This window comes from Lolium perenne, chromosome 3, assembly GCF_019359855.2.
Source record: "Lolium perenne isolate Kyuss_39 chromosome 3, Kyuss_2.0, whole genome shotgun sequence".
Taxonomy (NCBI): domain Eukaryota; kingdom Viridiplantae; phylum Streptophyta; class Magnoliopsida; order Poales; family Poaceae; genus Lolium; species Lolium perenne.
This window is the reverse complement of record NC_067246.2, coordinates 72,820,063-72,892,151: the sequence shown is the minus strand read 5'-3', so window position 1 is coordinate 72,892,151 and position 72,089 is coordinate 72,820,063. Positions and strand designations below refer to the sequence as shown.

The following is a 72,089-nucleotide window of genomic DNA, read 5'->3' as shown; positions in this document are numbered from 1 at the left end:
CAGGTCTGTTTTTTGCAAAGTAAATGCCTTTTCCTCTCAAATACTTCAACCTCATAAAATCCTGCCAAGGCCCAGTATCATGCTCCAGCTTCCACCACCACTTACACATCAGACTAATATTAAATTTAGTCAAATCTTTAACACCTAAGCCACCTTTTTTGCTTTGGCTTACAAATCCATCTCCATTTCACAAAGTGATATTTCCTTTTATCAGCACTTCCAGCCCAAAAGAAAGATCTAATAGGCTTATCAATCTGTTCAATATTTGTTTTGTGCAACAACCTCAAGGACATCTGATACACTGCAGTGCTAGCCAAACAAGCATCTATTTTGACCAATCTTCCTCCAATGGACATAGAGTTGCCAATCCATCCACACATTTTTTTCTTGGTTTTTTCCTCCAGGAATCTCATGTCAGACACTGAGGCCCTTCTTGCACAAACAGGAGTTCCCAAATATTTGATTGGCCAACTGCCCATCTGACATTTGAACAGCTCAGCAAAGAAATTCTGTTTTATACTGTCATCAAGAATCATCATAGCTTCACTTTTATCAAAATTGATTTTCAATCCAGACATGGATTCAAAAATGTAAAGTAGTAACTTCAAATTGATTGCTTGCTGAACATCATCTTGTAGCAAAAGGATGGTGTCATCAGCATATTGTAAGATTGCAACCCCATTCTGTACCATATTATCTGCCAGCCCTGTGATTAGCCCATTGTCTTGAGCTAGATGGATCATTTTAGCCAGACTGTTAGCAGCCATATTAAATAGGAAGGGGGCAAAGGGATCACCTTGCCTCACTCCCTTATGACTAGTGAAATATGGGCCCACTTTGTCATTAACCTTGACACTGAGGGTCCCACCAGCAACTGATTTTTTAATCCACTGCATCCAGTTATCACTGAAGCCTTTCTGTTTACAACAATCAAACAGAAAACCCCAGTTTACCTTATCATATGCTTTTTCAAAGTCAATTTTTAAGACTACCCCCTGTTTCTTCCTGGTTTTTTCCTCTCTCAGAATTTCCTGCAGCAGCATCACACCATCTGAGATGTATCTCCCTTTTATAAAAGCTGTCTGACAGGGAAGTAAGAGCTTATCCATTACAGGAGAAACTCTAACAGTCAAAGTCTTTGTCACAATCTTGAAGAACACTTGTAACAAACAAATCGGCCTAAACTTTTGAATGACATCAGCATCAGCAGATTTTGGAATAAGGGTAATGACCCCATAATTAATTCTGTCCAGGCCAATTTTATGATCAAATAAGTCATTAAAAACATGCAGGATATCAAATTTGACAATTTCCCAGCAATGTTGATAAAATTCAATGGGAAAGCCATCAGGACCAGCTGCTTTGTTTTTCTCCATGTGATCAATAACATCTTTGATCTCTTCCAAGGTAAACTGTCTATCCAACTCAACACAATCAAGGGTATTGAGTTTTTCTCTTTCTGTCCAGACATCATCTCTCAGTCTAATCCCAGAGTCAGTGACTGGACCAAATAAATCCTTGTAAAAGGCAGTAGCATGCTCCAACAAAGCAGCATCACCTTGAATAATTGTGTCCCTATCTTTCAGAGAAAAAATAGTTCTCTTTCTCTTACACCCATTGGCAGCTCTGTGAAAGAAAGCAGAATTGCTATCACCATGGAGGAGCCAATTCTCTCTAGATCTTTGTCTCCAAAAGGATTCTTCATTATCCAATACAGACAACAGGTCCTGCTGCAATGTACTTCTCCTTATTCTTTGTGATGGAGAAAGTGGAACAGTCTCTTCCAACTCCTCTAATTCCCTCAATTCATTGGAAATATCTTTCTTTTTTTTAATATCTGCTCCTCTCAGATTAGCTCCCCAGCCTTTCAGAGTTTTCTTGACATTTTTTAGTTTCTTCATTAATCTGTCCAGACTGTCCCTGGCATGAACTGGTTGCTCCCAGCACCTTTTGACTCTGTCTAGGAAATTATCCTCTTTGAGCCATCTTTTTTCAAATCTAAAATCTCTTTTCTTCACCATGATATCCAAAGTATCTAAAATTAAGGGATTATGATCAGAGACATCCCTCACCAACTTGTGAACTGTTACAAGAGGAAAAAGTTCCTCCCAAGAACTACTCATCAGAAATCTGTCTAATTTTTCCAGGGTGGGATCACAATGATTATTAGACCAGGTGTACTGACCACCAGCCATATGAATCTCTCTCAAGGCACAGGTATTAATGATGGAATTGAAAATATCTGACCATTTGTTATGAGGCATGGGTTTGTTCTTCTCATTGGAAAATCTCATGATATTGAAATCACCTCCAACCAAAATTGGTAGGGTTTGATTGCTGCAAATGTTACCAAGTTCCACCAGAAATTCCTCTTTATCAGAGGCCTGAGCAGCTCCATAAATGATAATGAAGCACCATTTCACATTTATTTTGAGATCAAGCAAGGTAACCTTGATATGAAATTTCCCAACAGAAGTATCACAAATGGTGAACCTGGATAGCCTAAAACCACCCAGGATACCTCCACTTCTGCCAACAGAACTGATCCATTTCCAATCAAAATCACCACCAGGGTCAATTCTTCTGAGAAAAGCAGAAGAATAATCTTTTTTAATTGTTTCCTGAAGACCAATAAAATCCAGCTGTTGCTCTTTGATCAAATTTGCCAGGAAGGCACTCATCCCCTTTTTTCCAACACCTCTGCAGTTCAGGGAAGCACCTATCATAGATACTTTGGATTTTGTTTCCTACTTCTGGTTCCAGCAATAATGCCACACAAAGGGTGGTCATTTCTTGCTTTCACCTGGGCAGCACTTGATTTTGATTGTGCTCCCAAAGTGACATCACCTGATGTCAACTGTGATCCACTTCTCCCAATCTTACAGGCAGATTTTTTATTTCTCCTTTTCCTTCTGGATAAAACAGGAGTGAAGGCCTCCTCTTCTATATCTCTGTCACTTTCACTTTGTTCCTCACCCAGACCCAGCAGCAGGATTGGATTTGAATCAACATCATTGGAATTCACAACAGAATTTTGTACCTCACCCATATTATGTCTAGCAATTTCTAAATCTTTCAGGTAATTAACATTTTCAAGAGAAAAGGAAGTAGGACAAACTCCCATTTCAAGAGCTCTAGCTAAGATCTCCTCATCATCTAATAAAGCAAAGGAGTTGTGAGTATTTAAATTTGTACCTGGGATATTGCTGGCTTCAATATTCTCCATGACACTAGACCCAATCCTTGAGGTATGAGTGCCTCTGGCTCCAACTCTGGAACTCATCCTGGGAGCAGTCTTTGTTGATTTCCACCAGAAGAAGAGGAGTTGCCAGCACCTGGAATATCAATGATGGGATTATCAACCTGTGAGAGAGGTTCTTCTTGTGAATCAGGCTCAGGCTGTGGACCATCAACAGGAATAACAACCGCAGTCCTCTCAGATATAAGGGAGGGAGCAGCCAAAGCAAGGATCCCCTGTCCCTGAGTCAAATATGGAGTATCAGAGTCCTGTGAATTGTCACTGCTATCATAATCAACCAGTTCATCAACAGGATCACTTTCTTCATTGACATTTTCAGCAATAGGATCAAGAAGATTCTTGTACTCCTTCTGAATTGTAAAGGCTTTGTCACTATTAGATCTAGCCAATGAAGTAAGAAATTGCTTGTAAGAATCAGCAGCTCTCTGTGAAGAAGAGTTCTCAGAAGATTGAGAAGGAAGGGATGCAAGTGCCCCAACCACCTCCTTGTGAACTTCTGAAAGAGGAGGAGAACTGTCAGGAACACAGGATGTGGGAACCAAATTCTTCTCAGGGGCACATGGAAGCTCCAGCTCAAACAATTTCCTTTTACCAGTATATTTCCTAGGAATAGGAAATTCATGCATAGCAGTTTGCCTGTGAGAAACCTTGTAATTGCCAGAAACCTTGGGAGGAGCAGACTGAGAACCTGCATCAGAATCTTGCATGCCTGTTCTCTGCCTTTTTGGAGTCCCCTGATCACCTTCACCACCTTGAGCATCAGTAGGAACAACAGTCTTGTTGCCAGTATTAGAGGAAGGGTCAAACAGTTCCCTGGAGTATTGGAACTCATAGAAACCTTTCTTTATTTCACCAATTCTAGAATTGGGCACCAAGGCCAGGTCCTGACTGCCAATCTTTACCCTCACATAAGCAAAGTGTCTGAGATAGTTCTTGTCAAGAGCAAGGGGCTTGCCTACAAGGCTGGCAGCATAGTATACTGTAGACTTGTTCCTGAATTTCATGGGGATGCCCTTAATCCTGAACCAAGCCTCCTGCATGATGGAAATTGGCTCAATGTCACCAGCCCATTTCTCCAAACTGATGATTGCACCAGGTACAGTCCTCATGAACAATTTCCCAAAGTGGGCCAGCTCTTCAATAGTCTTGGCAGATGGAAATCTTGTTCTAAACTCAGTAGCAGAAACTTCTTTTGCAAAGAAACGCCAATTGATCTTCATAGATTCAGCCCAGACATTGAACTCATGCTCGATATTTCTGCAATTAACTTCACCTTTTTCAACAGTGATATGAGCATAGTTGAGCTGCTCGACTGGATAGTTATCTTCCTCAGGAACTGGAATAGAGTAAAAACCTGACCCAAATTCCTCACTACCAAAGAAAGGGGCGTTGTAATCCCACGGATCTCTTTCTTGACAAACAGAAATGTGATGATCACCATTGCAGTAAAAACATGAGAGGTTTCTGAGAGGAACATCAGCTCTTCTAGTCACAGCAGTGGTGGAGGCAGGAACTGGTGGTGGTACAGAGGACCCCACCGGTTCCGGCAGAGAGACAAGCGATTGAGAATTATCGGCGACTACGGCGGATCTATTCCGATTTTGCAACTGAGGACTATGAACATCTGCTGCAGCAGTATTAGAAGATGGCAAAGATGGAGCAACAGGACTTACTTCGGCAGATCGAGTGGCGTTGAAGTTGGAGGTGGTACCAGGAACCATCTCCGAGCGATGTGCCCATCGATCTCGAGCACGCAGTTCTTCATCCTTGCGAGATTTCTCAGCAAGAGCTCGCTCGCGTGCAACCCTCTCCGAGATACGGGTTGCTTCGCGTTGACGCTCTTCATCCAGACGCCTGCGTTCATCCTGCCTCCTGCGCTCCTCGAATCGGAGGCGCTCTTGATCTGCATGTCGTCGCTCCTCTTCACGGCGCCGATTCTCGTCTTCGCGACGCCAATCTTCCTCACGGCGGCGCTCATCTTCCCATCGACGCTGTTCATCCCTTCGATCTGCATCAGATCCAGCTCTTGGCCGGTACCCGAAGTAATTGCTTCTTCTTGGAGAGGATCTGCGCGGCCCTCCGAATCTCCGATCCATCCGTGGCAAGGCAACAATCTGAGCAAACGATCTATTATCACCAGTGGTTGTTCCAGACCAGCGACGAGGAGGAGATGGTTGAGGGAGATCAGATCTGGTGGGAGGAGGCGATGTGACGAAAACCACCGATCCAGTACCAAATGAATTAGGGTTAACCCTAATCCTGTCCGCTGTGGAAGCTAAAGGCGTGGCCCGATGAACAGTAGTGGGCTGTGGCCCAACAAACGACGCCATCGAATAATCTGGATCTCCATGACGCCGCGCAATCCACTCACAACTACGACCGATGGGCGAACGAGAACGTTGGGCTCGATCCAAGAAAATTCGATCCAACCCACATCCAATAATCGGGCCGAACAGGATTTGAAATCCTCCACACTCCCGCGCTGATCCAACCGGAGGAACAGAAACATTGTCATCCACTTCGGTGACAAAATTACGACTCAAATCGTAAAGGCGCGAAATCGAGCCTTCCCAAATCGCAATCCCTGGTGTACGAATGATGAATCCATCTCGAACAAAACGGAGAATAATCGCTCGCTCAAATAGCGGCGTCGAATCTCTGAGAACAGGGGAAGATTGATACGGAGGGTGAGGATCAGAGGAGGTGGGCGCCAATGGCGGCGGAACGCGATTGGTGGCAGACGGCGGTAGGTTGTTGGGCGGCGGCGCGGGGTTGCTATCGGACGGCGCTGGTGGCGGCGGCGCGGGGTTGCTGTCAGGCGGCGCTGGGGGCGGCGGCGCTAGGTTGCTTGGCCGTCTGACTTGGCCTGTAGAATGACGAGACGGAATGGAATACCGATTTGATTACTAGGATCGCAATCCACTTGATCAATTTAAGAACCACATTATACGCGGGATAACGGGAATAAGTAGACTCGTTTTTTCACGGGCCTGCATGTAATAGCTTATATACTCCAACAAGTTGCACACTGAAAATTGGGAATGATTTCGTTTTTAACATGTCAGCGTTGCGTGTGCACCGTGCTCTCTTGTTTTCGGCTGCAAAGATGCATGAATCGGTGCACATTTGTAAATGTGTTTGCGAAGCGTCATCAAGGCGGCTTTGCATCAGGGGTGACCCGGACTAATGATTGTGTAATATATATGCCGCGTCGTTTGTCAAAGAGTTTGACGCGAGTGATGTTGAGCTATGTTCATGGAAAATTGGAAAGTCAGACGGTGAGAAGAAAATGCACATGTGACTCAATTACCACAAGAATCTGAGAAAGATACTTCCCGAAACACTTACTTTTTTCTTTTCAAAGAACCGCCTGAAACACATTGTATTAGGAGGGGTTTATTGATCGTTCAAGCATAACATGTCTGATCGAGGACATTGAACGGCAACATAGACCCCCCCCCCCCCCCCCCCGATAAAACAAAAGTTACATAGTGTTACTTCGACGGTCGCCGTCTCTAGCTTCATTTTCTGTATCTTGATTTTTTCCCACTCCCCATCAAAACACCTCGAATAACACACTGCACATTCTAAACGAACCTTACTGTTTCAAATAGCCGCATTAGTAGTGAGGGTGACCTCTTGTTGGCACCAGATTCACTAGTATACCAATTTGTTGAGACTTCAAGCACAAAGTGATGTAGCAAGGGTTTCTTTCCCTCTAGGCTCACTTGTGAGTTTATATCGAATTCTCGGGGAAATACTAGTAGGAATTGTACTTCTCTTTCCTCTTCTAACAACCTATAAAATAAAATATCGTTGCCTTGTGTCTTCAACTTCACCAAGTGATTGTCAAGCACAAGGTTTTGTATTAGAATTTAAAACGAATATGTAAGTAACAAAGTAAAGTAAATATGCAGCAAAGTAAATGCAATATAAAAGTAAACTAAATGCTATGCAAAAGTAATATATTATGGTAATGGTAGCGGTATAGTTTATGTGATAGAACTAAATACAAGAAATATATTTTTTGTAATTTCGGATTAAATATGTGCTAAAATTGTGAAGGTGTGTAAATGTAAGTAAAAGGTGTTTCTTATGATTAAAAATAGACAGGGTTCATGGTTTCACTTGTCTACTCTCTTATGAACTAGATTGAATCAAAAAGGTTAAAGAAAGGCATGGTATTGATGTAACTTTAGTATGTGTTTGATAAGTATATGGCGGCTGAGATAATTCTACATCTCATTAATACTTCTCTAGTAAGAGAAAACTGCATAAACTAGATTTAAGATAAATATAGTATTGCATTTGCTTCTATAACACGATGTTGAATATCAAATATGTTACCTCAAAAGATATGAGATCACCATTGTTGGTCACTTGGTGATTGTAACACATGAATTCATTTATTCCTAGTGAGGCAACAATGTCAAGGTAAAAGCCATTGTAGGACCTAAACTTTCTGGTCACTGTCCAGCTCGATACTACCATGTTACCCCAAGTAATGCACATGCTTCCCTACACATGCCCTATCATACTAGTTGGATCTAAACTTCTATTCAAGAACATGGTACATAATATATATCTACTCATGCATCAAACACAAACTGAAAATTGCAATCTTAAATACCAATCTCATAAAAACCAAAGATCCGCCGCAAAGGGGTTACATATAGTGGTCACTATCATGAGGATAACTCATGTGACCCTAGAATCATTAAAGAACAAGAGAGAGAGAGAGAGAGAGAGAGAGAGAGAGAGAGAGAAATCAAGCTACTGCCACAAAATCGTAGTCTAGAGGTGGACTACTCCCTCTTCATCATGGAGACGAAGGAGATGTTATTGGAGAGGCTGGAAATGCGAGCTGACGGCGTTTCCCCTCCCCCTCCAATTAATCTTCACGGTTGCAGCCTCTGTTTCGGTGTCTATTTTTTGTGGTTCACCATGCTCTGGGATCGTGATCCAGGCCCTTTTTATAGAAATATTTTGCTCAAGAGGAAGATATCAATGTGAAGATAGACAACGGCGGAGCCACGAGTGCCAGATGGGCCCCATAGCGTGGCAGGGGCATCATGCCGTGTCATGGGCCCTATCTTGGTCCTCTAGCCGGCCCAAGAGAGGTCCATGTGCTCCATGAATTCATTCTTGATAAAATAATGGCGGAAACAAAATCCCACATCACTTTGAGTTCGGGAAGGTCTCTACAAATCAAAAATACGAAAATGGATTATTTCACCCTGGAGGGTTATAATACAAATAAGAGGGATCTTTTAGGAAAATCCCCAAAATCATTGTAAATCATGATTATAACACCTTATATGAAAGAATAATGATGGAATTTATACACTATAAAACAAAGAACATAGCTGCATTTTAGATGCATCACCCCTCTTATGGTGTACTTTTTTATGTGGGGGAGTACCCAATACCTCATATAAGCCTATGTTGATTTCTGTTAGACACGTGTTATGAACGTGGTATGTGGTAAGTTGTTGGTCCTAATGCTGGTACTAGATGGCTCTAGATATACAAATTGTGACACCTAGCCAAGAGGATATTGCCGCACAGCAAGAACAAGCAGAAACTTGGGACTGTTTTTCTTGCAAGCTTTATTGGGAAAGTGTGAGGCATTATATAGGGTGCTTACAATCTCGGGGGGCAAGCTAACCTGCTAAACTTTAGGAAACAACTAACTTGAGGATCAAGAAATATCTCTAAGAGATTTAACTCCTAAAAATAACTAACAATAATTAAGAAACCTATGAACAAATAGGAAAACCTCCCATACTATGGCCCTTTCCATGGAGGCTGCTCTATGCCACATAACATCTCTCCCTCCCCGTTTAAATAATTCATCCTTATAGCTATATGAATGCGTGTCTTCTGCGCCATCTACTGCATAGGATCAACCTCTCTATGATGAAGAGTTTCTTGTAGCGGTGACTTTGCACAAACCACTCATCACAATTTTAGTATAAGCCGTGTTCATGTCAGGTTGCCAATTAATGTTGTCGATGTAAGTGTGCACCATGGTTAATTTGTTGTAGCAGTGGTAATTTCTTGGGTTTTGTTAGAGATATTGACTTATTTTGGCCCCATTATTCGAGGAGCATGTTCACCATATTACAAATAGTGAAACTCATGGTTATTATAAGATTTGTAATGAGTTGAAACACTTGCTTGCTTATTCTATTTGGTCTAAAATTGTTTAGAAAATAATGAGTTCAAAGTATTTCTTTCATAATTGATTGTACCTCTTGTGCAGGTTGCCAATAACAAATGTCTTCCAGTATAAGATATGTGGACTTATCTTTAGGGCATTTTTGCATAGAAGAATCCTTCATATGATTTTTAGATGTAAATGATACAAATGGGCAAGGTCTTTTTGATGTGCTAGAAAATGAGCTAAAGCTTCTTCATATTTATATAGATGTGACGTGAGAGGGCAAGGTTATGATAATGGGCCAAATATGTAATATCCCAGGTAATGGGGTTACAAAAATAGAGGAAACAGATGTGTGCATTGCATTCATGCATAGAAAATCCAGGGAATTTTCGCGTTTTTGTTTAAAAATATCAAAGTGATCAAGATTTCTCTTGCATCGGTGGAATTGAGTTAGTCATCGATGTGAGTGAGACAAATTTCGACATGACCTTTGTTGATTTATTATGTTTTTGAGGGAAATAGTTTGAATTCAAATTCAAATATGAAAGACATAATTCAAATAATAAATTGAATTGGAATTTGAAATTTAAACAAGTATAAAAATATAATAAGTACAAGTAAATACACTTGATAAGTCCAAATAAATAAATGAGTTAACTTTTTTACAAATAACATTATTCAATAACTTACAAGCTAGAAAAGAAATGAAAATTACAAAGGAATAAAAGAAAACCCTAAAACTAAATCTTCATCTTCTCAATCCTTATTCTTCTTTTCCTGCAATAAGAAAAACAAAACAAAAGACAAACAAATAATTGTGTCATGGTTAGAAATGTTTGCCTTCACCTTTGGTGAGGCAATATTACTGTTGGTGGCTAGCTAGAGGGTTTCAAGAACTATTCTTGATCCCTAATGATGATTAGAGGGAATTAATTCTTTCTTAGGCAACATCAGGAAGAAATGCATCCGGGATGAATGGGTCATTTGGATCATGGAACATCCATCAACAAAGCAACCAGGGACTAGAGGCAACAGTAGCTGATCCATATTACAAGGCAACATAAATTGTGGCAACAAGGCAACTATTTAAAATTTCCCTCTAATCTAGCTAGCAATCATGAAGGCTCACAAGTTTATTTAAAGTGATCAGTTTTGACATGGAAAAGTCAAAATGATCTTAAGCAAATATTTTATAAATCCACTTGTTAATTAAGCAGTGGCTTAATTAATATTAAAGTAACATTTACTTTACAGAGAACAATCATAGTGATTAAGCAATCAAATCATCCAGTCATAAGCAGCCAGCTCACATAAGTACTAGCTATAGAGTCAAATAAGGAAGCTCACGGTGGTATCCTCAAAAGAAAGGAAAATAGGGATGGTTATCCATGCTCATCCATAACTTGCACAAGGGAGGAAGCACCCAACTTGGTAACTTGTACCCTCAAGTGGGGACCAGCTGTAAGCAGCACACTCATCCCATCAGAATTGGTGTCTTTGTCGACCCTCTGAGCAATGACTCAACAGTATTAAAGCAAAGCACTAGCAACCAGCCACCACACTCGCTACACACCAGCAGATTTATTTCTGCAGTTCATCCATCCAATCCTTGCACTAGCTAAAATCACCAAGACCGGCAACTAGATCATTAGGAGCTAGCAAAAAGCCAGAAGGTGGAGGCTACCACAAGAAGGATAATTATTTCAATATACAGAAGCCAAGCTACCAAGAGCAGCAAATCTGGTTGAAGGGGATTAGAAGGAGGAATTCTCTCAGAAGTGCATAGTGGTGCTATGCATGATCATCACAGAGAAATCAGCGGGGCAACATGTGAGTATCTGTTCATATCACAAGTTTGTGCCTCAGCCTTTGCATCATCGGCAAGGCTACAAGATCAAGCATATCATTTGTTCTTATCAGTTTATATTTAGAACCAGAGAAACCATCTATGAGTGCAGCTAGATCCATAGATACAAGCCAACCATCAAGTAAATCCTCAAGCACCAAAATCTCTACCTTGTTGATTAAACTCAACCCATATATGCAACATCAAATTATTATACCAAGATAATTCTGCCTGGATGAATAAACCATCCAAACAGGGGCACCACACCTACACATCCACAACAGAGTGTCCATATAGATAAATTTCAGAGAATTACTTGGGGTCCAGGAACAATCCCAGGCCAACCAAGTTATCTCCAATCAGAGCCATAATTAAAGCAATCATCTAATTGCCACCAGCCAACAAGCATCATGTATTGCCCAAGCAGCACAAGTACTAACCATGAATTACTTTTCCAGCATGTCTGAGCTCAATTAAGATTAAGCAATGAGTACCACTGAACTTCTTCAGTTAACACAACAGTCCATATTATAGTGTATATACAGCTCTGTCAGTAAAAAGTAACACAGACAGACACACATGCTATGGATGAAAAGAATCACCCAAACAGAGGCATCCTTGCACCAACTACACCAGGATCAATCAAGCTATAACATTAAGCTCCTGGAAGAGATCACCACGAGCTAAGCATTACTGGCCCAAACCACATTTCTCAATCCCCACTATGAGCACACCAATCAATGGGCGCATTAAATCAACTAGCAGTAGATGCACAGGTAGTGGAAATCACCACTCTTAAGCACCAATTAACAACAATGCTACAATCACCACAAGTAGATAGCTGAGGCAGTACATCGAACATAAATAGAAGAGAGGGGAGAATAACAGCTCACAGTGAGATAGAGGGTTCATGCAAGAAGCGGACGCCGGGGTTGCGTCCACGACACCGTCCCACCGGCGTCGAGGTCGGAGATGCAGTGAGAACAGCGACAACACCACCAGTTCATGGACGCCAGGGTTGCGTCGGCGACGCCGTCCTGCTGGCGTCGAGTCACCCACCAGTAGTCACCACATTACAGCACCATCAGCATCTCCACACCAGCACCACACCACCGAAGAGGCCAGAGCTGGACCGAACACAACCAGGTCTAGCTGGGGTCGACGAAGGGGAGCAGCCAGAGGCGCCGGAGACAGTAGCGGCCGGCGGCAACCATGCCAACCCGCAGCTAGGTATTGCTCCGGGGGTGCAAGCGAGGGCGTGGAGAGGATGGCGCCGATGGGGGTTTTGTGGAGGAGGTCAAGGTAGAGTGGAGAAGACTGGAGCCGGCCGAAGTAGTGGCGACGGCGGTCGAACCGGCCGGTGACCAACTAGGGATTCGGGGTCGAGGATGACCGCTAGGGATCAAGAAGATCAAATTAACCAAGGGGAGGTGGTAGATCATGGCGTGGCGACCAAAAGCCCTAACTCACCGGTGCCAAAGAGGACAGGGAGCAGCCGGGGACGAGCGGCGACGCAACACCATCGCCAGGAGCTCGAGAGGATGCGAGTGCGAACGAGAAGACAGGAAGATGGGAGAGAGCGATGAGGGTCGGTGGCCAGTCGGGTCCGGTCCACTCGACCTAACCCAACCAGGTTGGGCCGGACCTGGTTGACCATGCCTTGGACCCGCATATGTTTCTGTTGTACCACTCTGAGCGATATAATACTAGTGGAACTGTGTTTCATTGGTGTTATATCAGACTTGCATACTACACCATGCAGTGGTATGCCGGGTCACCACAGTTTCCATTATTATTATTTCAAAGTTAGCAATCACTTCAACTTTATAGTGAAGTTATTATCTTAAGAACTATATGGTAGATTTAGAAAACCTAGTTCCTTTATACATAACATAGTAGTTCATAATTTTACGTGGAATCCTAAAAACCTTAAACCATTAGGAACCCTAGTTCCATTATTACATATGAACCTTAATTTAATTCTAACCTAAACCCTAGCTTAGAACATGTGTTCATGTTACTCCATTACCATAGAGCTATATTTAGCAACTAAATAAATATTCATGTTCTCATAAGATAGTAGAAGCAATATTACTAATAAATTGGTATTTCACCTATTCATAATATTAAAACTTAGATGATCTAGTAGAACCACCTAAATATAAACCCTAGTTCCTATCCTTCAATTCATCATCCTTGATTATCCCTATTTAGCATCACACCATGGTGATGAACCCTAATAGCAACCATATCTACTATTTTGCATTACATAACCATGTTCCACTAAACCCTACTAGTGTGAGATACTTATGAACCATCCTATTTAGGAACCAACCATTCTCTACTTAGGGATCCAATAACTAATACAAGACAACCTCAACCTTAATTGTTATACTTCTTAGTACTTAAGAAGTATGTTCTTCAAAAGTTATTCTTTTGAAGAAAATAATGAGTAGCCATCAACCCTGCCTTATAGGATCTATAAACCCTAGCTAGCTATCACCAGCAAGATGAACCAAGCTTAATAGCAACCATGTATAAATACTTGCTTAGAATGCCTAGGCTTAACTCAACCTTACAAGCCCTAGGTGTCGATGAATCCAACATTGTTGTGATCCATCTAATACTTACTCCAGAAACTACTTGGAACCATAATAAATTATAGCAACCCACAAACCTAATTACCATACTTGTTCTTTATCAAATTATATGTTCTTCAAAAGTTATTCTTTTAAAATATATGATAATCAATCATTAACCATGCCATATAGTACTAAAACTGACCACTGTTCTTTACTTGTTAACATTATGCCAATAATCATTCTCTTTGTGCTCAATTGATTATTATGCTTTATTATCTACCTGTTTATAATACCAAGTAATCACACCTGAATAAGAACCTTATATGTGAATCACTCTAAAAGTACAACACACCCTGAAGAAATCATTTCAACTCACTAATCCTAAATCATCGGGGTTAGGTCACGCTTAGAGCGATTGCATCTCATACTTATGCATTATTGCATCATTGCCGATCTTTTAAACATCGTCCTTACCAGACGATGATGCTATTTCAGAATTTGGAGTTATTACGTATCGAAGACCTTGACTGCATAATCTTGCAGTCAAGAAAGGCAAGTTCATCACTTGCTCATGTCATTTGAGTATTTCTATCAAATTACTTGCAAAGTACTATGGTTATCACTATTGCATAAAAACCAAAACCACTACTTTCATAACTATGAATATGACTATGTGGTGGGCAATGGAACCATGGATTGTGTTGATATGGTGGAGGTTCCATTGCAAGGGTTTATATCCATCTAGGATTAAACAACAAATGTCGCCAGTGATTCTTGTGCCGTAATACCCGTGTTAACCATAAGATCTGGAGTGGGACGGAATAGTCAATTGTATTTCCACCTCTTGTACATCAACGGATGCGCTTTACCGTAGACCCTTGATCAAAGAGAGGACAAGTGGTACCCTTGATCCAAGAGAGGACAAGTGGTAGGGTGGGGGTCCCGATAAAGTCCCCACGGTAATTGCGGTCTATGATGGGTTGCAGCTGCCGGCGAAGGAGTTCATGGTAGAGACCTGAACTGTTGTCGTGGTCGGGGTCCATCCTTAATTGGAGTAAGAGGACCGGCGAGGACCCAGGGTCGGGGTTTGCAACAACGGGTGGGTGTATGAGGCAGCGGAGGAATATGATTGGCTATGACCTTATACCGGGCCTCACACCATAGGAAGTGTGGACGGGGAAATTGCCCGGTTGGCACCAAGGTTAAGATCTCTTATGGGTAAAGCAACACACCTCTGCAGAGTGTAAAGAACCGTGACCTGTCACTCCCTGTTCCGGGATATGGAACTGCGAACGCGGCCGGAAAGGAGCTCCATGAAGTTCTAGTAAACCGGTGAAGGCTGACGGACATAGTTCTTCTGAATAAAAGCAACCTTTTGAAGAAATGGTTATGAAAACCTGCATTGGTATTAGACTTTCTGGTCTAATGCTGTAGCTAGTGCATTAAACACCTCTTTCCTATAATGAACTTGTTGAGTACGCTCGTACTCATCCCACTCTTAAATCCCCTGCTTAGATATGGAGGCATCGAAGGAGGATCTACAGTGCAACTCGAAGGCCGAGGAGTCAACAACTACTTCAAGAGACAGGACCCTATCAGAGGAGTCAGATGCCACATCCAACAAGGAGAAAACCTAGTTTAGCCATAGAAGGGAACTAGCTTCCTAACCCTAGCTCCTATTTAGCTAGAATCTATTCATAGCCCCTATAGCTAGTCAAATACTCTACAAATAGAGTTCGTGATAAGACTAGACTACGAGTCGTTCTTCTGGAGTTTATTTGCAGTTTTACCTCATTGTAAAGTAGGAGGCTGTGATGATCTTATGTAAAGAGTCAGTGTTGTAATTCTATAGACATGCCTTGGACCCGCATATGTTTCTGTTGTACCACTCTGAGCGATATAATACTAGTGGAACTGTGTTTCATTGGTGTTATATCAGACTTGCATACTACACCATGCAGTGGTATGCCGGGTCACCACAGTTGGTATCAGAGCAAATGCTTTGACCCTAGGATTAAAAACCCTTTAAAGGAGACCTATAGGATTGGTAGTGTCTATAGGAACTTGTCTTAGATAAGCCAAATAATTATTATGACTTGAGATGGATATTCACTTGAGAATAATCCTGACACACTTGAGTCAACATTTCTTATCTAGCTTACCAAGATAAAATAAAGTTAGTTAGCTAATCCCAAACATGTAGTACACCGTGAAGTCCTTAAACAATAGATGAGTAGACCCCAGTTGGTATACAATACATGGTAGTCTAAAGAGAGGATACAACCATAAGGAAGATATCCTATTGGAAGATGTGTACCAACACATGTTATGGTCAAGTAAGATATATCCAGACCTGTAATTGGAGTAATATCAAAAGGTGAAGGTAATTAAGATATCCGAATAGAAGATGTAGACCAAGATAAGTAATGAGTAAGTAAAATTATCTAGACATGTGAAACAATTGATAGTAAGTGATAACTATGAGTTATATGAGGTAGTATAAACCATGATGAGTCAATCATGGGAGGTAAGGAAGAGAAATAGGAATAAAATATGGCTACATACATGGTAGAGATAATAATCATATAAGATTCACCTAAGAATCATTATGTGATGAACCAGAGCATCATAAAAATTTAGTAGAAGTACAATAAGAAGCCAGTTGTTCAACAATAGTGCAAGAATTGTAATCCAAAAAATATGGGAAGTGTGCCAAGCACATCATGACCATATGCGTATGGTAGAAATACTTAGAAGTATAGGAACTTTATCCTAATAAATATGTATTCAGAGTAACCATATTAGAACTAGTGGTATCATACAAAATAGTCCTCAATAGCACTTATATATGGTATAATACTTTGTTTGTACTTCCAAACAAAACTAGGTTAACCTTAACTATCCTAGACCACTTTGTTTCAAGTTTATCTCATTGCAATTGTGCAATTCAGGTAAATGTCAAGACAAATAGTAGAATGCCAACTATATGTGCTAAGTATCACGATATAAACCTATCTTATGTGGTGTTATATACCACACATCAGAGCCTGATGTTTAGAGATGTCTTACTCAACTATTATCTTCAGGCTTATGATGGTGTGTATTATAAGCACAAAGCTGAATCTTCTTGGATTTTATTGGATTTTCATTGTTTGACTAGATCCATACATGAAGTTTGACTTTGATATGCAAATGCATGTTGCAATATCAAGTTCCTACTTGATGCTATAGATCTAGAGGGTTATGGTATTCGTGTGAGGAAGTGACGAATTCTGAAGGTCTTAAAGACATGAGGAAGGTCCATCAGCAGAAAGAAGTAAAGTTGTGGGAAGCAACCACAATATTCAGAAGGAAGTATCAACCAAAACTCATGCTTTGCCTCAACAGAGGAGTACTTTAGTACATAAGAAGCATGAAGGTGAGAAATATGGTGATTATGGTGAAGCTGAAGCAGATCCATAGTCAACATAGAAGCTGGAATGCATGGGAAATCACTTCGGATACTATATTCATAGTGTCAGCTAGTGGTTTTCTTGCAAAATAAACCCTGAATGAAGGAAGATGATATATGAAACCATAGCAGATGTAAGAAGACTACAGTTGAAATCAGAAGACCACAATTGGTATAGGAGCAATACTGCGAGATAAAGCAGAAGATGTCTCGTCTAGTTGATCAGAACCTATAATAGAATCCATTTTTAGATATCAAATAGCCACAGTTGGTATAATAACCACAGCTGGTATCAGTTGGTATTACAAATAGTCCACGATTTAATTAGTTGTAACAAAGGTTTGTGAACAAATAAAAAATCTTGTCAGCCAAATAGCTAGATCTATAAACATTTAGTCGAAGGATTCACATTGGATGTCCACAATTGAGTGGATACACCACAAAGTTTCTTCGCAAAACCTTAGAGGAATATAAATTATGAACAAGACCTATACCAATATTCTAATCATAAGTCCAATAGTTGGAAGAAAAGGAGTTGAAGACCATAAGAAAACTCTAAGGGGTAGAGTAAAGATTGAGTTGGATATACAATAACTCAATACTTTGAGCATAATAGAAGAAGAAGGTCTAAACTGAGAGGAAGTTTGATCTTATTTTTCATAAGATTGTTGAACAATACCTTCAGAAGGAGGTTAGACCAGAAGCCGAGGTTCATACCTCGAGGACGTAAGAAGTGGATTATAACTTGAGCAAGTGAGTAATATCTACTCAGAAGTACTTAAGCTCAAGTAAGTCAAAGATAAAGAAGTTGGACGAAGGAAATATCAGAGACCAAATATAGCTCAAGGAGGTCAAAGACTGAAGGGTTTTGACCATACCAGAATCAGAGACTACATGAAAGATTCCTTTCATGGAACCTAAATGAATCTAAAGAGCTATAGGTATCAATTATAAACCATGATTGGATGGACTAAATGTGTCTAATCCATTCTTAGAGGAATAAACCGTCAAAATCATTTCCATGGTAAGTACCTTACTAAGTACATTATTGCACTTTTGGTAGTAAGGGAAAACAAAGACCTATTTAGCATTAGGAGTTTATTATCAAATTAGCCTTCAAATAAGACCAGTGACACCAGGAAGAAGTCTCAATCATTGAATCTTCAATGAGAAAGGAAACAAGCTTATAGAGTTGGAAGAAATCAATGAATCAAAGTAAGAACCATGGTTCAGAGACAAACCCTAATGGATTCCAGGAAGAATCTGGACAAGGGATATATTCAATGATATCCAGTAAGATCACCACGGAGTCCGAGAAATGTCGTAGTTTGCACAAGTCAGATCCACACTCCGGAAACGTGAGAGAGTTCAAACTTCGAGGACGAAGTTTAGTTTAAGGGGTAGAGACTGTAATATCCCAGGTAATGGGGTTACAAAAATAGAGGAAACAGATGTGTGCATTGCATTCATGCATAGAAAATCCGGGGAATTTTCGCGTTTTTGTTTAAAAATATCAAAGTGATCAAGATTTCTCTTGCATCGGTGGAATTGAGTTAGTCATCGATGTGAGTGAGACAAATTTCGACATGACCTTTGTTGATTTATTATGTTTTTGAGGGAAATAGTTTGAATTCAAATTCAAATATGAAAGACATAATTCAAATAATAAATTGAATTGGAATTTGAAATTTAAACAAGTATAAAAATATAATAAGTACAAGTAAATACACTTGATAAGTCCAAATAAATAAATGAGTTAACTTTTTTACAAATAACATTATTCAATAACTTACAAGCTAGAAAAGAAATGAAAATTACAAAGGAATAAAAGAAAACCCTAAAACTAAATCTTCATCTTCTCAATCCTTATTCTTCTTTTCCTGCAATAAGAAAAACAAAACAAAAGACAAACAAATAATTGTGTCATGGTTAGAAATGTTTGCCTTCACCTTTGGTGAGGCAATATTACTGTTGGTGGCTAGCTAGAGGGTTTCAAGAACTATTCTTGATCCCTAATGATGATTAGAGGGAATTAATTCTTTCTTAGGCAACATCAGGAAGAAATGCATCCGGGATGAATGGGTCATTTGGATCATGGAACATCCATCAACAAAGCAACCAGGGACTAGAGGCAACAAAGATGGTGATCCATATTACAAGGCAACATAAATTGTGGCAACAAGGCAACTATTTAAAATTTCCCTCTAATCTAGCTAGCAATCATGAAGGCTCACAAGTTTATTTAAAGTGATCAGTTTTGACATGGAAAAGTCAAAATGATCTTAAGCAAATATTTTATAAATCCACTTGTTAATTAAGCAGTGGCTTAATTAATATTAAAGTAACATTTACTTTACAGAGAACAATCATAGTGATTAAGCAATCAAATCATCCAGTCATAAGCAGCCAGCTCACATAAGTACTAGCTATAGAGTCAAATAAGGAAGCTCACGGTGGTATCCTCAAAAGAAAGGAAAATAGGGATGGTTATCCATGCTCATCCATAACTTGCACAAGGGAGGAAGCACCCAACTTGGTAACTTGTACCCTCAAGTGGGGACCAGCTGTAAGCAGCACACTCATCCCATCGGGAAATTTGGTGTGTCTTTGTCGACCCTACGAGACAATGACTCAACAGTATTAAAGCAAAGCACTAGCAACCAGCCACCACACTCGCTACACACCAGCAGATTTATTTCTGCAGTTCATCCATCCAATCCTTGCACTAGCTAAAATCACCAAGACCGGCAACTAGATCATTAGGAGCTAGCAAAAAGCCAGAAGGTGGAGGCTACCACAAGAAGGATAATTATTTCAATATACAGAAGCCAAGCTACCAAGAGCAGCAAATCTGGTTGAAGGGGATTAGAAGGAGGAATTCTCTCAGAAGTGCATAGTGGTGCTATGCATGATCATCACAGAGAAATCAGCGGGGCAACATGTGAGTATCTGTTCATATCACAAGTTTGTGCCTCAGCCTTTGCATCATCGGCAAGGCTACAAGATCAAGCATATCATTTGTTCTTATCAGTTTATATTTAGAACCAGAGAAACCATCTATGAGTGCAACTAGATCCATAGATACAAGCCAACCATCAAGTAAATCCTCAAGCACCAAAATCTCTACCTTGTTGATTAAACTCAACCCATATATGCAACATCAAATTATTATACCAAGATAATTCTGCCTGGATGAATAAACCATCCAAACAGGGGCACCACACCTACACATCCACAACAGAGTGTCCATATAGATAAATTTCAGAGAATTACTTGGGGTCCAGGAACAATCCCAGGCCAACCAAGTTATCTCCAATCAGAGCCATAATTAAAGCAATCATCTAATTGCCACCAGCCAACAAGCATCATGTATTGCCCAAGCAGCACAAGTACTAACCATGAATTACTTTTCCAGCATGTCTGAGCTCAATTAAGATTAAACAACAGTACCACTGAACTTCTTCAGTTAACACAACAGTCCATATTATAGTGTATATACAGCTCCGTCAGTAAAAAGTAACACAGACAGACACACATGCTATGGATGAAAAGAATCACCCAAACAGAGGCATCCTTGCACCAACTACACCAGGATCAATCAAGCTATAACATTAAGCTCCTGGAAGAGATCACCACGAGCTAAGCATTACTGGCCCAAACCACATTTCTCAATCCCCACTATGAGCACACCAATCAATGGGCGCATTAAATCAACTAGCAGTAGATGCACAGGTAGTGGAAATCACCACTCTTAAGCACCAATTAACAACAATGCTACAATCACCACAAGTAGATAGCTAAGGCAGTACATCGAACATAAATAGAAGAGAGGGGAGAATAACAGCTCACAGTGAGATAGAGGGTTCATGCAAGAAGCGGACGCCGGGGTTGCGTCCATGACACCGTCCCACCGGCGTCGAGGTCGGAGATGCAGTGAGAACAGCGACAACACCACCAGTTCATGGACGCCAGGGTTGCGTCGGCGACGCCGTCCTGCTGGCGTCGAGTCACCCACCAGTAGTCACCACATTACAGCACCATCAGCATCTCCACACCAGCACCACACCACCGAAGAGGCCAGAGCTGGACCGAACACAACCAGGTCTAGCTGGGGTCGACGAAGGGGAGCAGCCAGAGGCGCCGGAGACAGTAGCGGCCGGCGGCAACCATGCCAACCCGCAGCTAGGTATTGCTCCGGGGGTGCAAGCGGGGGCGTGGAGAGGATGGCGCCGATGGGGGTTTTGTGGAGGAGGTCAAGGTAGAGTGGAGAAGACTGGAGCCGGCCGAAGTAGTGGCGACGGCGGTCGAACCGGCCGGTGACCAACTAGGGATTCGGGGTCGAGGATGACCGCTAGGGATCAAGAAGATCAAATTAACCAAGGGGAGGTGGTAGATCATGGCGTGGCGACCAAAAGCCCTAACTCACCGGTGCCAAAGAGGACAGGGAGCAGCCGGGGACGAGCGGCGACGCAACACCATCGCCAGGAGCTCGAGAGGATGCGAGTGCGAACGAGAAGACAGGAAGATGGGAGAGAGCGATGAGGGTCGGTGGCCAGTCGGGTCCGGTCCACTCGACCTAACCCAACCAGGTTGGGCCGGACCTGGTTGACCAGGCCTTGGGCCAAACCATTGGGCCATTTGGTCCAATATTTTTTCTTTATTTCTTTCCCTATTAGATTTTATCATTTAAAAATTAAGTAAATAACTATAAATAAATAAAAGTGAGTAGGAGAAAATTACCTCTATAATAATATATAACAAATAATTTAAAAACTAAAGGAACAATAATTTGGAGTTTCCTCTAAATATTAAAAGAAGTAATTTTAAATCTTAAACAATTAAAACCTAAAAAATTAAGCATATAATTTCTTGTTTCAATTCTTCACATAAATAAAATATTAAATTTTACTTCACATTAATATGCCATATAAAACAACAAATATTTCTAGATGGTTATGTTTAATCATTTGAAAATCCTAATTGATCATTACTTCCACCATTAGTTAAAAAACCCTAAACCCTAATAGTATTTATCATATTTTAAGTCTTTTAACAATAATATAATGTTAAATCCATTATTATTATTTCAAAGTTAGCAATCACTTCAACTTTATAGTGAAGTTATTATCTTAAGAACTATATGGTAGATTTAGAAAACCTAGTTCCTTTATACATAACATAGTAGTTCATAATTTTACGTGGAATCCTAAAAACCTTAAACCATTAGGAACCCTAGTTCCATTATTACATATGAACCTTAATTTAATTCTAACCTAAACCCTAGCTTAGAACATGTGATCATGTTACTCCATTACCATAGAGCTATATTTAGCAACTAAATAAATATTCATGTTCTCATAAGATAGTAGAAGCAATATTACTAATAAATTGGTATTTCACCTATTCATAATATTAAAACTTAGATGATCTAGTAGAACCACCTAAATATAAACCCTAGTTCCTATCCTTCAATTCATCATCCTTGATTATCCCTATTTAGCATCACACCATGGTGATGAACCCTAATAGCAACCATATCTACTATTTTGCATTACATAACCATGTTCCACTAAACCCTACTAGTGTGAGATACTTATGAACCATCCTATTTAGGAACCAACCATTCTCTACTTAGGGATCCAATAACTAATACAAGACAACCTCAACCTTAATTGTTATACTTCTTAGTACTTAAGAAGTATGTTCTTCAAAAGTTATTCTTTTGAAGAAAATAATGAGTAGCCATCAACCCTGCCTTATAGGATCTATAAACCCTAGCTAGCTATCACCAGCAAGATGAACCAAGCTTAATAGCAACCATGTATAAATACTTGCTTAGAATGCCTAGGCTTAACTCAACCTTACAAGCCCTAGGTGTCGATGAATCCAACATTGTTGTGATCCATCTAATACTTACTCCAGAAACTACTTGGAACCATAATAAATTATAGCAACCCACAAACCTAATTACCATACTTGTTCTTTATCAAATTATATGTTCTTCAAAAGTTATTCTTTTAAAATATATGATAATCAATCATTAACCATGCCATATAGTACTAAAACTGACCACTGTTCTTTACTTGTTAACATTATGCCAATAATCATTCTCTTTGTGCTCAATTGATTATTATGATTTATTATCTACCTGTTTATAATACCAAGTAATCACACCTGAATAAGAACCTTATATGTGAATCACTCTAAAAGTACAGCACACCCTGAAGAAATCATTTCAACTCACTAATCCTAAATCATCGGGGTTAGGTCACGCTTAGAGCGATTGCATCTCATACTTATGCATTATTGCATCATTGCCGATCTTTTAAACATCGTCCTTACCAGACGATGATGCTATTTCAGAATTTGGAGTTATTACGTATCGAAGACCTTGACTGCATAATCTTGCAGTCAAGAAAGGCAAGTTCATCACTTGCTCATGTCATTTGAGTATTTCTATCAAATTACTTGCAAAGTACTATGGTTATCACTATTGCATAAAAACCAAAACCACTACTTTCATAACTATGAATATGACTATGTGGTGGGCAATGGAACCATGGATTGTGTTGATATGGTGGAGGTTCCATTGCAAGGGTTTATATCCATCTAGGATTAAACAACAAATGTCGCCAGTGATTCTTGTGCCGTAATACCCGTGTTAACCATAAGATGCAGAGTGGGACGGAATAGTCAATTGTATTTCCACCTCTTGTACATCAACGGATGCGCTTTACCGTAGACCCTTGATCCAAGAGAGGACAAGTGGTACCCTTGATCCAAGAGAGGACAAGTGGTAGGGTGGGGGTCCTGATAAAGTCCCCACGGTAATTGCGGTCTATGATGGGTTGCAGCTGCCGGCGAAGGAGTTCATGGTAGAGACCTGAACTGTTGTCGTGGTCGGGGTCCATCCTTAATTGGAGTAAGAGGACCGGCGAGGACCCAGGGTCGGGGTTTGCAACAACGGGTGGGTGTATGAGGCAGCGGAGGAATATGATTGGCTATGACCTTATACCGGGCCTCACACCATAGGAAGTGTGGACGGGGAAATTGCCCGGTTGGCACCAAGGTTAAGATCTCTTATGGGTAAAGCAACACACCTCTGCAGAGTGTAAAGAACCGTGACCTGTCACTCCCTGTTCCGGGATATGGAACTGCGAACGCGGCCGGAAAGGAGCTCCATGAAGTTCTAGTAAACCGGTGAAGGCTGACGGACATAGTTCTTCTGAATAAAAGCAACCTTTTGAAGAAATGGTTATGAAAACCTGCATTGGTATTAGACTTTCTGGTCTAATGCTGTAGCTAGTGCATTAAACACCTCTTTCCTATAATGAACTTGTTGAGTATGCTCGTACTCATCCCACTCTTAAATCCCCTGCTTAGATATGGAGGCATCGAAGGAGGATCTACAGTGCAACTCGAAGGCCGAGGAGTCAACAACTACTTCAAGAGACAGGACCCTATCAGAGGAGTCAGATGCCACATCCAACAAGGAGAAAACCTAGTTTAGCCATAGAAGGGAACTAGCTTCCTAACCCTAGCTCCTATTTAGCTAGAATCTATTCATAGCCCCTATAGCTAGTCAAATACTCTACAAATAGAGTTCGTGATAAGACTAGACTACGAGTCGTTCTTCTGGAGTTTATTTGCAGTTTTACCTCATTGTAAAGTAGGAGGCTGTGATGATCTTATGTAAAGAGTCAGTGTTGTAATTCTATAGACATGCCTTGGACCCGCATATGTTTCTGTTGTACCACTCTGAGCGATATAATACTAGTGGAACTGTGTTTCATTGGTGTTATATCAGACTTGCATACTACACCATGCAGTGGTATGCCGGGTCACCACAAAATATGAAAGAAAAGTACCAAGGGGTACAAAAGAAACTTTTCAATGTAAATCATAGACATTCCTATTTTCCCGAAGTTTATGTAACCTTAAATTAACAATTTGTGATATACTAAGGATTGACTTAAAGATAAAGACTTCTTTGAAGTCATCCAATGCATTGATGCAAAAATTTCTAATTCTTCTAGGAAATGACATTTTTTCGAAAGATAACATAACATGATTGACTCTCAAGTTCGTGTCACTATGCACTAGGAGGGTCATGTTGAAATTATTAAAGCTATCAGATTTCAATGTTCATACATTTAGGAGGTTGCACTTCAGGTACCTAATATTTTCATATTGATAAAGATGTAATTCATTCGGTCTTTAGCTATGTCTAACTATTACATGTTTTTTTTTCATTTATTTTAATTTCACGTATGCGAAACTCATAATGATATGAAGATAGACAGTGCGGCTTTAGGTTTGGAAAATATGAAGTAGGAGAGTCTGGATTTGTATTGACAATAGTCATTTGGTATGAGGTATTATTTGTTGTTAATTTAGTAAGCAAAAAACTTGCAAACATAGTATATGCTTATTGATGCAATGGCTTATTTATTTCCTTGTGGGGAACATGGAAATTGGTTTTATTTAGAAGCAACAGGGGCAGTCAGAGGAATTTCACATGAGATGAATATGAGTAGAACCTTTAGAGGATCCATATGACACAAATGTTGACACACACACTCTATAGAGGAATCGTTAGAATCGGCTATTTTGTAGCTCATGTTGATTAAGCAATTTCCTCACTCACAGGGATTTTTGGGGTTCTTGATGCCGATAGAATAGATGGTGAATCTAACATTGATGCCAATGATCTACTTATGATGTTTGAGTTGAAGTTTCTTCAAGATTTCACTCCAAAAGAAAACACAACGTGTGCTGAACTTGTGAAGTTTTTGAAGCCACATGGTTGGTATCCCAAATTCCCAATGCAAGTATTGCACATAGAGTTTTGTTGACCATTCATGTTAACACTGTACTATTGAATTACTAGCGTACTATGATGACACAACAAAAAGAACATAATGATTTAAGTAGTCACAATAGCACTTGGGAGTGAAAATATTGGAATTTTTATTGCGAGGATATCATTGCAGATTTATTTTCAAAACTATGGTCAAAACTTAAAATACACCCCTCAAATTTTGGAACAGACGGAGTAAATTTTTTTTTGTACACTACTAGTAAAGTGCCCGTGCGTTGCCACGGGTAACAAAACATGTAAAAATAAAAATGATTAAGATAGAAACATTAAACATCAACCATCACTAAACACCTCCAAACAACAGGTAAGTGAAATCACGTACACCCTTTGATCCGTTTTAATTGACGCGGTTTTAATCAACGCGGCACGCAATCTTCACAACTTTGGCGCAATTTAATACGAACAAAGTAATAATAATTTCATACGGCTCAAGAACATACATTTTAAAGGTCCCACTCTCATAAGTCAATTAGTTTATTAAATCATACCAGTCAGTTGAATAATAAAAACCACTGATTTCATAGTATAAAACAAACGATATATTACAAATGATAAAATTAGCCATTGTACACTTGTAAAAGGGCAAACGATGTAGATTAAAAGTGCAACTGCATAAGCAACATAAAAACTGGATCGACTGATTTTAAATCTAGCATACATGTAGAATTGATAAATGAATATAATTGAACATTCATGAAACCTGCAAATACCAGTGGCGTTGAATATATGTTATGCATTTCCACTTGATTTCTTAGCTTTATAAAAAAAAAATACTATTGTAGAAGAACTACACTTTAAGAAGAGCTAGCATTTTTTAGAAAGTGTAAAGCTAGATTTTCTTAGGGCAACGTGTATTTTTTTAGAACTCAGCCCTAGCTTCTTAATTTAGAAATAACAGCAGCGTAGCTTACCGTAAAAAAAAACAGCAGCGTAAGCTAGCTAATCAGTCCTAGAAGTAATCAGTCTCTAGCTAGCTAATCAGTCCTAGCTAGCCAAAGGCCAAAGCAGAGAAGAGAACAGTTGCTCAATGTCACCATCTCTGTTCTTATCCAGCTATCAGTCTCTCTGTTTAGACGAAGATACCAAATCCCCTCGCAAACGCTCCTCCGATGGCTTAGCCCAGCCCGAGCGCCAGCTCCTCGGAGCGACGCGTCCCCCTCCTCTGCAAAGCTAGGCGCGGCAGCGGCCGCGGTCAAGAGCGACTGCACGCCCATCAGATTCCACCAGGTGCGGCACCCCTCCTCTCCTCCTCTTCCTTGCCGTTCGGAGTTAAACGCGAAGCCTCTGCCGGCCTGCAGCACGTAGCGGCCACCCCTCCCTCGGTTCTCCCTGCGGCCAGCTCTTCACGCCAATGCGTCGCCGCCGCCCCTTTCCCCGCCACGACTTCTCCTTTCCGCTTCCTCTCCACACGACGGCGTCGTCCGACACCTCCTCTCCCTGCCCTAGGGTCAATGGCCTCTTCCCCTCCCTGCACTGCACAAGCGAGGAGGCGTCGTTACCCTCAAGTTCTACAGCCGGCTCGGTATGATTTCCGCTCTCACAATCCGACTGTCCCTTATCAGAAGCTAATTAGATGGTAAGCATGAATGCTTCATCGAACTTACCCGAGACCAAATCGATATGTCGATGGGCTCCAACAATTTTCGTCATTGTAGCTGTTTGCTTAGATCGTCGTGTGCTCGCCTTGCTGATTGGCTAGGAGGCGTAGAGCGATATTTGGGAAAGGGAGGATGGTGCGGATGGATTGGTTGTCCGCTAAATCAATGGCGTAAATAAATCTCCATATGCTATTTGTTTGGAAAGAAATCATGGGCGCGTGGTATTTACGATTTGTTATGGCAAAATCTGTTCTTAAGGTTACCTGGAAAATATTATGTCGGTTTTTAAGGAAGATGATCTCTCATCTTAATTATTACCAGGCAAATAGAGTGTTGTTCTTTGTTAAGTAGAATATAGGGGCTGAAGAAACCAACCTTTTATGCATATACCTTCTTTAAATTTGCAAAGCAATATGCCTAACTGAGACCGATTATGTAATTTTCTGGTGTGTTCAGCAATGGAATGGTCTTATAATTAGGTTTCTTATAAATGAGTGATCTCGAAAAGTTCACATCACCTGGAACATTTTTTAATGCACTGAAGTGATATGCTACATTTTTAGTTGCAAGCGTGAAGCGTGGCTGGTGCCGGAACAGACTTTGTGGCTGGTGCACGATCCCTGGGCGGCTAGAGTTTTTTTTTATGTCAAGACCCTCACCTACCCCATCAGCATCGAGATCGTGCACGCCGTCGCCGAGGGAGACACCCTAGCCGCCCAGGCTCCGGACACCGACGCCAACGGCGGCGCCGCGAACCAGGATGGTGCGCGCGGCAACGGCGACGGCCGCCCGCGCAACAGGAGGAGAGGACGCAAGCGTCGCCGCACCGCCGACACCCATGACGGCCGCGCAGATGGCATGGCCCTCGACGGCCTCGGTTCCATGGACCTAGGCCCGCATGTCCGGGCTGACGGCCTCGCCATGTCCGTTTGGCCCGCCCGCCGGCAGCCGCCGTGCGGCGGCGCGCCGCCACCGGTGTTGGAGAGGACCATCGACCCGTGGCCGCGCCAGCGCCGGGCCCGCCGATCTCGTCGCCATGCCAAAAAGGGAAAAAGATGGGGCTGGAAAAAGAAGGTTGCAGAGTCGGGCCCATTGCCAAAGCCTGTTGCTGAGACAGCTCTGTCCCCGACAGGATCAGCGCCGCAGTGCCCAGGGCCCGCTGTAGGGACAGATGTCCCAGCCTCACTCGCCGAATCAGAGATTCCCTGCACACCGGATGCCACCGGCCGTTCAAACTCCCTGTCGGCTTGTGTGCATGGACAGGAGGAGCCTGACGCGCTTTCGCAAAGCGTGCCCCGGGATCAGCGCGGCGACCAACCCACGCCCAGCTTCGTGCTGGAAACACAGCCGCTGGACCCACCGCTCCCTGCTGCAGATCTCCTGTCGGGCCTTGGCGTTGCTACCTCCTCTCCTTCGGCCGAGGTTTTGGAGCCCTCTGTTGACCGTGCAGCTGTGGACATAGTTGGCGCCAACGCCACCGCCGCGCCGTCACTCATGACGCCACCCGAGGCCGCCAGCGACCAAGCAAGCCCACGGCCCAACACCTGTGAGAGCCCGCTTACGATCCTGCGCCGTCCAGCTCCTGTGGATACGAATGATGGGCCTCCCAACGAAGCCCGGGCCCCCGCGCAGCCCATGGCGGCCTCCCTCGCGGCTGCATGCACGCCATCTCCACGGCCAGCTGCGAGGTTTGCCTCGCCACCGATCACCATGCGCCGCCGGAGACCATGCTCGCCGCAGCCTTGGACGCTTGGCGATTTCCTCACGGCGGCCACCAAGCACCTCACCGCCGCTCTGCCCACGCCGGGGCGCCGCAGACAGAGGCCCGCGCTCAACTTTGCGCCGCGCCGGGGACGCTCCGCTTGTGCCGCCGCTGCCGCGCCGCCCACGGCAGAGCGACGCGCCCACATGCACGTCCTGCGCTCGCTTGGCATCATCGGGGCCAACCAGAGGATCACTGCGGAGGAGATGAAGACTTACGAAGGCATGTTCGCGACGCCGATCCCGCTCACCGTTCTCACGGCCATGGCTGCCCTGGTTGACCGTGAGATGCCGCCGATCGCTACTGCGCTGCACGCTGCCGCCACCCCTGGTGGGCCGGTCCTCGTCTAGCCGCGCTTGTGCCGCACCACCGTCGATCTCTTCCCCATGGATCACGGCCTTAAGATCGCTAACTGGAACGTGCACGGCATTAACGCTCGTGCCCGTCGCACCGCCATTCGCTCGTTGATTGATACCACTGACGCTTCCATTGTTTGTCTTCAAGAAACTAAGATGGAGCTTGTCTACTCGTCTGTTGTCCTTGAGTTGCTTGGCTCTGAGTTTGACGACTACGTGTACTTGCCAGCGATCGGCACGCGCGGAGGCATTCTTCTTGCTTGGAAGAGCACGGTTGTCTCGATCTCTGACCCGGAGTTCACCGCCCACGCGCTCTCCGCCAAGGTCTGCACGCCCGGCGGCACCCCTTGGTGGATCACGGTTGTGTACGGGCCCCAAACTGACGCCGACAAGATCGCGTTCCTCCAGGAACTGCGCGAGGTCCGTGCTGCGTGCCCCGGGCCTTGGCTGCTCTGCGGAGATTTTAATCTCATCTACCGCGACGACGACAAGAACAATTCCAACCTAAACCGGCGCATGATGGGACGCTTTCGCCGCGTGCTCAATGACTTGGCTCTCAAGGAGATCTACCTCAACGGCAGAAGATATACCTGGTCCAACGGCCAATCGCCGCCCACGCTCGTGCACCTTGATCGCTTCTTCTGCACCACGGACTGGGAAGAAAGCCACGGAGAATGCCACCTGCGCTGCCTCGCCTCCGTCGTCTCCGACCACTCCCCGCTGCTGCTGGATTGCTCGCCCATGCCCGCTGGCCACCGCCGTTTCCGTTTTGAGGAGTTCTGGTTGCGCCTGGACGGGTTCCACGACACGGTCACCGCGGCCTGGAACTCTGTCCACCACGCCGACCCCTTCCAGCGACTCTGGCTTCGCCTGCACGCCACGGCGCGCAGCCTCACCAGCTGGAGCTCGAAGACTGTGGGTAGCGTCCGGATGCGCATGGCGATCGCCAGGGACCTTATCCTACGCTTCGACAAAGCCCAGGAGGGCCGTGCCCTGTCCGCGCACGAGACCTGGCTGCACAAGCAGCTTAAGGTCACTTATCTAGGGTTGGCGTCCCTGGACCGCACCATCGCCCGCCAGCGTGCACGGATCGCCTGCCTCCGCGATGGTGACGCCAATACGGCATTCTTCCACCAGCAGTGCACCTACAGGAGACAAAAGAATAGGATCTACGCCATCCGCGTCGGCGACCAGACGATCACTGATCAGGCCTCCATTGCCGAGGCTGCCTTCGCTCATTACGACGGCCTGCTGGGCACCAATGTCGCGCGGGACTGCACGCTGGATTTCACGCAGATTATTGAGCCCACGGACAGCCTGGACGCTCTTGAGGCCCCCTTTACCGTCGACGAGATCTGGAACGCCGTCAAACGCATGCCGGCCCGCAAGGCTCCTGGACCTGACGGCTTCACCGCGGAATTCCTTCGTGCGTGTTGGCCCACCGTCAAGCAGGACGTTGTCGACGTGTTCCAGCAGCTCTTCCAGCTGCGCGGCAGAGGGTTCCATCGCCTCAACCAGGCGCTGATGACGCTGCTTCCCAAGCGTGCGGACGCGGCCGCCCTGGGCGACTACCGGCCCATAAGCCTCATCCACCTGATCGCCAAGCTCTTCGCCAAGACGATGTCGCTTCGCCTAGCGCCGCACCTCGATGGCCTGGTCAGCACCAACCAGAACGCGTTCATCGGCGGCCGGAGCCTACACGACAACTTCCTCCTGGTGAAGCAGTCCGCACGCCTCTTGCACCAGCTCGGAGCACCTCGGGTCCTCCTCAAGCTCGATCTCGCGCGCGCCTTCGATTCCATCTCGTGGCCCTTCCTCTTCGAAGCGCTAAGGCAGTATGGGTTCGGAGATCGCTTCCTCGAGTGGATCGCGATTCTGCTCTCCTCGTCGAGCACGAGGGTTCTGGTTAATGGCGAGCCTGGTCCTCCTATTTGGCACCGCCGCGGACTGAGGCAGGGCGACCCTCTTTCGCCCCAACTCTTCGTCCTCGGTGTCGATGCTCTGGGCCGCCTCATCCAGCGCGCTGCCCATCTTGGCATCCTGCAGCGCCTACACCCTACACGTGCCGTCCCCGCGTTCTCGCTTTACGCCGACGATGTGGTCCTGTTCTGCTGCCCCACACTGGAGGACGTCACCGCCGTGCGCGAGATCCTGCAGTTATTTGGCCGCGCATCTGGCCTGCAGGTCAACTACTCGAAGAGCTCGGCCACGCTTATCCGCTGCGACCAGGACGATGCCACACCGGTGGTCCAAGAGCTAGGCTGCCCCATCGTCGACCTTCCCATCTCCTACCTCGGCATCCCGCTGACCCTGAGGAGGCCCACAGCTGCGCAGATGCAACCGCTGGTTGAGCGCGCCGCTGCCGGCCTGCCTACTTGGAAAGCCAAGCTTATGACCAAGGCAGGAAGGGCGACCATGGTCAAGGCCGTGATCAGTGCTATCCCGATCCACCAACAGCTCGTCCTTGCACCGCCTAAGAAAACCCTCAAGCTCATCGACAAGATCAAGCGGGGATTCCTCTGGGAAGGAAAGAGGGAGGCCAAGGGCGGCAACTGCCATGTCAATTGGAAGCGAGTGTGCCGGCCTCTCGCCTACGGCGGCCTGGGCATTCCTGACATTGAACGGACTGGCCTGGCCCTGCGCTTGCGCTGGCTATGGCTTACCCGCACCGACAGCAGGCGCGCCTGGAGGGACCTGGACCTGCAATTCTCGGCCGAGGAGCGCGCGATCTTCTTCGCCTCCACCAACATGGTCATCGGGAACGGTCAGCAGGCGCTCTTTTGGGAAGACAGATGGATCGATGGCCGGGCTGCACGCGAGATCGCGCCTGCGCTGTTTGATTGCATCCCCAAACGCCGCCGCAAGATCAGGACCGTGGCGCAAGGTCTCCAGGGGAACAGTTGGGCCCGCGACATACATGGCATCCTTGGCATCCACGAGATCGGCCAGTACCTACAGCTCTGGATGGCCATCGCCCACACCACGCTGACGACGGAGCCGGACAGGCTCGTCTGGAAGTGGACGGCCAGTGGCTCTTACACAGCCAAGTCCTGCTACCTCGCGCTGTTCCAGGGCTCGACCATGTCCAGCTCGTGGAAACTTACCTGGAAGACATGGGCGCCGCCGCGCGTCAAATTCTTCAACTGGTTAGCGAGCATGGACCGTTGCTGGACTGCGGAGAGGCTGGCCCGGCGAGGACTGCAACACCATCCCAGGTGCTTGCTGTGCGACCAGCTGCCGGAGACGATGCATCATCTCATCCTGGCCTGCCCCTTCTCTAGGCAGGTCTGGCATGAGGTGTTGGCGCGCCTACGCATGACTTGCCAGCCACCTACCGAAGCCGACGCAACCCTGGACGACTGGTGGCGTCGTGCGAGGCAGGGAACCCCCAAGATCATGCGCAAAGGCCTGGACTCCATCACCCTGCTCACGCCGTGGCTAATCTGGAAGCACCGCAATGCCTGCGTATTCGACAGAAGCCAACCATCGGTCTTTGGATTGGTGGACGACATCATGGAGGAGGCTATTCAGTGGGCTAGGGCAGGGGCTAAGGGTTTAAGGGTTGTGCTGCCGACGACATGGGACGTGCACTGATGTTGTTTTCTTTCTTTGTTCTCTCCCTCTTAGGAGGCTTGTAAAACTCCCTATCTTTTCAATGCAATGAAACGCAAAAGTCTTTTGCGTTTTCTCGAAAAAAAAAGTTTTTTTTTATGTTGTACATTGCTGGCCAGTGGCTTTAGTTTCCTCTTTGTCCCCACAAGTTCATTACATGTTATGTTGCTACCTTCATGTATCATCTACTACATCTCATCCATGGTCTAGCCCTGGAAAACTTGCTGATTCATCTCTTTACGTGCATTTCAGAAGGTGTACATGAATTTCTTACCAAAAACTCATCTTTAACAGTACATATTTGTTTGCAAGGACTCTAGCTCGGTGCTTTTAATTCAATACCACTGTGACACAACTTCATATATTACCTCAAGAGCTTCATAGAGTAAGTTACGACACAATATAATACATGTTATAAGTGACTATGCAGGAAGTGAACAGATCCCAATACTATTGGTTTATTTTGTGCCCTTATTTACAGGATGCAAGCCATAATGATGACAAGGTCCTTCTTCTTGCTGCTACAAATACTCTATATGCTCTCGATCACATATAGAACATCTATCAATTATTCACCTGCATGATCTTAACGCCAGGCAACGCATGTTCAAGGTAATGAACTGGCAACATCTGGGCATTGCTACAAACTTCAGCTACCCTTGATATCTCTGCTAAGTTACATAACATGCTAAGAACATGCTAATAAGTTCTGTTTTCACAAAGAGTTGGAGCAAGCACTTGGAATGTTTTTAGTCCCTCTACATTTATTTGTTGTTGTTCTGATTTCACAACGAGTTGATTAAGTTACATAACATGCTAATAAGTTTTATACCACATATATATTTATGTTGTCTCACCAGAATTTTGACAAGTTTTCATATATCATAACATGCTAATAAGTTACATCAACATCGTTTGAACAATGCACTGTAGGCATGCACCAGGATTTCGATGAAATTACCTTGATGTTGTACAAAATTCATGATATACAGCAGGGTTTTACAGTGGCAGGTTATCCTTGAAACAATATAACCTTCAGTACACCCAAAGTTGTATGTAATCGAATTACATGACCTCTGTCATAAAAGAAAGCACTCTATTTGCGAGTCTACATTTTTGGACCAAAAACAACAGTAGACAATTAGTCACTTATGTTAATATGTTAATATTCAGTCTGTTTGGGAAGACGCTCATCTACAAGATTCTTACTATATGCTTGCTGCTCAAAACATAAAAGAAAGCATTCTATATTAATCACGTATGTTACTATTCAGTACTTTTGGGAAGCAATCTATTTAGGAAGACCCTCGTGTACAAGATTTTAATTATATGCTTGCTGCTGAAAACATAAAAGAAAGCATTCTATTTGCGAATCTGCATTTTCGGACCAAAAACCAGTTTACAGTTAATCACTTATGTTCATATTCAGTTTGTCTGGGAATCAATCTATTTGGGAAGACCCTAATCGACAAGATCTTACTATATGCTTGCTGCTGAAAACATGAAAATTATATTACATACCTTAACGGTAGGGTTGCAGGGCGCCGTCCCGCTTAGTTCCACAAAAACGGAATTAAGCCAGCATCTAGCGTTCGTTTTGGCCGGGGAAATACACAGTGGCTGGGTACGGCAGAAGAAAATCCGTCCTGCATCGGATCCCGTGTTGCAACCCTACTTAACGGAGACAACTTGTTGGTGCCCCGCCTGTGAAGAATCTTGATCAAATGTTTGAGTGGGGGATTTGAGTTGGGAAGGTGTTCACTGAGGAATATGGTGTGGGAGAGGCCGTCCTGATATGAAACATAATTTACTCTTGGTGGGTTTAGGACGGGTAGGAAGGTATATATATAGTATTGAAAAAGGCTGGGCGTAAATCATGGTGTAACTAATGGTAGACTGAAAAAAGGGGACATGAATTACTGTGATTGATCGTTATTTGACTGGTGCTAATACCAAATTAATGTTAGGGCGTAGTAGAAGGGGATTTCAATTGATTGGTGATTGAATTTGTAGGTTGACACTCTTTCAAATAAAAAAATTCGTAGTTCAACAGGTAGCTCAATTATCGGTTATCAGGAGGGCATTAGAAATGATGAAACATTGTTAACTGAAGTTATGTTGTATTTTTTTTTTGCTTTACCCGAGTCTGATAGCTTATAAAGTGTGTACCTGTCAATATCAAGGAAAGTTTATTTTTACATGCTGCTCTGTTTTATCTTCTAGGCACATGATCCCATGATTGAGCGCATCATCGCTCAAGGTCTCAGGGGAAGGTTGTTCTGACTGCTGACAACAACAGAACTTATGAAGGTCAACTCGATATTTCTATGGGGCCAGGCCGGGACGCACAAAAATTGGGAGGATATGTTGTTAGGATGGTGTATTATATGCTGGTGAAATTAATTATCGCTGGAAGTAATGGTCATCGATTGATGGCGAAAGAAACTGTCCTCAATGGTGGCGATAACTGAAGGTTAACTTTTTTTAGCGGACCTGAGCCTTTAATGAGGGTTTTTCTTTGAGCATTTTTAATGAGGGTTTCTTGATCGTGGTTGGGTGAGCGGAAAGTGACTGGATTAGTTGGGCTTGGCCCACTTAGGCCGGGTCGGGGCGATCAGGAAGAGCGGACGAAGTTTGACGAAGCAAACGTCGTACCGTCTGATGACGGAACACTCTCCTCCTTTTTAAGTAGTAGAGAAAATTGGGAGGATATGTTGTTAGGATGGTGTATTATATGCTGGTGAAATTAATTATCGCTGGAAGTAATGGTCATCGATTGATGGCGAAAGAAATTGTCCTCAATGGTGGCGATAACTGAAGGTTAACTTTTTTTAGCGGACCTGAGCCTTTAATGAGGGTTTTTCTTTGAGCATTTTTAATGAGGGTTTCTTGATCGTGGTTGGGTGAGCGGAAAGTGACTGGATTAGTTGGGCTTGGCCCACTTAGGCCGGGTCGGGCGATCAGGAAGAGCGGACGAAGTTTGTGAAAGCAAACGTCGTACCGTCTGATGACGGAACACTCTCCTCCTTTTTAAGTAGTAGAGATTAATTATATGCTTGCTGCTGAAAACATAAAAGAAAGCATTCTATTTGCGAATCTGCATTTTCGGACCAAAAACCAGTTTACAGTTAATCACTTATGTTCATATTCAGTTTGTCTGGGAATCAATCTATTTGGGAAGACCCTAATCGACAAGATCTTACTATATGCTTGCTGCTGAAAACATGAAAATTATATTACATACCTTAACGGTAGGGTTGCAGGGCGCCGTCCCGCTTAGTTCCACAAAAACGGAATTAAGCCAGCATCTAGTGTTCGTTTTGGCCGGGGAAATACACAGTGGCTGGGTACGGCAGAAGAAAATCCGTCCTGCATCGGATCCCGTGTTGCAACCCTACTTAACGGAGACAACTTGTTGGTGCCCCGCCTGTGAAGAATCTTGATCAAATGTTTTGAGTGGGGGATTTGAGTTGGGAAGGTGTTCACTGAGGAATATGGTGTGGGAGAGGCCGTCCTGATATGAAACATAATTTACTCTTGGTGGGTTTAGGACGGGTAGGAAGGTATATATATAGTATTGAAAAAGGCTGGGCGTAAATCATGGTGTAACTAATGGTAGACTGAAAAAGGGGACATGAATTACTGTGATTGATCGTTATTTGACTGGTGCTAATACCAAATTAATGTTAGGGCGTAGTAGAAGGGGATTTCAATTGATTGGTGATTGAATTTGTAGGTTGACACTCTTTCAAATAAAAAAATTCGTAGTTCAACAGGTAGCTCAATTATCGGTTATCAGGAGGGCATTAGAAATGATGAAACATTGTTAACTGAAGTTATGTTGTATTTTTTTTTTGCTTTACCCGAGTCTGATAGCTTATAAAGTATGTACCTGTCAATATCAAGGAAAGTTTATTTTTACATGCTGCTCTGTTTTATCTTCTAGGCACATGATCCCATGATTGAGCGCATCATCGCTCAAGGTCTCAGGGGAAGGTTGTTCTGACTGCTGACAACAACAGAACTTATGAAGGTCAACTCGATATTTCTATGGGGCCAGGCCGGGACGCACAAAAATTGGGAGGATATGTTGTTAGGATGGTGTATTATATGCTGGTGAAATTAATTATCGCTGGAAGTAATGGTCATCGATTGATGGCGAAAGAAACTGTCCTCAATGGTGGCGATAACTGAAGGTTAACTTTTTTAGCGGACTCGAGCCTTTAATGAGGGTTTTTCTTTGAGCATTTTTAATGAGGGTTTCTTGATCGTGGTTGGGTGAGCGGAAAGTGACTGGATTAGTTGGGCTTGGCCCACTTAGGCCGGGTCGGGGCGATCAGGAAGAGCGGACGAAGTTTGACGAAGCAAACGTCGTACCGTCTGATGACGGAACACTCTCCTCCTTTTTAAGTAGTAGAGAAAATTGGGAGGATATGTTGTTAGGATGGTGTATTATATGCTGGTGAAATTAATTATCGCTGGAAGTAATGGTCATCGATTGATGGCGAAAGAAATTGTCCTCAATGGTGGCGATAACTGAAGGTTAACTTTTTTTAGCGGACCTGAGCCTTTAATGAGGGTTTTTCTTTGAGCATTTTTAATGAGGGTTTCTTGATCGTGGTTGGGTGAGCGGAAAGTGACTGGATTAGTTGGGCTTGGCCCACTTAGGCCGGGTCGGGGCGATCAGGAAGAGCGGACGAAGTTTGACGAAGCAAACGTCGTACCGTCTGATGACGGAACACTCTCCTCCTTTTTAAGTAGTAGAGATTAATTATATGCTTGCTGCTGAAAACATAAAAGAAAGCATTCTATTTGCGAATCTGCATTTTCGGACCAAAAACCAGTTTACAGTTAATCACTTATGTTCATATTCAGTTTGTCTGGGAATCAATCTATTTGGGAAGACCCTAATCGACAAGATCTTACTATATGCTTGCTGCTGAAAACATGAAAATTATATTACATACCTTAACGGTAGGGTTGCAGGGCGCCGTCCCGCTTAGTTCCACAAAAACGGAATTAAGCCAGCATCTAGTGTTCGTTTTGGCCGGGGAAATACACAGTGGCTGGGTACGGCAGAAGAAAATCCGTCCTGCATCGGATCCCGTGTTGCAACCCTACTTAACGGAGACAACTTGTTGGTGCCCCGCCTGTGAAGAATCTTGATCAAATGTTTTGAGTGGGGGATTTGAGTTGGGAAGGTGTTCACTGAGGAATATGGTGTGGGAGAGGCCGTCCTGATATGAAACATAATTTACTCTTGGTGGGTTTAGGACGGGTAGGAAGGTATATATATAGTATTGAAAAAGGCTGGGCGTAAATCATGGTGTAACTAATGGTAGACTGAAAAAAGGGGACATGAATTACTGTGATTGATCGTTATTTGACTGGTGCTAATACCAAATTAATGTTAGGGCGTAGTAGAAGGGGATTTCAATTGATTGGTGATTGAATTTGTAGGTTGACACTCTTTCAAATAAAAAAATTCGTAGTTCAACAGGTAGCTCAATTATCGGTTATCAGGAGGGCATTAGAAATGATGAAACATTGTTAACTGAAGTTATGTTGTATTTTTTTTTTGCTTTACCCGAGTCTGATAGCTTATAAAGTATGTACCTGTCAATATCAAGGAAAGTTTATTTTTACATGCTGCTCTGTTTTATCTTCTAGGCACATGATCCCATGATTGAGCGCATCATCGCTCAAGGTCTCAGGGGAAGGTTGTTCGACATTGCGACAACAACAGAACTTATGAAGGTCAACTCGATATTTCTATGGGGCCAGGCCGGGACGCACAAAAATTGGGAGGATATGTTGTTAGGATGGTGTATTATATGCTGGTGAAATTAATTATCGCTGGAAGTAATGGTCATCGATTGATGGCGAAAGAAACTGTCCTCAATGGTGGCGATAACTGAAGGTTAACTTTTTTTAGCGGACCTGAGCCTTTAATGAGGGTTTTTCTTTGAGCATTTTTAATGAGGGTTTCTTGATCGTGGTTGGGTGAGCGGAAAGTGACTGGATTAGTTGGGCTTGGCCCACTTAGGCCGGGTCGGGGCGATCAGGAAGAGCGGACGAAGTTTGACGAAGCAAACGTCGGACCATCTGATGACGGAACACTCTCCTCCTTTTTAAGTAGTAGAGATAGAGATATTGACGACCTGCGTGCTCTTCCGTAAGGCCCAGCATCGCGGCCTTTAAATTTCTTCTTGAGCCCATATCGAGTTTTCAACGGCTGGCTGGCACGTGAGTGGCACGCACGCACGCAGGGAAGAATAATCCGACCGTTGAGGCCTCCTCCGACTCGCCTTTAATTGAAAACTGCGATCCAGAAATTCCCCAATTCCAAACTCGCCTCGCCGCTCGGCCACCGCTGCCCGGCGCTCCCCCGCTCCACCGCTCCACCGCCAGCCGGCCGGCCATGGCGATCTCCACCGATTCGCACTCCGAGGAGCAGGTATGTCTGCCTGCTCACCCTCACTCCCCTCCTCCGGGGACCCCTGCCAGATCTGTGCGGTTCTTGTGGCCTTGTGGGAAATCTTGGGGGTAACAGCTGGAGTACTCACGACCTCGCCTCCCGGCTCGCTCCCACGAGCGACCCCGGAGGCCACCAAACCCTAACCAAAAAAGGCCCCGATCTCGTGCCTCCCTGGCCGCCGCCGCCCGTCCGGCAAATCTTGGGGGTGCTAGGTCCGTAACCGGTGGATTCTTGGGATTTGGGTCCGTAACCGTCCGGATGTTCTTGGGGTGGCTGTTTGCTCGTGGTACGGCTCGAATCCAGGGGCGATCTGATCTCGCCTGATTTTCCCCTTAATGCTAGGGTTAGCTAGCTGACGTCAGCCGCTCAAAGGATCCGGGTCCTCTCTTCTTTGTTTGCTTGCTTCAAGATTGCATTTTGGGTTCCTGTTATGGTTTGCATGCTAAAAGATGCATTTTGTGCCGTCTTATATCGTTCGTTTGGCCCACTAAGGCGCTTTCAGACTCACCAGCATAAGCTCTTCCGGTGAAATGGAGCTATAATGTGTCTTTTTTGTCCACTCCCTGTAGGCTACGCAGCATTCGCAGGAGGAGAAGCGATGGGTGCTGTCCGACTTCGACGTCGGGAAGGCACTCGGGAGGGGCAAGTTCGGCCATGTTTACTTGGCCAGGGAAAAGAGAGTAAGATGCTCTACACCATTTATTTATCTCGTCAGTAATATGCTGTATGCCACTTATCTCGTCAGTAATCGTAGCATGTATTATTCATGTTCAGTGCTGTAATGTTACTCCTTTGTTCTATATGTACTAGGCAGATTAACTCAGAATCATGATTTCATTGAAGGTTCTATGTTTTGCCATTGCTGGATGCCTAGACCTGATTAGATCGTTACTGTAGGTGGGGTTTAATAATTGAAGCTGAGATCTATCTGTTCTGCGACTAAGCATGGGCATTTAATGCCATTGGTCCACATGGGCGTTACTCCTTTGTTCTATATGTACTAGGCAGATTAACTCAGAATCATGATTTCATTGAAGGTTCTATGTTTTGCCATTGCTGGATGCCTAGACCTGATTAGATCGTTACTGTAGGTGGTTTAATAATTGAAGCTGAGATCTATCTGTTCTGCGACTAAGCATGGGCATTTAATGCCATTGGTCCACATGTGTGCGTTTTGGGTTTGGAATTAGGAAACACACAGTAATATATACATGTTGAGGCCACAAGTTTAATATATATGCTGTCTGTTGCCTACTTCTGACTTCTAGTTGTAGCTGGCTAGCTGTTTTGTAGAATTTTGACATCATGCATGGTAAGGTACCCGTTTCATCAACACTTTTTCATACATAGCACATTCCATTGTATGGGGCTACATGTTCTCTTAAAGATGGCAGGATTACCTAGGTCATAGCAAACATGTTGAATGTGGTAGCTCTTTAATGTCGTTTGGAATTGTTAATACTCAGCCTTACACCATTTTCATCAACACTTTTCATACATAGCACAATTCCATTGTATGGGGCTACATGTTCTCTTAAAGATGGCAGGATTACCTAGATCATAGCAAACATGTTGAATGTGGTAGCTCTTTAATGTCGTTTGGAATTGGTAATACTCAGCCTTACACCATGTTCATGAACACTTTTCATACATAGCACAATTCCATTGTATGGGGCTACATGTTCTCTTAAAGATGGCAGGATTACCTAGATCATAGCAAACATGTTGAATGTGGTAGCTCTTTAATGTCGTTTGGAATTGGTAATACTCAGCCTTACACCATTTTCTTCCTATGGAAACAGAGCAATCAGATTGTGGCATTGAAAGTTCTTTTCAAGAATCAGTTGAAGCAATCTCAGGTGGAGCATCAGCTGCGGCGGGAGGTCGAGATACAGAGTCACCTTAGGCACCCCAATATTCTTCGCCTATATGGCTACTTTTATGATCAGGTCCTGATTAGCCCAACTACAATACAGAGAAGCTTTATTTTCCCCATTTTGTTCTCTCATTCTTATCGTGAGTTCTCTGTCATGTGGATTTTGCAGACCCGTGTGTACCTGATCTTGGAGCATGCTGCGAAAGGTGAGCTTTACAAGGAGTTGCAGAGATGCAAGCATTTCTCTGAAAGACGCTCAGCGACCGTAAGCATCTCTTTGCATGTGTTTCATGGTAAATGTACCTTTTACCCACTGTTCGAAGTACTAACTGATTCCCTGGTTTTCAGTACATAGCATCATTGGCACGAGCCCTCATCTATCTACACGGGAAGCATGTGATCCATCGAGATATTAAACCAGAAAACCTTTTGGTTGGAGCACAGGTATTTGCACTGTTCTATTCGTTTTTTGTGATCTGGAACAGTACTCTCTCTGGTATTTACATATGCATATGATCTCATGACAGGGAGAGTTGAAGATTGCGGACTTTGGTTGGTCTGTTCATACCTTTAACCGGAGAAGGACAATGTGTGGAACTTTAGATTATCTGCCTCCTGAAATGGGTACTTAATACTTCCATGCCAAAACTGATTTATTGAGAAACCAAATACCCTAAATTTTCCTATATGCTTTTTCTTGCCTCTTAACTTGTTGCAATTTGTCCAGTGGAGAAGACGGAACATGATTACCATGTAGACATATGGAGCTTGGGCATCCTTTGCTATGAGTTCCTTTATGGTCTCCCACCTTTTGAAGCCAAAGAGCACTCAGAAACATATCGAAGGTAACTCATTATGAATGCTATGATTTTACTTTCTTGACTGTTCTTATGAATGCTATGATTTTACTTTCTTGACTGTTCTTATGAATGCTATGATTTTACTTTCTTGACTGTTCTTATGAATCTTGCTTCCTCGTACTTTATAATTTCTTCTAAGTGGGCTACATATTCTGTCATAAGTGCTTTAACTTTCTACTGCTAAGCAAATGCTATGTATGGTTCTTCGAAACATATCGAAGGTAACTCATGATGAATGCTATGATTTTACTTTCTTGACTGTTCTTATGAATCTTGCTTCCTCGTACTTTATAATTTCTTCTAAGTGAGCTACATATTCTGTCGTAAGTGCTTTAACTTTCTACTGCTATGCTATGTATGGTTCTTCTACATGAAACAGACATATGTTACATTGATCACTGATTAGCACGGCTAGGCATGCTTTTTTTAGGTTCAGGTTCTAATAGATTTCTTTTGACTGGATCACATGTTTAAATCATCGTCATTGAGCAACTCTACTTTGCTCCCATTGGGCCCTGTACTTTTCTTATAAGCTGCCTTATTTTTACAATCCAGGATAGTGAAAGTTGACCTGAAATTTCCATCGAAACCATTCGTTTCTCCTGCTGCCAAGGACCTCATTTCACAGGTAAATAAGTTCATGGCCTTCTTTCACATCATGATTGCAATAAGAGGTGATCTCATGACTGGTTTGTCCTGGACTTGTTGCAGATGCTTGTTAAAAACTCCGCGCATCGGCTTCCCCTCCATAAGGTCCTGGAGCACCCCTGGATCGTCCAAAATGCCGACCCTTCAGGCGTGTACAGAGGGTAGAGATTGGCTCGCCGGGGAAAACGGGGTTCGAACCCGCGACTTCTGGCGTGCCGCTGGAGCACTCCTGGAGCACCCCTGAATTCTTCTCATTGTTGTTATATCTGGCTTTTGTTAGCCGTGTAGTAGTGCTGTTGCTCCCGGCCGCGGGCTTTTGTTAGCCGTGGCATAGTGCTGTTGCTTCCGATCGCAGCTGCGTCGATAATGTTCATTCGTTCAAGCTTCAACTTTTCTCTTTGAAGATCCTGAAGCTAGCTTACATGTAGCAGTAGTGCCAAGAATTTGTTGTGAATGTGTATCCTACTCTGTATCTCCTGTTGTTCAGGACAGCCGTCGGTCTATATATTTAAGAGGTTTCTGCAGTTTATCAGGCTAATCAACGTTGATAATGTTCATTCGTTCAAGCTTCAGCTGTTCTCTTTGAAATCCTACCAGTAGTGCCAAGCATGTGTTGTGAATGTGTATCCTAATCTGTATCTCGTTGGACAGGACAGCTGGTCTAAATATTTAAGTGGTTTCTGCAGTTCATTTCTGTGCTTGTTCATCATCACAGGCAATCAGGGCAGATGCCTTGTTATCTGCATTCTAACTGTGATTCAGCAGCTAGCTTCTACTTTTCTCGATGAAGATCCTGAAGCTAACTTGTAGTGTCAAGCGTATGTTGTGAATGTGTATCCTACTCTGTTTTCTCTTGTTAGGCAGGATAAGCCGGTCTATATATTTAAGAGGTTTCTGCAGTTCATGTATGTGTTTGTTCATTTCAGGCTAATCAACGCAGCTGGCTTGTTATCTGCATTCTAACTGTGATTCAGGATAGCCCAGATTCAGAATAAAAAGGCTCAATCTCAGGTGATTCGATGTTATCAGTGTTTCACCCTTTTCAAACTCGAGAGCAACACCAGCAAAACGATACAAAGTATCTCCACTATAAGTGTTCAGTTTATTCCGTAAAAAAAGTGTTAAGTTTAGTAAATTTACAAGAAGAATGATAATGCTTGATGTGTCTATGAGAGAGAATAGGGGTGAGGAAAATGATCTTGCTTTATCCTTGCTGCTTACAGTTCTTCTTGTTTTCGTAGTGAGACTCACTAGAGAAAATCCTTGTCAGATACCTCAAATAGCACTTGTACGACTCAACAACTCAAACTCCGTTCAGAAAAACAAACCTAACTTGCTTGCCACCATGACAATCAGGCCATGGCAGAATCTCCAGCTCACCAACCATGTAGGATGTAGCATCCAGAACAGAACAGCAGAAGTAACACAAGTAAAACAGAGTTGTCAAACAGTTAACTGTAAGTAATAAAATATAATTGATACGACTTGCCTGAAATTTTGTCTCCATCCCCTTGGGCCAATTTTGTCTAGGTGGAAGTGGAAATGATCGGCGACATCTCACCTCTCCCCTTGGATTCCCCTCCAATCGCCTTCTTGGCTTCCTCAAACTCCAATTCAGAAGTGGAGATCCTCAGGTCCTTCTGGCTCTTGGAATCGGAGATCGATCCGGATTCCAGGGCGTCCTTGTAACTACGCGTTTCCATCTTAATCAACGCGGTGTGAATTTGCTGTAACCTATTCAAGACTGAATTCAGTTCCTCCGAGCCTGAGTCTGCGTTGCTGACTCGTCCTTGTCGCCAGTCCTTTCAGATTGAATCAGTTTTGCAACTTTTTTTTATCTGATGAAGAGCTTTACAATATGATCCAACGAAAAAGTTACTTTGCTCGACAAATTTAACCTTGGGGCTGGGTAAAATGATAATGTTCATTTCAGTAAATTTACAACAGAATCAGGGATTAACTGCTGCGAAAAGAGCTGCTGAGCATGCACCCAAAAATTGAGCTTCTAGCAAGTCTCCAAAAATGACCTTCTACCACAAGAGATTACTATGGTAGAGAACCCTTATTGTATTATACATAAATTCTCCAGAGAAGTTTCTCTACAAGGCAAACTAAAAAAAAATGATAAGAGAAAGTGGTTAAAAAAAGGATAGCTCTAATTACACACATGCTCAATATATATCCATCTAAATTATCTTGTGCTTCTCACACTACAGCTGCTGACCCATTGCAGTCAGGTGAGCACTTCGCCGGGGAGCCGTCGAGGAGCTGAGTGTTGTGGAGGTGGTGCCGCTCATCGTCATCGTGCTTCATGTTCTCGACATCCTCGTGGCTCAGGAAGCAAGGCTGGTTCGTCGAGCACAGAACCCTCGCCCACATCCTATCAGTGATCACGACTTTGTTCTGCTTCTCCGTGATTCTCTGCAGAGGTTACCAAAAGTTTCAGGCTATCGGCACAAGTTTGTTTTTAGCAAGTATCAGCATAAGGTTTATAGGACTTCAACCGAACGCAAGGTTGATGATCACTGTTTCCTGGACTTACATAGAACGGGATGTAAGCATGTCTGCCGTTTACGGGTGCGACGGTGTAGCCGGTGTACCCTGCCATGGCACCATGGAGGGCGCTGTGTGCAAGCAGAGTGCAGTAGACATTGTCAGAGGCGTTTGACCGGACCGCACGGATCATGTATGTCGGATCGATGTATTTGAGAGTTATGGGGAAGTTGGTCTTCTTCTTGAAATGATCCTGCATGATGAAGAAAGCCAAGCAACTCAGTGGAGGAATAAGATCATGTCGCATAAAGAGCCTCGTTTGTCCCCACATTGACGAGGAAATGGAAAGTCTGGACCAGAAATCTGACCTTGATCTTCTGGGATAGCCAAAGGCCAACATCCAGAAGCAGCTTATTTCCAGAAGCATCCTGAGTGTCTACAAAATTCATGCTTTGGGCGATGAGATCTTGGCCAGCACCCTCGGCAACCACAATGACCATATGACCACTGTCCTTGAGCCGTTTCTGAATGAACTCAAGGAGGCCACCTTTTCCTTCGAGGTAGAATGGTGACTCTGGGATTAAGCAACAGTCCTGAGATTACAAGCAGAGCAAAGTGGTCAGTCTAGACTCAGCATTACTGTTACGTTGATTATTGTGATGAACTTATAGGATGATAACAACATACCACATCACGACTAGCTAGAGTAGCATACATGGCGATAAACCCTGCATCAGTAGAATTTAAAACTCATTATTTACTTAAAACCACATTACTTCAGAAAAATGCAGGAGCCGGTATTCTTGAAGATGTAACTGCAAGTCTGTAATAGGGTGAGAGACGTACCACTGTTGCGACCCATTAGCTTCACAACACCAATGCCATTCTCTGCACTTTCAGCTTCGACATGCGCAGCATTGATGGCTCTTTGAGCCTCCTCCACAGCAGTGTCAAATCCAAAAGATTTGTCAATCACCTGTGGGAACAATGCAACATCCAAGTCAGAACCAAATGTGAATGAAAATCACTCTTGTATACAAACGCAGGAGCACTGGAAAGAGGGAAGTACCGCAATATCATTATCTATGGTCTTTGGAACCCCGACCACTGCACATTTGAGGCCCCGTCTACGGACTTCCTGAAATGAAGTTTAAGCAGTTGTGTGTGAGACAAGACGTAGCATTGTGCATCTGATTGAGAGCTTCATGAAGTAGCAATCCCTGTTACCTCGTATATTACAGAAGCACCTTGCTGAGTACCATCACCTCCAATAATGTAGACCTGGTTAATACCACGGTCCTGAAGACTATCAACAATTTTGGCAGTGTCATGCCCTCCCCTTGAAGTTCCGAGAATGGTTCCCCCTCTCTTATGGATGTCATTCACCGATTTTGGTGTCAGGGTGACGGTGTTTCGTGAATAGAAACCCTTGTAGCCACCCTGCACATTGCACATCCAGAAAAAAAAGGTTTAAAAAACTAAAAACAGAAACAGCATAGCGGATGCCAAATGTTAAGTGTTATTTTCAGATTAAGTAATGAGCAGCATCAAGTTGTTTCTTAGTGGCGGCTAAAAATGCTTATTGGTGTCACCATCAGTATTGTGTTCTCAGACAGTTTTGCTCTAATAAATCTAAAACTATAGTACATTTCTATAAGCAGTCGGAACCAGTCACTATAATTAACTAACCGAGCATCATTAGCATCGTAACAAAGCATTACCTAAAGTACTAATTTGAACATTGTAAATTACACATGAAGAAGAAACAAGAGAGCACTACGGAAGTCCTCACCTCAATGCCAACGACGCTGGTGATACCGTACATGTCGTACAGGCCGCACACGAGCTCACGGATGACCGTGTTCAGCCCGGGGCAGAGGCCGCCGCAGGTGACGATGGCGGCGTTCACCTCATCGGACTGGAAGTAGACCCTCTGGCGTGGCCCGGCGCGCCGGAAATGGGTGCCCCTCGCACTGGTCCTGTGAACAACAATCTGCAACAATCCACAGAGTTTAAGCCACCAGAGTAATACCCTGCAACGGTTATCGCATTCTGAAAAATTCTCACCTTCTGCGTGACGGTGTCGTCCGTGTTGACGAAGTACTGCCTGGAGGAGAACACGTGGAAGAAAGGTCAGGTTTGGCAAACATACGTGTTTGGAAGGGAACTCAACTGTTGCTGGCATCCCCTCAAAAAAAAAAAAAAAAAAACTGTTGCTGGCAAGGAAGGTGGAGAATTCTTACTTGACGACCGAGTAGGCGGGGTTGTCTTGCAGGGGATTCGGGTACGTCTGCAGATCAGCAACAGAAGCAACGGGTGAGCAATTGATTCATCAAGTATACTGTACTACTTTTATCGAAATTGAAATTTTCAGCTTTTTCCGGGGATCCATCGATTTCTCTAGGTTGAAAAAGGAAATTACTGGAGCAAATGATCGATTTTCCCCTATGTGTGAGAATTTCTCTAGGTGCATATTCATCCTCGAATCCGAGCAAGAACTAGCAAATTTCCTGATCTAAATGATGTAACCGCAGATACGGCAAACTCACAGAAACGGCGGCAAAAAAGCATCAGAACTTCAAAGTTCCAAGCGACGGGAAATCAAGCAAAGCTGACAATCGGGAAAACACGCGCGAACCGATCGAAAGCGAGACAGCAGGGAGCACGCACCGGGAGCTCGGGGAGGTAGTCGGTGAGGTGGGGCACGTCCTCGAGCACGTACCCGGCGTCGCCGCCCACCAGCTTCTTCTTCATCGCCCACTTGCACGCCGACGCCGGCGCCTTCGCGGCGGCGGCGGCGGCGGGGGGCAAAGATTCCGTCTTCTGCTCAATAAGCTTGAGCTTCTGCTCCGCCAACGCCGCCGCCGCCGCCGCGGGAGCAGGGGCGACGCGGACGGACTCCATGGCAGGGAGGGACCCCGTCGGTAACCACGAGGAGGCAGGACAAAAAGTAAAGAAAAGGTTCGCGATTAACAAGAGAGCTTATCCGCGAATTGGTAGCGATCTTCTTGGTGTGTGGCGGGAGGGGAGGGGAGCCGCGGGGGAGTTTATATATCGGGATTAGCCATCGCGCGCCGCCGTTAAGCTTTGACGGCGGCGACAGAGAGGGACGGCTGCACGAGGGGAGAAGAGGAGGGAGAGGTGGGAAGGTTCGCGGGGTTCCCGCGAGGGGCAGCGGGGTTTCGGACTATTTACGGGTCTGCCATTTTGCCCTGGTCTTGCGCGAGAAGAAATGTCGCCGGGCGGAATTATACCGCGGGACAACTAATGCGGCGTGTACCGTACTCTAGGGTGTACCCGATTTTCTGTTTCTGTTAGGTCACTTTATTAGTTGCTCTTTTTAAGCTGGGAAAAAGTATGTGCACTGAAATGAAATCGTCTATGTTGTTATGGTAAATTTCCCACAATTACCGCTATGTTGGTGTACCACAAGCACAACATCAAAAACAAAAATCATATGCACACATTAATTGGTTTTCTCCCGCTACGCGGTTAAGGGGGGGGGGGGGGGGGGGGAGGAGGGGGCGCTAGAGTCTAGGGTTTCCAGGAATCGCCCCGAGTCCGCCCTTGGGAGATAGTCTGGGACGAAACGTTTTCTCTCTCAAACTTGTTTGTCGAAACGTATAACACCACTCGGCCATCCAACCATGGTTTGTTTTTCTCGATTTTCTACACCTTGATCCAAGGAGAGGGGAGCGAACCAGATCCCTTTTGTCGATTCTCAAGAGGGCGGTAGAGACGAGAGGAAGGGAATGGAGAGAGAGCTGGTCTCCTGCACAGGGTAGCAAGTACATAAAAACGGTCACGTTCTGACATAGGCATCCCAAATGGGCCTGCCGAAGATAGTACCCGGGGTTTACTGAAGGCCCACTACCCGAAGAATAAGAAGATTTGGAAGCCCAAGATATATTTAAGGAAAGCTAGAGTTGTAATAGGAAGTGTTATTTGTAATCTTGCGGGATGAGTTAGAAACCTTCCCGGACTCTGTAACTTGTACTACACGAATCCCTCGGCTCCGCCTCCTATATAAGGGGGAGTCGAGGGACGCAAAAATCATCGAATCATTGTTCTCAAATCCTAGTTTCATAATCGTCGAGTACTTTTCGGCTGAAACCTTCGAGATCTACTTGCCCTCTACTTCCAACTAAACCCTAGTCTACAACCCGTAGGCATTGACAAGTTAATACCTTGTCAATTGGCGCCGTCTGTAGGAATTAGAGGCGTCAAGGATCTGGTCTCGATGGCACGTTCAAGATCGTCGACTTCATCAACCGCAAAATCATCGACTTCATCAACCGCGAGCAACGCAATGGATCGAGGTAAACAGATCGCTACTGGTCCTGTCGATTTTGTTCCTCACCCGCCCTCCCGTTTGGATGCATATGCGTATCTGGAGGAGCCTATGGAGATGACGTTCGGAAGGTTTCACTTTCGCGTCGAGAAAAAGGGATCGTATCGTGTCGAAATTCCGATTTCATCGGGATCGTCGGCGGTCGTTTCCGATTTTTCAAGCTATACATCGTCAACCGAATCAGGAGAAGAAGAAACTTCGTCGTCACGCTTCATCAGCACCAGGGCAAGAGAAAAACTCGCCAAGATCTTCAGCGACATGTCGTTTGAGTCATCTGCGGACTCATATATAAGCGATGGCTCAAGCAGTGTCGACAGCTACAACTTCATCGACAAATCTACTACAGTGGGCAAGGTCTTCGCCAATCTTAACGATGGTGTCACCAAACCCAACATAGATCTCAATACAAAGTATCATCAGATTTATGTCATCGGAGAGCCAAGCCATGACCAAGAGGAAACATCTGAGGCTTTCGATGATTTGGGAAATCCATACGTTGATCCCTCTGATTTGCGACGAGGCCTAGGCAATAAATATATCGGGTCACAGCCGCGAGACAGAGTTCGACTCCCGCAAGCAGCATGTGATAGAGCCGCAAGAGCTATGGATGGCTCAGAGCCAATGGCTACTACAGCCACACCAGAAGAATTACAAGCATATCAATATAGGCTCGCACGAGCTGCAAGGGAATTGGAAAAACAGACAGCTGAGTTAAACAGAAGAAAGGAGGTAGCCTCTGCATCAAGCAGGCGAAGGGCAGAGCTGAGTCGACAATCTAGAACTTCGGGTGATAGCCACAGGGAGGCTCGGAATAGAGCAAGATCGAGGCTACAACACGTACCCGAAGGAGAAAGAGAGCACTTGGTCCAAAACCTCGACATGTCCTTTATGTCGATAGACACGAGAGGAAACATCATCCCTAAGACACCAGAGGCTGGGTATATGGCGACACAAGCTTTTATCCTCGCATCTAAACCACCTCCAGGAGATCCAAGGGAAACACTGTACAACATGGCAATAGCAGGAGTTGGAGCCATGGGGACGGCGTTTGTATCAACACCTCCCGAAGGAACAGCAAGGCAAAATAGTCCACGACCTGCGGCAGCAGCAGTAGCAGCTCCCGAAGGACCAAGTGGAGCAAGGGACACGGCAGCACAAGCAAGGGTCGACAGAGCGCGACAAAGCAGGAGGGAACATCGGCAGTCCCCAGAATTAAACGACGAGGATATGTGTGGCTTGCCGTGCTTCACGAGGAGAGTGCGAAAAACTCGAGTCCCTTCAGGTTTCAAGTTACCTGATAATTTCAAAAAATTCGACGGCCTTCAAGATCCAGAGGATTGGCTAGTTGATTATCTCGAGACGGTGAAGCTCACAGGAGGAACCAGAGCAACAGCCATGCAAAGCATCCAGGTGCATTTGAGTGGAGCCGCACGATCTTGGATAAAGAAACTTCCTCCAGGATCCATCGACAGCTGGGAAAGCTTCGAGGACGTGTTCGTCAAGAACTTCCGGTCCACGTGCAAGAAACCTGCGTCGTTAGAGGAGTTGAGAGCATGCCAACAAAAGCCAGACGAGCCAATGAGAAAATATATCCAAAGGTGGAACATCATCAAAAACTCAGCAGAAAATATATCTGACGAGAGAGCGATAGATGCGTTTGTCACAGGAATCAGGCGTGGAGATTTTGTCGAGGACTTGGGGAGGACCAACCCAAAGACAGTATCCGCGTTAATGGAAATAGCAAACAGATGGGCAGATGGAGAAGATGCTGTTCACAACAAACGGCACAGGTCGCCAGAGGAAGACCGCGGTCGAAATTATCAACCGAGGCGACGATTTCCCCGGCAGTACCCGAGCTATGATGCTCCAGGACAAATTTCGGCAGGCTTCCGAGCAAACACCGGAGGAAACAACAGAGATGATTATCAGAGAAGCAATGAGCAGCGAGGCGACAATAGAGATGACTCTCGAAGCAATAGGCAAAATAGAGGGCCAAGGTTCCCGAGGCCTTTCGTGTCTCCTGAAGAGATGATGAATGGGCCGTGTCAGATGCACTTTTTCCTCGACAGCAACGGAAAAAGACAGTCAGGACATCTGCAGAAGGATTGTCGCAATTTCCAGGCAATGTTAAGGTGGGCAGAGCATGCTAATGCTCGGGCAGCACAGAGAAATCCTCGGGAACCCAGGAGTGAGATTCACTTGCCACCCCCTCCTGCGATTACAGATGACAATCGACATCAGCTCAGAATAGCGGCAGCACCTCCACCGCCGCCCTACGTTGATCCTAACTCTAATGGAGCGGTCTCGATGATTCAGAAGGGAAGGCCATCCAATAGGGCTCAGAAAGTAATTTCGCGGCAGGTGTTCATGGCAGAAAAAATGCCTCCACCAACAGTTGAGTACCTTAATTGGTCAGGGCAAAATATTGGCTTCACCATAGCAGATCATCCACAGCAAGTTCCTCGACCAGGACAGTCAGCACTTATCCTACCAGCAGTCATCGCAGGGTCCGACGTCTCTCACGTGTTCATAGATGGCGGCAGCAGCTTAAACCTTATGTATGCAGATACACTAAGGAAGATGAATATATCCCTAGCAAACCTGAAACCAACGGACACGAGGTTCCATGGTATCACACCGGAGAAGCCAAGTTATCCGCTGGGGAAGATCAATCTCGACGTTCAGTTTGGGACTCGAGAAAATTACAGAATCGAGAAGTTGGAGTTTGAAGTCGTAGATTTTCCATCACAGTACCACGCTCTGTTGGGGCGACCAGCATATGCTAGATTTATGGCGGTACCACATTACACGTACCTGCTGTGGAGGATGCCTGGGCCTAAGGGACCAATCACAGTCAAAGGAAGCTTCGCCTTAGCCGATAAGTGTGATAAGGATTTCCATCGGATATCAGAAACTTTCGGGATGCAAGCTGAGTATTTGGCGTCAAGGAGTATGACTGACTACGACGTGCTGCCAGACGTTGGAAGGCCAAATAAAGAATCAACTTTCAATACTGAGAAAAATTCTAAGGAGGTGCAGATTCACCCGACAGACCCGAAAAAGACGACGTCCATCGCAAACGACATGGACCTCGCATAGGAAAGCGCGCTCGTCGAGTTCCTCCGTGAGAACTGGAAAATCTTCGCATGGTGTCCAGCTGACATGCCAGGAGTACCCAGGGAACTTGCCGAGCACCACCTAAACTTGGATCCACTAGCGAGACCAATCAAACAACCTTTGCGACGTTTTTCGGAACCAAATCGCAAGGCTATGCTGTCAGAAATCGATCGACTAAGAGAAGTCGGTTTTATCAAGGAGTTGCACACAGAAGCCACATGGGTAGCAAATCCTGTGTTGGTGCCAAAGAAAAACACTAAGGTCCTTCGCATGTGCGTCGACTTTACGTGTCTCAATAAACATTGTCCAAAGGATCACTTTCCCCTCCCGAGGATCGATCAAATTATCGACTCCACGGCAGGATGTGAACGTCTTTCCTTCCTGGACGCATATTCTGGTTATAACCAGATCAGATTAAAAGAAGAAGATGAAGTAAAAACAGCGTTCATCACACCTTACGGCGTGTTTTGCTACAGAACAATGCCCTTTGGTCTGAAAAACGCGGGAGCAACATATCAGAGGATGATGCAGAAGTGTTTGGCGACACAGATTGGAAAAAACGTGCAAGTATACATAGACGATGTCATCATAACGTCAAAAAAGGGGGCGACACTGATTGAGGATCTCAAGGAAACCTTTGACAACCTCGACAAATTCTGCCTCAAGCTGAACCCGACGAAGTGCTCCTTCGGCGTCCCAGCAGGAGAACTTCTTGGTTTTCTAGTTTCAGCAAGAGGGATGGAAGCAAATCCCGACAAAATACAAGCTATCGTAACAATGAGGAAGCCAACAAAGTTGAAAGAAATACAGCAACTAACTGGGCGAGTCGCGGCTTTGAGCAGATTCGTCGCCAGGCTGGGAGAAAAAGCGTTACCGTTCTACGCTTTGATAAAGCAAGGGGAGAAATTCCAGTGGAATGAAGAAGCCGATAGAGCTTTTGAGGATTTGAAACGCACAATCTCGACACCACCAATCTTGGTGGCGCCGAAGGAAAATGAACCTCTCCTGCTGTACATTGCAGCCACACCCCAAGTGGTTAGCACGGTGCTAGTTGTCGAAAGAGAAGAAGAAGGAAAACTCCATGGAGTGCAAAGGCCGGTGTATTTCATCAGTGAAGTTTTATCGCCTTCCAAACAACGGTACCCGCAGTACCAGAAACTAGCATATGGAGTAATTGCAACGGCAAGAAAGTTGCGCCACTATTTTTCGGCACACCCGATAATAGTAGTCAACGAAGCACCTCTTTCAAATATACTTAACAATCCAGAAGCTACAGGGCGTGTCTCCCTTTGGGGAATAGAACTTTCCCCTCGGGACATCACGTATGAAAAAAGAAAGGCAATCAAGTCGCAAGTTTTGCCAGATTTCATTGCAGAGTGGATGGAGCTGCAAAACACGGGACCCCCAGATTTGTCGAGAACTTGGACCATGAACTTTGATGGGTCCAAGAGAGTAGAAGGAGCTGGCGCAGGAGTGATACTTATATCACCTGAAGGCGACAAGTTAAAATACGTCCTCCGGATGACGTTCCCTAACGCATCCAACAATGAAGCAGAATATGAAGCCCTCATACACGGGATGAAGATGGCGAAAGCTTGCGGTGCAACTCGATTAAAAATCTTTGGTGACTCACAATTGGTGGCTCAGCAAGTTATGAACCAATGTGATGCAGTCAATGATAGCATGATAGCATACAAGGAGGTGTACAATGAGCTCGAGAAGCTGTTCGATGGATGCGAGGTAAACCACATCAGTAGGTTGAGCAATGATGAAGCCGACGTTCTCGCAAACATCGGGTCGCAGTGCCTCCCAATCCCGCCAGGAGTATTTTGGGAGGAGATAGCAGAGAGATCCACAAAGCCGAAGAAGTCACAGAAAAAAGCAAAGGAAGAAAAAGCTTCGGCGTCCCTCAAAGAAGCTGCGGAGGATGAAGAGGACCAAGAGCTTGTGATGATGGTAGAAGTTCCTTGGATGCAAGCGTACATATCATATATCCTCAGGAAAGAAATACCCGACGATCCAGTTGAGGCAAGGCGAGTTATTCGACGATCCAAAGCTTTCACAGTGGTCAAAGGGGAGCTATACAAGCGAAGTATTTCAGGGGTCCTGCAAAGGTGCGTCACACCCGAGGAAGGAAGGACAATCCTAAAGGATGTGCACGAAGGTATATGTGGCCACCACGCGAGTAGTCGAGCCATTGCAGCCAAGGTTTTTCGGGCAGGATTTTATTGGTTGACAGCAATTGAGGATGCCAAGGAAATAGTACGAACCTGCGATGCGTGCCAAAGGTTTGCCGCAAAACCTCACTCCCCGGCGGCAGAACTGACGCCAATACCATTGTCATGGCCCTTTGCCCAATGGGGACTTGATATGGTGGGCAAGTTGCACAAAGCTTCGCCAGGAGGATATGAGTACCTGCTGGTCGCTGTCGACAAATTCACCAAGTGGGTAGAAGCGAAGCCAATAAATTCACCAGATGCAGCGTCAGCAATAAAGTTTGTGAAAGGCCTCGTTTTTCGGTTTGGAGTGCCTCATAGCATTGTCACAGATAACGGTACAAACTTTACGTCCAAGGAATTCAAGGAGTACTGCGCAGAAGTAGGCATTAAATTGCACTTTGCGTCAGTTGGGCACCCGCAAACCAATGGCCAAGTCGAGAAAGCCAATGGAATTATCTGCAACGGCCTCAAAAAGCGCCTGCTAGGACCGCTTGAAAAAGCTCGACATACCTGGCCAGAGGAATTGCCAAGTGTTTTGTGGAGCATCCGAACAACACCAAATACGGCGACACAAGAAACTCCGTTTTTTCTCGTCCACGGAGCAGCAAGATACCAATTGAAATAGAGCATGATTCTCCAAGAGTAATAGAGTATGACGGAGAAACATCACGAAAAGCTCGGGAGGATGATATGGACGCACTCGATGAAGCTCGAGACGAAGTACTTTCACGAGTCACCAAGTACCAGCAGGACCTCAAAAACTACCACAGTCGACGGTTAAGGCCAAGATCTTTCCAGGTCGGAGATTTGGTCTTACGGTTAAATCAAAAAAGTACTGAAAAGCTCGAATCACCATGGCTAGGCCCTTACGTCGTCACGGAAGTCATCGACGGAGGAGCATACAGGATCAAGGACAAGAAGACGGGAGCTCCCGAGAAAAACCCTTGGAACGTGGCGCAGCTCAGGCGGTTCTACGCCTAGAGTCGAAATATAGTCCTCCTTTGTAAAAATACAATGTACTGAAACGCCCGCGAGTTTTCAGACGCACTCTTTTCCTTTTCGGGGCACCGAGTGGGGCCGGAAAGGTTTTTAATGAGGCGGGCTCGCGGTGCTGCAATATAATAAAGATAGTGGAGATATACTTCTTATTCTTCGACACGCTCGGGGGCTCAACGCCTTCAAGTTACAAAATACATACAGTATAGATAAACTAAGACTTACCGAAATATTTCGCCTTGGTACAATAATACCTCGCCAAATATAACATCGGAAGCTAACAAATTATAAATATAGTATACTCGTCAAAATCTTATTGCTTTGGTCTGAAAACCTCGCAACAAAAATATAGAACTTCGACACCAAGACACTCGGGGGCTTGTAACCCACCGAGGGAAAAATAAATATATCTTCTTATGACAAGAGGAAAAACTTTCTGAGGTAGCAAAACAGTATAAACCCCAGCTAAAGGCTCGGGGGCTCAGCGATCAAAAATAGAAATAATACAGAGTTGACAGCTTTACAATATATGTGTACAAATACACAAAGACATATCAATGGTGGAGCTACAGCAAGAAAAGAAACAAAAATCCTCAATGGAAACCTAGCACATGGTCTATGGTTATGCGCTCAGTAGAAGGATGAGTACTATGCTCAACATAGCTTCCCTTCACGAAGAACTCAGCATCCATCCGAAGAAGCTCATCCATCATATCTTCGGCGACAGGAGTCACCAAATCATCAATCTTGCCCATATTTCTCTTCTTCTTCGACATTTTAGCCAGGCACGTGGGAACAATTTGATCCATGGGCAATTTTGGATAGCAAATTTTTATCATCATCATGGCAAACCTTGCGCCAGCAGAAAGTTGAGCCCGCACAAAGCCATGGATTCGAGGAGCATCCCGAAATTTTTCCATTAAAGCTGGAAGGGTCTCTGGCATCTTGTTCCGTGGGAACATGGTTCCATAAACTAAAAATAAAGTCTTCGTACAGAAGTCGAGGAAGTCACGGACCTGAGCCGCGCGATCTTGGAATCTGACAATTTGGCGGGTGCGCTCAGGAGTAACCCAAAAGTTAGACCCATGTTGTGCAGCCAGTCTAAGCAAAACATTGGCTCGAGCTTCAACACGTTGGTCTTCGGCAGCAGTATCCAAAAACGAGCCTGGCACAGCAAGCAAATTATCAAGGAAAGAAAAAACAACAAGAACAACATCCAACATGGTTATGAACAGGAAACATACCTGTCATGTCCAAGCTAGCGTCAGTCATCAGTTGAAGCATATAATTTTCACGAGAAGAAGTTTCGGTAGCCTCAGCAACAGCAGCATCCTTTGCAGCAATGGCTTCTCTTGCCTGTTGAAGAGCAATTTTTTCTCTCTCGGACGCTTGTCGAGATTGTTCCATCATCGCAAGAGTTTGTTTCTTCATGGATTGGAGTTGTTGGCGAAGTTCTTGCAAATCTTGCGACAAGTGTTCACTTGAAAAATCTCCGGTAAGGGCTTTCTTCGAGAATGAAGAAGTAGGCGAAGTATCAGCAGAGCAAGGATTGGTCGAGTAGTTATCAAATATTAACTGGAAAAGAAAGTCTCAGAATCAATAATAGTGCAAGGGAGAATTTCATTGATTTCCAGGAAAATTACATGGATATTACAGAAGGAGTTCTCCAAAAGGACTACTGAAGTAATTGTCGCCAAAGCTAATATGGCGACAAAAACAAAAGAAACAGAGAAAGCAAAAGAAGAGGCATTCAACTAGACCTCCGGCCTTGATGAGCTAGGAGTTGCAGATGGCTTGATCCCGAGATAGGCCAGGATTTTCTTCGTGTTGGGCTTCGCCGCCTTGATCAACGACCGCCATTTTGTTTGTTCTATCTGCTCGGTGTCGCCAACTTTCATCCAGTCAACAGTTTGTTGGCTGTCAGCGACCAAGGCAACGGTGCTCTCGACAACAATCTTCATGTTCTCCTGGCGCATCTTCAGTCCAAGATCCTCCGGCGGATTGAAGTTCTTGGCAAGGGCAAGAAAAGTCTTGGGCTCCTCTTTCTTCGGGAAGAAGTAGGGGAACAGACTCGATAATCCTGCGTCCGCATGCGCCATGCCTTCGCGAACTTCGGTTCCATGAAACTCCAGATAAGAGAGTGCGTCAAGGAGAGGATCATTGGCGGGATTTTCTAGATCAAATTCTTGGTTTGTTTTACCTGCCGCAGAAAATATGTGTTGGTCGACAGCAAGCAAGGAAAAGCAAGCCTAAGAAAGATAGAAGGGATCGACAAAGTTACCAAGGAAGCATCGATTCTGCGTGTTCAAGCGCTTAATGATCGCCTGTTCACGAGTGGCCTGGGCGGCCTTGTGCTCGTTCAAAGCAGTTTCGGCGTCATCAAGTCTCTTTTGCAGATCGTCGACACCAGCAGCTTTTGCCTTGGCCGTCTCAGCCTCTGCTTTAGCTTGGCTAGCGTCAAGTTCAGCTTTCTTGCGAGCCGTTTCGCTTTGCTCTAGTTTTTGAGCAAGCGTATCGACAATCTTGTTGGCCTCTGCAAGTTTCTCTGCCAAAATAGTAAAGAATCATCAAAATGGCGACAAGAAAGGAGCAAGAAGCTATAAACAAGGGGCAGCAAAAAATTATTACCTTCAGTCTTGCTGGCATACTCACGGTACCCAATGAATTGGGCACCGATGCGAACAAGCTCTTTGATCATAGGCTATCAAAAAAGAACAAAGAAAGAAAACGTCGGTATGGGAAAAATATGAAGGCATGAAAAAACAAACAGAGGAAATATAGATAATGACAAAGAAAACCAAGAACTTACATCATCCAAGAGAGAATTGGAGGAGCTACCCAATTGGAGGGTAGGCTCCGGGATTGTTTCAACCCTTGTCCTTTTTGGTGAAGGGACAAGAGGGCTTGAAGGAGGAATGGTGGCGCCAACGTTTTGTTGAGGAGGCGAGGATTCTTCTCCCTCAACTGGCGTCTCCGAAACAATTAAAGTATGTGACGTGCTCGTTCGAGCAGCCACATCAAGAGTTGGTACTTCTTCCTCATCATCACTGCGATGAAAAATCGACAGCATAAAAAGCAAGATAAGACAAAAATCTTCGAGTACAGAAATAAGGGAAAATAAAAGTGACTTACGAGCTGATGAGGGATTCAAGATATGGATCATAAGTTGCCTTCTGTCGTGAAGGACCAACTTCTTCGGCTTTGGAGGTGCCGGAATCGTCGACATCATTCCTCTTCCTTTTGTTCCTTGGAGAAACAGCAGGAGGAGGAGATTGCGCTGACGCAGTGCCTTCGGAGACAGCATCCTTTTCAGAAGATCCCGCAGATTTTAGAGAATCCACGGGTTCATTCACAAAAGAGGGGGCCTCTTGGTTGTCATCAGTGACAACGGCCCTTTCCTCGACTTCTCCACCTTCAGGAAGAGGAGGAAGTGAGACAAGATTTGGATGGTTCTGTAAAAAAAATAGGGGAAGATATCAGAAAAGGAGTTACAAAAAGATAGCAAAGCAATAACAAATCAATCGACAAAGGTTACCTTGGGAAGTGGATTGGTGGCGCTGAATGGTTTTACACGGCAAGAAGAAGGGACAGGATCTTTTTTGCTGAGAGACGAGATTTTTCGGACAAGTTTTTCTAAGTCCTTGACCTCTAAATCCGCTGACAACCGATCTGCGTCCTTGTCGCCAGCATATTTCCAGAGAGGGTATTTGCGAGCCTGAAGCGGCTGCACCCTAGTCCTAAGAAAATATGCCGTGATTTGGATACCTGACAACTCTTTGCCGCGAGTATTTTGCAACTCATGGATGCGAGTCATCAAGGCCTCTGTCGACATCTTTTCTTCTTCGGTAGCCTCTGCGTCCCAAGAGCGGCGGCGAAGAATTTTTTTGGCGCCATCGAAAGGAGGGATGTTGTCTTCAGCACATCCATGGTTCTCCTCCTGAATGTACAACCACTTCTTGCGCCACCCTTGAACGGAGTCAGGAAGTTTGACGTCGAAGTAATCGACGGTGGGGCGAACAGAAATAACAACGCCGCCTATATTATAGGCGATGTTGGGAGATCCATTACGGCGACAAAAGAAAATGCGCTTCCATAGCGCCCAGTTAGGCTGGACGCCAAGGAAGGCCTCGCAGAGGGTGATGAAAATGGAGATATGAAGGATGGAATTGGGCGTGAGGTGGTGAAGTTGCAGACCGTAAATAAAGAGCAGTCCGCGGAGAAAAGGATGAATGGGGGCGGAAAGACCGCGGATGAGGTGGTCGACAAAACTTACCCGATACCCCATTGGAGGGGTTGGGTAGCTTTCCTCGCTAGGGAAGCTCAGCGCGTTGGGCTTCTTGCTCATCCCCAGCTTCTTCAGCAAATTGATGTCCTGGGTGGAAATCTTGGACCTTTCCCACTCCGCGGTTCCCAGATCCACGGCGGCCATTGATGATTCCGGCGTGCTGTGCCTGGTCAAACGACGCGGTGGCATCAACAATGGCGCAGGAATGCAGCTTCGAGAAGATGAGCTTAGGGGATTGAGGAGCGCAGGAGAAGGTTTTGCAGAGGAGAGCAGAGGTGCGGCGTGAGCGGAAGTGCTCGAGGAGGAAGAAGGAGATCTTATATAGAGGTGCGGCGAAGCGGCGGACCGTTGGATGGAAAAAATGCGTGGCAGATGATAACCACGTGGAAGCAGGTGTAAAAAAGTATTTTAACATTGGAGAAGTTACGGTACGTGCGCCAGGAAAAGCGGAGGACGTGTGTCCCCCACTTGCACGACGTGTCAAGATAGTGGATCAATTGGGCCCGCAAGGCAGCGGGAGGAGACTTCTCGCGATTTTTAACTCGCAATCGTCGCTATCGTCAGCAATAGCGTCACCTTGGCAGAAGAAAAAATTCGCAGGCGACATGGAAAAGTAATGCTGAGCCTATGATCAAATACAAGTTTTTGATCAAATGCTCGGGGGCTACTTTGAAAAAATGAAAAGATCAAGAAAGACAAAATAGAAATGGCGTGAGCCTATGATCAAATACAAATATTTGTTCATAGCCTCGGGGGCTACTCCCATCGGGAGCGCTGTTCGCGCACCCGAGCAATTGTAAAACTTCGGGAGAGGAAGAAAATATAGCGGCATAAGGCGTGGAGCCTACAACCAAGCACAAGTCCTTGGCTGTAGCCTCGGGGGCTACTCCCATCGGGAACGCTGTTCGCGTACCCGATGAAATCATGAAAAAGAAAGAAAGAAAAAGAAAAAGAAAGATAGCAGATCAAAAGAGTATATTTCGAGTTATAAATAACTCTGCATATACTCCCATCGGGAGAGCAATATAAGTCATCTTTGACTCGATAAAATGTGCCATTCCAACAGCCGAATAAGCACTCGACAATATATTCTCAGAACGCCAAAGTTGCGATCAATTTCTGAATGCCGCAAATTTGCGAAGGTAAGACCCCAGATCCGTTCTGTGAGGCGTGGCATCGCCAAAGACTGCGCTCTGTACTTTTATCCGTATCAACAGATACGAAGAAAAATCCTAACGGACGCGTTAGGTACCCGATAAATTTTACTGGGACTCGACAGAATGGTAACACCTTAAGCGGCACCTGTCGAAGTTTGCACCAGTATCCCGAGATCATGTCCAGGGACGTGATCTTGAAGTAGGTTTTTGCGGATTGCCACTAGAGCAGTTAACTAGTACCTGATCTGTCAGATGAACTAGCCCCAACTACCATCATCCCTGTACAATATAGAAGTTTATGAGAAAAAATATGGAAAAGTTAAAGTTGTCGAATAAAAATAAACAGTGGAGATTTTCCCTGACTCTATGATTCAAGCAAAATCTCGGGGGCTACTGACATAGGCATCCCAAATGGGCCTGCCGAAGATAGTACATGGGGTTTACTGAAGGCCCACTACCCGAAGAATAAGAAGATTCGGAAGCCCAAGATATATTTAAGGAAAGCTAGAGTTGTAATAGGAAGTATTATTTGTAATCTTGCGGGATGAGTTAGAAACCTTCCCGGACTCTGTAACTTGTACTACACGAATCCCTCGGCTCCGCCTCCTATATAAGGGGGAGTCGAGGGACGCAGAAATCATCGAATCATTGTTCTCAAATCCTAGTTTCATAATCGTGGAGTACTTTTCGGCTGAAACCTTCGAGATCTACTTGCCCTCTACTTCCAACTAAACCCTAGTCTACAACCCGTATGCATTGACAAGTTAATACCTTATCACGTTCAAACCTCGTGCATATTGCTCAAATATTTTGTTGCTAAAAAACAATTTTGACACAAACGTTCACAAATATGTACATGTACCTAGCTCTATGAATACACACATCTTATCTCTCTGAACATATTCAAGAGATTCAGTTCAGGAAACTGATCTGATAGATCTTAAGGTGATGAAGTGAACACAAACGCTCTATCTATCGACGGAAAAGTGGCCGCCCACTAGTGCTCAAATTGTATACACGTATCAACATTTCAATTTTCAAAGTGTGTAGGGAGATTTGCTTAACGTGCAAAGCATGACACTTACCACGTCGAACGAATTAATCGATGGACTTAATCGAACCATGTAGCGCTCATAGTATTTGACCGGTGGGAGCAGAAGAACTCCGCGTGCTCACGCCACAACACTTGCAACAGAACAGAAGGGTAAAATAGGGAATCCTGAAAGATTGGCTCACGTGCCCGGCGGCCAAACCAAAGTCTCTCTCGCGCTGGGACCCCACATCACCGAACAGTCTCGACCTGGCAAAGCATATGCTGGTAGGATTAGCAAATGAAAATGGCATCACTAGTGTAATTTCTCCCAACGCCAGGTCCATTCCTGAGTGGATCGTCGTGACGTGTCGTCACACCTAGAGACATCAAACACACAGGTGGGATGCACGGGATCCAACTCGTACATCATTACTTTTTTTGGATTGAAAATCTCTACTTAAAAAAGTGTTTTCAAAACCTGAAAAACTTGTTTATTTCCGACCACTTCTTTTCTCATTCTCAACTTTGTCTTTGCGCCATCCGCTCGTTGATTTCGACACCTTCGGACCAGCCCACTTTGCATGTGAATACGAACAAAAATAAGTGGATTGTTCTATGCGGTTAATACGGACCTTTTGATGTGGCTTTGTGCGAACAAAATGGCACTCCTACTCATTTTACGTTCGTTTTTCTTTTGAGCCTGTTGTTGGCTGCGGCTGAGATATAAACAAGATCACATTATTGCCGTTAGTAGCTTCCGTCTGGTGCATGACACGTGGGAGTCTTAGCAGCGTGCCTATTGACGTCTAGGACTTACATGCAGGCCTTGTTGACTACAACAACTCCATAATGCACTTCTTTTAAAAACAAAACAGAGATCTGGTTTCTTGCATATTGTTTATTTTCATCAATACTTGAACCTCGAATTGGCATATTTATTGTTTGAAAGAACCATGCGATTACTTTCGCAAAAAAAAGAACCACGCGATTGCTATTTTCTTGCACTTTAAATAATACACAGAATAGACAAACTTCTTGTGCTCCAACATCTCAAGAGAATTGCAACCAAGGATCATTGATGTTAATTCATTTGACTATTTTGTGAAGAAGAAAGTAGGGGCGTGTTTTTCTTGGTTGAACAAAAGAGTTTTGTTAAAAAAAAATACATCCTCGCATGAAAATATAAGATTTCATAGGCATGTGTATAGTTTAGATTTTAATACTTTGATTACTAGTATGTTTGGAACTATATATGACTTGAATAATGTTGTTATACTTGTTTCGCAAATACCATTTTTTCAGCTATTTGTCATATTATATGAAAATTACCGAAAAGTGACTTTGGCACATGAGCACCAGTGCTCCCGGTTTTAAAAAAACATATTTCTAAGATTCCAAAAAATTTGAGCTTAAATCATGTAGGGATTCGTTGCATAGAAAACAAAAAAATTTCCTACCGCGAGAACGCAATCCAAGCCAAGATGCAATCTAGAAGACGGGAGCAACGAGGGGATGATCAAGACTCACCCTTGAAGATTTCCAAAGCCTATAAGAGTAGGCTCTTATTGCTGCGGTAGACGATCACTTGCCGCTTGCAAAAGCGCGTAGAAGATCTTGATCACGGTGCCACGATCGGGCAGCACCTCCGTACTCGGTCACACGTTCGGTTGTTGATGAAGACGACGTCCACCTCCCCGTTCCAGCGGGCAGCGGAAGTAGTAGCTCCTCTTGAATCCGACAGCACGACGGCGTGGCGTCGGTGGCGATGGAGAACTCCGGCGGAGCTTCGCTAAGCGTGCGGGAGAGGTGGAGGAGAAGGGGGCGGCTAGGGTTTGGGAGAGGGGGTGGCCGGCCTCAAGGGGTGCGGCCAACTTGTGGCTCTATGGTGGCCGGCCCCCTCCCCTATGCCCCTTATTATATAGGTGGAACCCCAAGTGTTGGACTACAAGTCTTCCAATAAGACCCCAAACCAAAACCTTCCATATGACATGAAACCTACCCAAGCTAGGACTCCCACTAGAGGTGGGATTCCCACCTTCCCTTGGGAGGGGGTGGCCGGCCACCATAGGTGGAGTCCACCTGGGACTCCACCCCCTAGGGTTGGCCGGCCATGGTGGTGGAATCCCTTCGGGACTCCGCCTTCCAAAGTGACATTCTTCCGGAATATTCTAGAACCTTCTAGCACCTTCCATAAATGCACCGAATCATTTTCAAACTCATAAAATGACTTCCTATATATGAATCTTATTCTCCGGACCATTCCGGAACTCCTCGTGATGTCCGGGATCTCATCCGGGACTTCGAACAAATCTTCGAACTCCATTCCATATTCAAGTTCTACCATTTCAACATCAAACCTTAAGTGTGTCACCCTACGGTTCGCGAACTATGCGGACATGGTTGAGTACTCTCTCCGACCAATAACCAATAGCGGGATCTGGAGATCCATAATGGCTCCCACATATTCAACGATGACTTCAGTGATCGAATGAACCATTCACATACGATACCAATTCCCTTTGTCACGTGATATTTTACTTGTCCGAGGTTTGATCATCGGTATCACTCTATACCTTGTTCAACCTCGTCTCCTGACAAGTACTCTTTACTCGTACCGTGGTATGTGGTCTCTTATGAACTTATTCATATGCTTGCAAGACATTAGACGACATTCCACCGAGAGGGCCCAGAGTATATCTATCCGTCATCGGGATGGACAAATCCCACTGTTGATCCATATGCCTCAACTCATACTTTCCGGATACTTAATCCCACCTTTATAACCACCCATTTACGCAGTGGTGTTTGATGTAATCAAAGTACCTTTCCAGTATAAGTGATTTATATGATCTCATGGTCATAAGGACTAGGTAACTATGTATTGAAAGCTTATAGCAAATAACATAATGACGTGATCTTATGCTACGCTTAAATGGGTGTGTCCATTTATATCATTCACATAATGACATAACCTTGTTATTAATAACATCCAATGTTCATGATCATGAAACGATGATCATCTATTAATCAACAAGCTAGTTATACAAGAGGCTTACTAGGGACTCCTTGTTGTTCACATAACACACATGTATCAATGTTTCGGTTAATACAATTATAGCATGGTATGTAAACATTATCATAAACTCAAAGATATTATAATAACCATTTTATTATTGCCTCTTGGGCATATCTCCAACAGTCTCCCACTTGCACTAGAGTCAATAATCTAGTTTACATTTGTAAAGATATAACACCTTGGCCTTCCGGTGCTTTATCATGTTTTGCTCACGGGAGAGGTTTTAGTCAACGGATCTGACATGCTCAGAAACGTATGTATTTTGTAATTCATTTGCGTCTCAACGCATCACTCATTTCCAAATGAGTTGGCATTAAATATGTTTGATCTTCTGGTGGAACCTTAATTCCGCAGTCTGAAATAAGTCACTAATATTGTCACATACAATATAGCTTCAAAGTTCTGACACTATCGGAACTACACCAAGTTCTCAAAGAACTTCTTGAATCAACATCCTCAGTCATTTGTCAAAACAATGACATACTCTGCCTTTGTTTGTAGAATCCGTCACAATATTTAGAACTCTTCTAAATCTAACATAGACAACATCTAGCTCATTGTGCTACCTTTAAAACAACACTTAGTCTAATTTGAGATTGAAATTCTATTTTTATATGTGACAAAACAAATATCGGTGTAATCACCTTACAGCGATTTGTTTGTCATTTCTCCATACAAAACTATATATATATATCCTTGGTTCTTCTAAAATACTCAAGGATACTCTTACTGTCGTCCAATGATCATCTCATGAATCATTCTGGTATATGCTCATAACATTTTAGAGCACAGGACATCTGATTGTGTACATATTTATTTGTGATCCATAATCACTCATGTGTTTTTACTCATTGAGTATCAGATACACTCAAGTCTTGTTAAAACTTCACATGACAAGAACATTTTCTTAATATTTCTATATTGAACTATTTCAATATCCATTCTATGTACTTTGACTTAAACTTATTTTGTGTTTCAATCTATCTTCATAGATCTTGACACTAGATATGTTTCAGTCCATATCCTTTCATTGAAATTAATTTCTCAATGAAACCTTTTAATCAAGTATATAATTACATCATTTATAACCAACTATATGTCACCTACATAAAGTATTATAAATATGTCTTAGCGCTCCCACTTAATTTCTTGCAAATGCAAGCCTCTTCATCGTCTCTGATAAAATCAAAAACTCTTTGACTATTTCATCTGGTGAAGATTCCAACTCCGCGATACTTACTTCATCAAATTGAAGTTTGTATATCTATCAAGTATTCCACGGATCAGCAAAACTCTTGGTTGTATCTTGTATACACCTTTAGTACATACTTCTGATAAGTAATGTATTTTGCCATCCTACTAACATATATCATAAAAGAAATATGTAGTGATTACTAGAATAATCCATATAGACTATAAGCATTGCTACGAAAGATCTAATCTTGTCGTAGTCAATTCTTTGAACTTTGTCGTAAACAACTTTTCGACAAGTCAAGCTTCTTCAAGGATATTTCATCCAAGTCCATCAATTTTATAGATCCATTTACTTTCAAAAAGTATTCATCTATCTTGGATTTCATGGCGTATAGCCATATTAACGGAGTCAGGGCCCATCATAACTTCTTTGTTTGTAGTTGGTTTATCATTGTTCAAAAACAATCCTTTGTCCACAAATCATTTATTTGATCACAAAGTAAACCATACCTACAAGGTTCAATATGTACTTTGATCTCCATGGCTAAAACACTTTGTAGTCATGGGAGCCATGATCGTCGTGATCGCTTCCGGAACCAATTTCCGATGCTAAGCTACTCTGATCATTATGCTCAGGTTCATAAACCTTATCAAGTTCTATTGTCCTCCCACTCAAATACTTCGCTAGAAAACAATTTCTTGGAAATAAGCAAGTAATATTAACAAACACTTTTGTCGTTTACTTCATAGTGGAAAGAATCCCCAATCAATTCTTTGGGATAACCAACAAAGACATTCATCCGATTTTGGTTGTAAACTTTTTAGACCAAAATTTAAAGAAAGGACTATTAGGGTTTATACCCATGCCATAACTCGTATGGTGTCATTTCAACGGATCATGATGATGCTCTATTAAGTGTAAAAGCGGTAGTCACTAAAGCATAATCCACAAAAAATATAATGGCATCATTAATCCAACAAGGTTTGGATACGTCTTTCGGATACTATATCATCACTGTGATACTCCAAGAAACGTGAGTTGTAGAACAATTTTATGACTCTCTTAGATGTTCGCTAAAACTCGTAATTCAAATATTTCCACCATGATCCAATCATAGATATTTGATTTTTCTATTACGATGATTTCCATTTCATGCTGAAATTTATTTGAATCCATTCAAATGTTTCAAACTTCTTCCTTATCGAATATATCCATATATATATATACTCAATTCATTGTTTGAAGTTTTCATGAAGTAGAAGAATCTCCCGCACACAACTATGCCCAGTGAATCATATACATCATTATGTATGTTTCCACTAAGTTAGTTTTCCGTTCAAAACTTGGCCTATGAACGGTATTTCAGTCATTCCTTTTAGAAGAGATTTGCAAGCGTCAAATGATTCATAAATCAAATGACTCCAATAATTCATTGGCATGGAGTTTCTTCATGCGTTCCTTTCCAACATGACCTAAATGGCGGTTCCACAAATAAGTGGAATTCAAATCATTTGCCTTATGGCATTTTAGCGTCAGTGTTATGTATGTGTGTTTCACCATTAAGATTTATAATAACTTATCCATCGTACATGGAGTAATGTCATAATTTAAACAACTCATTGTTTTTATTTGACCAGAGCAAAATAACAATTATTAAGTTCTTTATTATAAATTCTAAGGGCTAGATAGAATGCTAACGACGAACATAATAACACTTTATTTTTGTTCTAGACGTGCATTTCTATCATATTCCTTGTCAGTCACTTAGGCCATTGTATTCTTGTATTGCGTTATTTTGTATGACACTTCATACCAACCAATATAATACTAATACCCAAGAATTTCATAGTGTGACTTAACTAGGAATACAACCATAACATGTATATCATTTATATACACCTGAGCTATACTTTCTAGTTTTTTTTCTTTTTGCCAAAATAGCTTTTGCATTTTCTCTTTTAGCTTTCCTCATTATTCAGAAAAACACTTTAACATTATTAACTTCTAGGTTTGTTGGTAAAATACCAATAACCTTGAGGTTCTTACTTTAAGTTGATCATCATATGACAAGTGTTTCAGATTTCACTATTAGTAACTTTGTAATATGATGAACAATTTCACTCATAATTTTATCCATTATATCATGACGACTTTCCGAGACCATGTCTGTACATGCTAGGCTCGTAAAGTTTTAACCTTGGTATTCGCATGTGCAAATATGGCTTGCACCCGTTGTATGCACTCGTAAAATCTATACCTCAGTATTCGAAACGACGAGTCTTAGCAACGGTGCATACTAAGGACGATGACTTCATGGATATGCGAATATTGTTAGTGCCCCAATAGTTGGAGGATTGTGACGCCTGGCGTCTTCAACCTTCATACATTCCCATAAAACTTATGAGTTTATGTAGTCTCACCAAATTATATTCTATCATCTTGCAATAAGGTCTTAGATATCACATATATCTCATACCTTGATTATTTCTGAAAACTAAATTTTCAGCTCCTTACTTTTCAAACAGATTTGAACTTCAAGTTTCACGGAGACAAGATAACTTTAGGTACTAATTTAAACCATAGCTCTTTGAATCAACAATGTGAGGTTTACTAAAAGTTTGCAATAGGACTTAATCAATTCTTGATTCTTTAACAATACGGTACCAATCCGTAAAGTTTCTTATCAGATTTTAACAGAATTTCTATCTCAATTACAAGACTAGCGCATAGTATTAAACGGATGACAATACTACAAAATTAATTCAAAATACTACTCAGACTAAGTTTATGATAATTAGTTCATGTTTTAATCTAATTACTAATGAACTCCCACTTAATACAACATCCCTCATAGTTGTTAAGTGGTACACGATCCAAATCCACTGCACCAAAACCGATCATCACGTGAGATGATGTAGCTTCAATGGTGAACATCAACATGTTGATCATATCATCCATATGACTCGTGTTCAACCTTTCGGTTTCCGTTGTCCCGAGGCCATGTCTGTACATGCTAGGCTCGTCAAGCAAACCCAAGTATTCCGCGTGTGCAACATGGCTTACACCCGTTGTATGTTGAGTTTATCACACCCGATCATCACGAGATGCTTCAAAACGACGAACAATGCAACGGTGCATACGAGGGGAGAACACTTTATTATCTTGATATTAATGTGAGGGATCATCTTATAATGCTACCGTCGCGTTCTAAGCAAAATAAGATGCATAAAGGATTAACATCACATGCAGTTCATATGTGATATGATATGGCCCTTTTGTCTTTGCGCCTTTGATCTTCATCTCCAAAGCACGGACATGATCTCCATCATCTTCGGGCATGATCTCCATCATCGTCGGCGTAGCGTCAAGGTTCATGGCGTCGTCTTCATGGTTGTTCACCTCATGTAGCAATTATTACAACTACTTTGAAATACTACTCAACATGAAATATAAAGACAACCATAAGGCTCCTGCCGGTTGCCACAATACAATAATGATCATCTCATACATATTCATCATCACATTATGGCCATATCACATCACCAAACCCTGCAAAAACAAGTTAGACGTCTCTAATTTGGTTTGCATATTTTACGTGGTTTAGGGTTTTCGAGAGAGATCTAATCTACCTACGAACATTAACCACAACGGTGATACTAATGTTGTCAATAGAAGAGTAGATTGAATCTTCACTATAGTAGGAGAGACAGACACCCGCAAAGCCTCTTATGCAATACAAGTTGCATGTCGAACGAGGAACAAGTCTCATGAACGCGGTCATGTAAAGTTAGTCTGGGCCGCTTCATCCCACTATGCCACAAAGATGCAAAGTACTCAAACTAAAGATAACAAGAGCATTAACACCCACAAAACCATTGTGTTCTACTCGTGCAACCATCTATGCATAGACCTGGCTCTGATACCACTGTAGGGATTCGTTGCATAGAAAACAAAAAATTTCCTACCGCGAGAACGCAATCCAAGCCAAGATGCAATCTAGAAGACGGGAGCAATGAGGGGATGATCAAGACTCACCCTTGAAGATTTCCAAAGCCTATAAGAGTAGGCTCTTATTGCTGCGGTAGACGATCACTTGCCGCTTGCAAAAGCGCGTAGAAGATCTTGATCACGGTGCCACGATCGGGCAGCACCTCCGTACTCGGTCACACGTTCGGTTGTTGATGAAGACGACGTCCACCTCCCCGTTCCAGCGGGCAGCGGAAGTAGTAGCTCCTCTTGAATCCAACAGCACGATGGCGTGGTGTCGGTGGCGATGGAGAACTCCGGCGGAGCTTCGCTAAGCGTGCGGGAGAGGTGGAGGAGAAGGGGGCGGCTAGGGTTTGGGAGAGGGGGTGGCCGGCCTCAAGGGGTGCGGCCAACTTGTGGCTCTATGGTGGCCGGCCCCCTCCCCTATGCCCCTCATTATATATGTGGAACCCCAAGTGTTGGACTACAAGTCTTCCAATAAGACCCCAAACCAAAACCTTCCATATGACATGAAACCTACCAAAGCTAGGACTCCCACTAGAGGTGGGATTCCCACCTTCCCTTGGGAGGGGGTGGCCGGCCACCATAGGTGGAGTCCACCTGGGACTCCACCCCCTAGGGTTGGCCGGCCATGGTGGTGGAATCCCTTCGGGACTCCGCCTTCCAAAGTGACATTCTTCCGGAATATTCTAGAACCTTCTAGCACCTTCCATAAATGCACCGAATCATTTTCAAACTCATAAAATGACTTCCTATATATGAATCTTATTCTCCGGACCATTCCGGAACTCCTCGTGATGTCCGG

The 72,089-nt window shown here is 43.9% G+C and overlaps 2 protein-coding genes and 1 long non-coding RNA gene across 4 annotated transcripts; 2 read left to right on the top strand and 1 right to left on the bottom strand.

Moving 5' to 3' along the window:
• The first annotated feature begins 27,578 nt into the window (after nt 1-27,578).
• LOC127341513 (uncharacterized) lies at nt 27,579-36,038 on the top strand. Of its 2 annotated transcripts, none has more exons than XR_007875584.2 (4): nt 27,579-27,707; nt 33,826-33,898; nt 33,995-34,125; nt 35,737-36,038. It is a non-coding gene; the product is annotated as an uncharacterized lncRNA (long non-coding RNA). The 2 variants fall into 2 exon arrangements; XR_011755002.1 differs by having other exon boundaries at nt 27,591-27,707; nt 33,808-33,898.
• Nucleotides 36,039-39,832: 3,794 nt separating this feature from the next.
• Nucleotides 39,833-44,065, top strand: LOC127341514 (serine/threonine-protein kinase Aurora-2). Its single transcript, XM_051367381.2, has 9 exons — nt 39,833-39,970; nt 40,561-40,671; nt 41,794-41,940; nt 42,037-42,132; nt 42,216-42,311; nt 42,395-42,491; nt 42,595-42,712; nt 43,283-43,355; nt 43,439-44,065. Exons 1-9 carry the CDS (start codon nt 39,935-39,937, stop codon nt 43,538-43,540), a joined length of 876 nt encoding a protein of 291 aa, XP_051223341.1. The 5' UTR covers nt 39,833-39,934; the 3' UTR covers nt 43,541-44,065.
• A 1,359-nt stretch (nt 44,066-45,424) lies between these two features.
• Nucleotides 45,425-49,022, bottom strand: LOC127341515 (ATP-dependent 6-phosphofructokinase 6). Its single transcript, XM_051367382.2, has 11 exons — nt 48,539-49,022; nt 48,112-48,158; nt 47,936-47,975; nt 47,661-47,861; nt 47,096-47,308; nt 46,938-47,006; nt 46,715-46,844; nt 46,556-46,596; nt 46,237-46,461; nt 45,918-46,121; nt 45,425-45,796 (listed from the first exon to the last, which is right to left on the bottom strand). Exons 1-11 carry the CDS (start codon nt 48,770-48,772, stop codon nt 45,581-45,583), a joined length of 1,620 nt encoding a protein of 539 aa, XP_051223342.1. The 5' UTR covers nt 48,773-49,022; the 3' UTR covers nt 45,425-45,580.
• Between the last annotated feature and the right edge of the window lie 23,067 nt (nt 49,023-72,089).

Bases quoted from the DNA above. Each gene is read 5' to 3' on its own strand.
- LOC127341514 (XM_051367381.2), top strand. From the start codon at position 39,935: ATGGCGATCTCCACCGATTCGCACTCCGAGGAGCAG. The intron at 41,941-42,036 runs GTCCTGATTAGC...TGGATTTTGCAG, and splicing joins ATGGCTACTTTTATGATCAG to ACCCGTGTGTACCTGATCTT. The intron at 43,356-43,438 runs GTAAATAAGTTC...GACTTGTTGCAG, and splicing joins CCAAGGACCTCATTTCACAG to ATGCTTGTTAAAAACTCCGC.
- LOC127341515 (XM_051367382.2), bottom strand. From the start codon at position 48,772: ATGGAGTCCGTCCGCGTCGCCCCTGCTCCCGCGGCGGCGGCGGCGGCG. The intron at 48,159-48,538 runs GTGCGTGCTCCC...GCTGATCTGCAG, and splicing joins ACTACCTCCCCGAGCTCCCG to ACGTACCCGAATCCCCTGCA. The intron at 47,309-47,660 runs GTGAGGACTTCC...TGCAATGTGCAG, and splicing joins CCAGCGTCGTTGGCATTGAG to GGTGGCTACAAGGGTTTCTA.